Genomic DNA, 58,822 nt, shown 5'->3' with positions numbered 1-58,822 from the left:
TGTTCTGTATATCGATAGGCAATGACACGTAGGCATGCGGAACGGTCGTACTTTTTCTAGTGCGAAAGCACTCCTTCTCAGCGAAAGCCGTCGTATAAGTGAAGCCTCCTGCAGCGTGGCAGACACGCGGCACTCAAGAAATCAAGCGATTAAGAAATTAAGCCCTTATCCTTTCTTACTAATGCTCCCCCTTTGTTTGCCTCTCCCTGCCCTCTCTTTTCTTTTATTCCCGCTAGCCGCAGCTCAGAGGCTCAGGTACTTCAGGTTTCGATGGCAGATGCCACGGCTAGCAAATACTTTGTATCCATTATTATTTTATTAATAAATAGCCGCTAACAAATTAAGCCGCCGGCGTTATTGGATTTATTGGCATTGGCGTTGTCAGCATTGCAGATTCTTGAGGAAAGGAAAGGCGTACTAGGTAGGATCCCTGGCCCATTGGACATCTCAATCGCCTCAATGGCACTCTGAGCTATTCGGGGCGGTGGTGTCCACCTGCAAACAAAAAAAAAACTTGCTTTCGTGGGGTTCTGCAAGGTAACTGACTTTTCAGCCTAGTTCCAGCAGTTGCTGGTTCCAACAGCTATTGTCTCAGCAGTTGTTGGGAATGCGCCAGTAACCCAACACAGTGCGAACCAGCAGATTCTCAGTTCAAAATTTTCACCTGGGTATAGAAATGCAAAAACCGCCACCCATTTTTTTTTCATGCAAAAAGTTGGCAACACAGTTTTCATTTTTAGTTTTGTTTCATCTGCGCACGCGTGGCGACAGTTCTGCACTGTTCTACCCGGGTTACAACCCGGCCGCTGCGGCACCGTTTGTATGGAGGCGAAACGAAAGAGCTCGTATGCTGTACAATGTCGGTCAAGAGAGTGAGTGAGTGAGTGAAAAACTTTATTGAGCTCTAGATTCGCTGGTCTTCTGCGTTCTTCAGATGGCTTCGTCCATCTTCTTGCAGAACGGTCGGTTGCCCCTAGTCCAGAGCTCCGCTGGATACTGCTGCCAGTTGTGCTCGCCGAATCAGACCTTCTTGGTCAACCCGGTGATCGCTGGAGAGCACTCCCTCTTATTGCTCCGCACTCGGGTTTGATATAACGGGTACCACGCCTATCTTCTGGCATGCCCACGTTATGTGATACAGCGGTTGTGTTTCGTGGCACCAGGGTCATTTGTCGTTGTATTGTGTCGCCTCTTCCCCTCTTTCTCCTTCCACTCGATCTCTCCTTCGTCCCTTCCTTCACGGCGCGGTTGAGTCCACGGAGACGTGAGACAATCACTGCGCCATTTCCTTTCCTCAAAACCAATTTTCGATTTTTTTTTCGATGTCGTCAAACTGTGGAAATCATGAGAGCCTGGCGATCTCTACGTGAGCAATTAATTTTGGATTGGGAGTACTAATTATACGTGTGCTGCGTCAACTTCCAAAAGTCATTAGAGAGTTTTAGTTTCACGTACGTAGAGGCTTCACGTACGTAGAGCTCTTACGGGTGACCAGCGCGCATGCGCAGAACGCAAAGGGTATGCGCGAGTCTCACGTACGTACGTGAGATTCGGATTTTTACGTTGCGGTCCTTGCGTTGCTTGCGTACGTAGCGTTGACAAACATGGCGGCGCCCTGCCCGCCGCTTCACAGCGATAACAGCTTCGTCGCTAATCCCTCGACGCGATATCGTGTTCTAAACTGTTGTATTCGCCTTCGATTTGCCAATTCTTACCCTCGCATAAGGTTTCAAGCGACAAATAGCTTTTGTTTTTTTCAGACAGAAGGGTGATTTTTCAGCTGTTAAGCCTGATGATGTAGCGTTGGTGGTCGTCATAGCAACGGTCTCGCTTTGAATGGCTTGGCTTAAAGACTTGTCTTGGATGATTTGGCCTACAACCAGTGTCTGTGTTTCTTAGTAGATGGCGCTAGGCGTAACGCGCGGCGTGTTTCGCGTACGTGTAACTATAAGGGTTTCAAACCACCTGCGTGCAGGCTACGTAGACTTCTCACGTTTGCGTACGTGAACCCTCTACGTACGTGAAACTAAAACTCTCTATTAGAGAGTTTTAGTTTCACGTACGTAGAGCTCTTACGGGTGACCAGTGCGCATGCGCAGAACGCAAAGGGTATACGCGAGTCTCACGTACGTACGTGAGATTCGGGTTCTTACGTTACGGTCTTTGCGTCGCTGCGTACGTAGCGTTGACAAACATGGCGGCACCCTGCCCGCCGCTTCACAGCGATAACAGCTTCGTCGCTAATCCCTCGAGGCGATATCGTGTTATAAACTGTTGTAATCGCCTTCGATTCGCCCATTCTTACCCTCGCATAATGTTTCAAGCGACAAATAGCTTTTATTTTTCAAACAGAAGGGCGATTTTTCAGCTGTTAAGCCTGACGAAGTAGCGTTGGTCGTCGTCATAGCAACGGTCTCGCTTTGAATGGCTTGGCTTAAAGACTTGTCTTGGATGATTTAGGCTACGACCAGTGTCTGTGTTTCGTAGTAGATGGCGCTAGGCGTAACGCGCGGCGTGTTTCGCGTACGTGTAACAATAAGGGTTTCAAACCACCTGTGTGCAGACTACGTAGACTTCTCACGTTTGCGTACGTGAACCCTCTACGTACGTGAAACTAAAACTCTCTATTAAGCATTAGAAGAGGCACCGTATCGATCGGCTCTATCAGACCCCCGAAGCCAGCACCAGCAGTGGCAACAGAGGCTTTCATATGTGCACTATTTCGTTCCGTTCTGGTATGCGATCGCTTTCGTGCCGGCCAACGAAAGCCAAGAATTTTTTTCTCGAAAAACGATCCCTCATTCTCCCGAAAGAGTGGCAGTGAAGGATACGAGAACGAATCATGCGCTTTGTTCAGTCTTAATATGAAATCCGGTACGAGTAGGTTGGCTTAAAATGCACCTTCGTATTGCTTCTGACTATAAAAATTATTGGTGTTCTGGACTGGGAGGAATAATATATGTGCTCTCTGCTCCCCCGCGGCTGACAGTCAGGCCGCCCTTGTGCATTGCGGCGTAAGATGGAGTCCTCATGCAACCTACCAGGTGTCAGTTAAATTAATGATTGGTCGCGCGAGGTTGCTTGGGAAGAGCGATTAACGTGGATCGCACAAACCACAGCGGCGGCAGCACCGGCCATCGCTAGGGCAGTAGCGCACCGCCCAGCCGCTGCACCAGTGCGTCAGGATGTGGTATGAGCTAGGACTCCCAGAGATCTATGAATGTAAAGTTGAGAATGACCTCATGCAGAAGGACGGCGCATCCGAATGCAACCTGATGCGGCAGCTGGTGGGGGAGGGGGAGACTGCCTTCACGAAGTTAGCGCGCAGATGAGAAGGGGTGTGGCGACGTCGAGGCGGCGGCTACACACAGCCACGCAGAGGCATAATTTCCAGCTCCATCGGGTTACATCACGCCGCAGCACGCGGTGACTCCATTACGAAGTGAACGTGTGGGCTTTACGCACACGTAAGCAGCCTTAAGTGTACCTGCCGACATTTTCTTAACTGTGCACTGCGTGGAATTTTTGTTCTTCACTGCGGCGAATCTTGCTCTCATTGCATGTCCGTGAAACTAGAACTGTTATGCGCTCATTTCTTGATAGCGTCTACGATGCTTCAACGATAAAATCTGGTGGGCAGGCCGCCAAATGCCACAAAGTGGATGTCCCATTCAGAGCAATAGTGAATGAACACGGAACATGTCAGTACTTGGTGTCAGGTTTCCTGAAAAGGCACGTATCTTCTTTGAACATAAAGGACCCGTTCCTGGTGGAAAATTCTGTCATGGTTGTTAAGACGCTAACTTATACAGAACTGGCTGTTGTGTCTGCATTCAGCATCGACATAGAAGATTCATATTACTCGCTGCCACATCCGGCTCTCATGAAACATGTCACGGAATGTGTCACAGGAGACAACGACGAGAGTCGTTTTGTGATGGAATGCGGAATTTCAGTAGAATCATTACTGCAGCTATTAAGCGTGTATCTGCAGAGTACGTTGATGGCGTTTGGAGAGGGCACATACGTCCAGCGGTCCGGCATATGCATTGGCTCAAGCGTAGCTCCTGTTCTGAGCAGTATATGTTTAAGCGCAGTAGACAGGACACTGGAAAAAGAACTCAAGGATTGTACTTCTGCATACATAGATATGTGGATGACTATTATGTGGCACTACCGACGGAAGCCAGTCCTCAGGTGGTGAATGACATCATGGAAGTATTTTTAAGCACGGCGCCTGAACTAAGGTTGACTTATGAGATGCCTTCTGAAGACCGCTTGGAATTCTTGGATTTGAACTTCAAGTTTCAAAGGAACCATGTATGTTGGCGCTACGCACCAAGAACGCAAAAGCCACTTCTTGATTTTTACTTCTATCATTCCAAGCTGAAGCCGCCACGGTGGCTGAGTGGTTATGGCGCTCGGCTGCTGGCCCGAAAGACGCGGGTTCGATCCCGACCGCGGCGGTCGAATTTCGATGGAGGCGAAATTCTAGAGGCCCGTGTACTGTGCGATGTCAGTGCACGTCAAAGAACCCCAGGTGGTCGAAATTTCCGGAGGCCTTCACTACGACGTCTCTCATAGCCTGAGTCGCTTTGGGACGTTAAACCCCCATAAACGATAAACCATTCCAAGCTGGTCACGAACGGGATCGCCATGGCGTGCATGGGAGGGGCTATTGGGAAGTCATGCTGGCATGAGGTTGGTTCAAGCTCTGACGCCCAATGGTCTCGTTGCAGAGCGGCAGATTTTTCCGGAAAATGTAGTAATGTCTACGTGCAACAGGCTACTCCTGAAAATGAAACAAAGAAATAAAAAATAGGAGCGGAAGATGGCACTGGCAGTAAGAAAAACAAAGGGGCGGTGGTCCCATACGTTCATCGGCTATCCCACAGATGGAAGAAGATAGCGGAGAAGTTTGGTGGCAAGGTTCTGTTTTCTGCGCCAAATAAATTGAACAAGGTTCCGGCGTCAGTGAAACGCAAGAAAGAAAATGGTAACGCCCCAGAAGGGTGTGGAGTTCGTCACAGCGCTCAATTTGTGGAGTGCAGAGTAGGAGTGGTGTACAGGATTCCGTTCTCGTGTGCTCCTTTCAACGTGGGCCAAACAGGCAGGTGCCTATATAAACTAATTCTTTGAGAGGATCTTGTTCGTCAAAGTTGGTTGCACATTCCAAATCTAGCCTGTGCACTCCGTACTTTGACAACACTGTTGTGCTATATCGTAATAAAGAGCAACTTGTACGGAAAGTAGTAGGGGCTTATCATATCTTCACAGAAGGTGACTCGTGTGTGAGCAGCACTTCGATGGCCTTGTCTAAGCGTGAGATATGGCGGTTGGAAAAACGTGGGAGCCTGTAGGTGCTTAAGATTCTACAATTGTTATTTCCTTTCTTTGTATTTTATTACTTTGTGATGATGACATGAGGTTGTGACCCAGTGATTAGAGATTATTTATATGTGGTTTCCCGATTAAAACAGTCAACTGTAAGTCAGCGCTTGTCCGTGTCTCTCCTTTTCTGGTCCTTCGTTTTAGTTACACTGTTTCGTTCCTTAAGATGCGATACCAACTCGCCCACTATGCTATGTTGCTACAAGTTTCAATCCTCGGGAATAAATATTTTGAAAGTGAAGAGCCAGATCGACAGTCTCGACTCCAGTATGGTATCCCTAAAACAGCACGTAGAGGAGTTGCGCAAAGAAATTCCATCCTTGCAGCTGACAACCAAGTGTCGAAGTCTAAAAGCAGTGAGCTAGCAAGCAATATTGGCGGTCTTGAACAGTATTCAAGAATGAATAACGTTGAAGTGAAGGGTTCTCCTTGCACGCAAGGTGAAGATTGTGTAACCATCATACAAACCATTGGCGAAAAAATTGGATGCCCGGTTACTCCCGCTGACCTCGGTGTGGCTCATCGTGTTCCCACAAAAACAAATGTCAGAACAACATCCTGGCCCGCTTTCTATTGAGAACCAAAAAAGCAGATTTTGTGAGCAAAGCGCGGAAAGCTCGTCTCACCTTGTTCGAGATTGATATCGCGGTCTCTGAGGAGAGTCCCGTTTTCTTTGTCAACGATCACGTGACTGCGGAAAACAAAGCACTGTTCTCTAAGGCTTTCTCGCTGAAGAATGGGAAAAAGTGTAAATTCCTCTGGACGGACAACTGCATTATTAAGGCACGGAAAACGACAGACGGTACGGTGTGCCGCCTCACTAACGAGTCCGACCTGTCACAAATAGTCGAAACCATTGGCCTCGGCTACTAGATACCATAAACTGCAGCAGCTAATTCCATAGCTTTGGTTTCGATTGCAGTATCACGGTTCCTACTCGATGCACCATTTCTGGTAGTAACACACTCATTGATCACGCTTTGACAAATTTATTATCCCTAACAGAAACTGGTGACCTTGAAATAGACATCACAGATCATTTCCCGATATTCATGCGCTTTCCCAGTAAAACTCAAGACCATAGCAGAACGATATACTGTAAGATTGCCTTGGATAGAGAGAATTTCTTCACTGCTGTGGCTGAGGCTGACTGGCAATCGATTATGTTATTGCATGATCCTCAAAAAGCTTATTTGCAGTTTTTATTACTTCTGACGTCATTACTCCGTTTCCTCTCAGAAATAAGAAAGAGCAAAAAAAAAGTAGCTTCGCCACAGAACCCTTGCCTCGCAGAGAGCCTTCTTAAAGCAATGCGCAAAAAAGAGGACACCCTTCAAATTTAAACTTTCTGCTCGTTACAAGAAATATAAGAATACCTTGTCTGCATTATTAAAAAGAGCTAAAAGGACCTATTATGAACAAACATTTCATGAGGGTGGCAACAATATGCAGGAAAAGTGGGAAATAGATAATTCATTCTTAGGAAGAAACGGTAAGCGCCGAGAAATAACTTTGATCCAACATAACGGTATCGAGTACAGTAACCCAAAAGAAATTGCAACAGCTTTTAATTTTTTCTTTAATGAGAGCAACAAGCCTCCTAAGGAACCTCTCCGTACCCCTTTATCCAGTCACCTCCCCCTACTCCTTTTTTCTCTTTCCAACCACACCACAGGAAATAATTGACATAATCCGTAATTTGAAAATAACAAGTCCTGGCCTTGATAACATACATCTTGTTCATATAAAAATGATTGCACATCTAATTAGTGGCGTCCTAACTCATACTGTGAACCTGATGTTTAAATCTGGTATTTTTCCACATGAACTAAAGCGTAGAAATGTTATTCCGGTCTTTACGAAGGGTAATAGTTTTTTAATGACAATTTATCGTCCAATTCGTATTTTTCCTTGTCTCAACAAAGTAATTGAAAAACTAATTGCGAAGCTTCTCGTTAAATATTTGGAACAAGTTTATATCATCTCCATGTCAGTATGGTTTTCGTTCTGGGTATTCTACTTAACGTGCTCTTATAACTATTACAGACAAATTAAGAATTGCCTTTGATGAGGGAAAATTTGCAGGAGTCCTCTTTATAGACTTTTCGAAAGCTTTTGCCATCATTAATCATCCAGTTTTCTTCACTAGGCTAGAAGAAATTGGTATTGCTGGCCCATTGTTATTATAGTTATTATTGTTACAAAATTACTTGCAAAATAGATTACAAACTGTCACTATTTCTGATGTCTACTCTGATGTTGTGTTTACGAACTTAGGCGCACCACAAGGTTCTATTCTGGGTCCCCTCTTACTTTTAACTTATATTAATATCTTACCAAAGTGCCTCGGTTCCTCCAACTATATATTATATGCTGACGACACCACAATTTATAACTCAGATTCAAGTGTTAATAATCTCGTATCAAATCGTAATCATGACCTGAAAAACCTTCTATCTTGGTGCAATCAGCACAGTTTGACCATCAATTCCAGCAAAACGAAGTTTGTTGTTTTCAGCTCACATCAACGCCAGCCACTTTCCATTCCTCCTGTCTCAATTTGTCAGCATCTCATAGAGGCTAGCGATTTCGCCTTATTTCTGGGAGTCTATGTCCATAGCAATGTAAAGTTTCATAAACACATAACTAATATAAAGAAGAAAATGGCATACGGTTTGAGAATCCTTATTAAAGCCCGTCCATACTTCTCTAACAGCACATTAATATCCTTATATTACGCATTTATACACCGACACATCAGTTACTGAATAGTATGCTGCGGAACCGCGTATGCTACTCATCTAAAATCATTGAAAATAATTCAAAATAAAGTCATTCGTATACTTGTCTGCAGTTCTTATTACATCGATGCTGCATTTATTCTTCGGGATCATACCATCCTCTCCGTATCACAGCTTGATAAATACTCTCTTGGCATTCTAACGTACAAACTTGTCAACAATATAATCTCTCTTCCTCTCATACCGCAGTGTTATCTTGTAAACAACATAACTCGCTTTGCACTCAGTCACAATATTGTCCTACCTAAAGTACACACCCATTACGGGAAACAGGCCATTCATTTCTCATCAGTTGCTGTTTGGAACACTATACCATTAGAACTAAAAAAATGCTCATTCAATCTTCATCTTTAAAGCACACTTTAAAAGAGCAGTTCTTGGCTAAGAACCCTCATTGTGATAAATTCGTTTCCTTTTCTTCTTACATGTATTTTGCACTGCCTCCTGACCTTCGTTATAATTCAGTATGATATATAATTCAGTATGTTTCGGGGGTCTTTTCTAATAGCTTAAGAGTGTTTATTTCTCTCCCAAGTTTCTGCTTCAAGTTGTACCTCATATGTATATATTCAATTTCTCATATTCATGTGATCTGTCGCAGCTGTTAAATGTTTTACACGATGTATTTGATTAGGAGGTCCCATTACAGTCTTTGATTTCGGGACCTCCTTCTGTATGATATACTGTACGTTTGTAATATATTACCAAATAAAGATTGATTCCGATTCTGATATATAATTATACTACTGCAACCAATCCACCTTATTCTACCTACAAATCCCCACTAATCTCTACTGATCGACTTTAATCCACCCACTAAGCCTCGCTAATGCACCTTAATTCATTTTCTCGGGTGGGTCTGGTTCCAAAAATTTTTAGGTCCTTTAGAATTTTGGCGGTGGGCCAACTTCAAACTAAGGCCCCCAAGTTTTCTCCTGGGTTCACACTCCTTTCTGAACCAATATTTCAACCGGGGCACAAAACAAAGCGCTTGTGTGCTGCTATAATGGCCTTCTTTATATGCACTATATAGCGTGTTCGATCGCTACAGAAGTTCAAGCTTCAGGAGAACGCCAAAAAGAAAAGAAAACGAGATAGAATTTTTTTTTTACTTTCCTTGACGCGAAAAGCTATTAGGCATGTAGCAACGAGACACCTGAAGTTAGCTGTTCCTCCATACTTGCGTACGCTAAAATTGCTGAGTCGCGTGGACAGCAATGGACACGAGGCATGGCCCTGTTGCGCTTGAAACGTGTACGTAACAAGCGAACGGTCCAAGCTACGAGTTCCCCGCAAAGCTCACCACAGAACAAGCCATTGCATGAGCGCTGCGAGACGCTTGTCAGGTCGTAGTGGAGCGCACCGAGTAGATGTTGGTCGTGATGAGCCGTGAACCATTCCCGACCACATACAAAATTGATGGCAGCAGAATTTACCTGGAACTGCGAACCGGCCCCAGCAGAACTGATGCCTTTTCTCCCAACACCTGAGGCACGTAATGGAAGTTAGACGCGTTCATCCGAGCTCTAACCGCTCTCTTCTGTTTTTCTTTGTGCTTGAGTCTTAACGGTGTAGGTTCACGGTACGTAGCCTCTCTAAAAGGAGAAAAAAAGGAGCACAACAAACCTCCAGCCCCAACCATCCGTGCCGTTGCAGCCTGGGCGAAGTCCTTAAGGAGCGACGCTCGCCTCACTCGTTATTGTACGGTTGCCTTCTAGAGGCGTGACACCAAATCGCGTGAAGTAGATATAAAATGCTACCAACAGCAGCACCGTCACGACGGCCACCAACGCTAGCAAGACGAAAGTGGTCGAAGCGGGCTCTCGGGTGCAGTTTGGAAGCTGCCAGAGAGGATGAGTCATGGTCAGCGCCTCGATGGCGTCCACCGGAGGGCGAGGTCCCTCATCCTGTCGTGTTGGTGGCGGTAAGTTTACGGTCTCGGGGTGATGCTGAGATGCCGCGGCGTGCGATCCAACGCGCTGGCGCTGCGCGGACGGCACTTGACGCCGCGTCGACGGCGCTTGACCTTGCGTCGACGGCGCTTGACGCTGCGTCGATGGCACTTGACGCTGCGTCGATGGCACTTGACGCTCCGAGCGGCGGCGAGGCGGCACGTCGTACAAGGACGTACCGGCAGCATTTTCCGAAGTCTGGCTGCCATCTGCGAGCGCGGATGCATCGTCTCTGCTATGATGGTGGTTGGCCATGGCGGCTGTTCTTTGAGGGCAGATCCGTGCACAACTTGTTGTGGAGCGGGGTGGGAGGTTATTTTCTGCTTCTTCACACCTAGGCTCTGCTCGCTTGTCAGGGAGCTATAGTATACACGCCAACGACAGGCGCGAGTACCACAAAGATTTTGTTGATTTAGTGTAGCTGTGCTAATCATAGGAAGAATGCTGAAAGGATGAATTTCAGGAGCCAGGAATAACCGTAGCAATCCAGGTACATTTCTTTACCCGTCCAGCGTTCCATTCTGCCACGATAAAAAAGACGATAACGATCACACTTGCTTCTCACAGCTACAGACTACATTCACGACAAAGTCCCTCGTATCGATCCTATGAATCGAGCTCACTAATGCGTGTATCGTGTGCGTTGAAAAAAATGTTATGGGAAAAAAAAATTGAAAGTTATAATCGTGGGCACTAAAGATGGAAGCACTATATTAAATATGGCTCCGAACTTTCCTAATAAAGCGCGCAAAATACTGAGATCACTCCCGCTCTTAGTAGAACCTGTAATGCGGGATCGTGATTTCATGTAGCGGTGTATCGGGTCGGCGTCGGGCCACTAGGCAGCGACGACGCATGATACGGATGGCGTCAGGCACGAAGGCTGAAGATTAAACTTTACCTCCTTGGATGCCGCACAATACTAGGGATGATGAGGGGATTTGGTGACATGAAGGGGCATCTAACAACACGCGTAACAATCCCACACACAAATGCGACATGACTGCGATTTGGTCGCATTTCGTGCCGGAGACAAAATGTTGAAGGGCGCGCTCCAGCGGCGATAAACAAAATAAGAAAGCTTCTCAGCAGTATTTAATTACTAGGACCGACGAAGTGTCCGGTGTTATCGCACCTTTACTTAACATTTTTATTTTCGCAATCCACAGTCCTCGTAAATGTACCGGAGAAAGCGCAATCGCCCTGTGACAGTAGCTGCCTTTGAGCCCTTTTAACGCAAATGCTCGCGTACACTTGAGCAGGAACAGGAAGAAGCCGCCCTCGTGCGGCACGCCGTCCACGCCACCATACGGGCGCGGATCTTGCCGACACCGTACTGCACTGGCACGACGCAGTCCAGGAATTCGGTACTTGAGGACGTCGTAAACTTCGCACGCTTAGGCAAGACGGCACCGCCCATTCCAGGCGCTCAGATAACCCAGGTGCGCCTTGCTGAGCTCGTGGCTGTTCGGTACCACGCGCACCCGCTGTGCAGCAGCTACTGCCAGGCTCTCGCAGGTAATTAACTTGAGCAGGAACTGGAAGAAGCCGCCCTCGTACGGCACGCCGTCCAATCCACCATACGGGCGCGGATCTTGGTCTCGCCGTGCACATCTGGTTCCACTCCCTGCTTTCGATGCTCGATGGTGTCGACAACAGCCCGCAGAAAGGCCAGAGACCATCGCCCGGTCCAGTACTTGGGCGCGCCCTGGCAAGAATTTGCGTTTTTGTAGAGGCTTGTTATTACTATGGGCATTCGGCCTGCGAAGGCAATTACCTGGTGCTCGCCGCGTGGTCCGGCCGCAAAGAACGCCGTACACTTGACCAGCTGGCGGAAGAAACCAGACTTGAAAGGCGTGCCGCCGATTAGCACGATGCGGACGAGGATATTCAAGTCGCGCCGCTCCCCTGGCTCGACGGCAAATCCCTGGATTCGCTGGCCGGTCATGTCCACGATGGTAGGTTTGGCCGCCGAAGACCATAAAAGGCACGGTGGCTCGTTCTGCTAGCAGCTGGGACCCCGGAAGAAGTCAGGATGTGCCCTTGACGTGCCTTTTCGAGGTGCTGCGCCTTTGTTCGTCTTGGCATAACCTGATGGGTTTCTAAACCATTGCATGGGCAAGCGTGAACGCGGCGTTTCTTCTTCTTCTTCTTCTTCCTCTTAAAAGATGGCCCATACCCACATGAGGGGATTGGCTAAGATGCAGTGGCATAAGGAAGGAAATTTCCTTTTGTTGACTTCTCCGACTTCGCACAGGGCTTCTGTCTTGTATCCAAAATGCGAAGACGAAGAAATGGAACGCGACGATTACTCTCACGCATAATTTCAAGCAGCCCATGATATTTCGACAGGCGTGAAACTAAAGAAAAAAAACTGCTTATGAAGTTTGCCTCACAGTTTCAAATCTTTAGCTGACAAATCTGTTAAAGGTAATAGGTTCCCTTGAGACATCCAGATGACTGTCTCGGTAATTATGCCTTCCTGCTTTCAGGAGTTTTTATGCCGGTTCTAGCTTTATGTTCCCTTCAATTCGGCGACGCTCGCATTGTTGATAAGTGTAGCATTTTTAATTGACTAATGCAGTTTAATGTCTACAATTTCGGTTTTCGGTGTCTGTCTTGCCATTCCTGTCCGAGAGTTTAAGTTGTTGTCTACAGGTGGGATTAGCCTTGCGTTAAATGGGTCGCGTATGCGCTACCGTAGCGACACATTAAAAAATTGAGAAGAGTTCGTCGCACAGTCATGTGACTTAGCCAAGCAGACAAGCAATCAAAAGATTCAAGCTGCCACTGCCACCGTTTGAAGTCCACCTCAGTTTTCTGAAGAAATTGTAGGAGAATGAGAGAAGCCTGCCTCCTAACTGACCGGTTCCCACGCGAGTAAACCATGATCTGCAGAGAGGCATGTGACGCCCTTACCCTGTGGAGGGAGGCTTGCAGGACCCACCGCTCCGCGTCTTGATCGGTTCTTAGATTCAGAATGCACCAGTTTGCCCAGAAAGAAGTTTTAATGATTGGTGCAACCCATCAGGTAACGCTGTCAGTCACGACAAGCACCACAGGATTTATACAGCGCAGTTGATATCAGCCCTTTCTTATATATTCACGCTGGAGAACGAGTAGAACCAGTGTGCATGCGGTGTGGTATGGTGGCTTGAGCTCTCCTCATCCCCCTGGTCACGCAGATTTCGTTGGTTGGGCCAGTACCACAAAGATTTGAAATAGTTGACCACTGTTTCTTTGGAGGATCTCTTGTTATCTTGAAATACCTTTCTCGATGGCTCAGTAGACAGTGCAGCATGGGGAAAACGGTCAGCCACTTCGTTTCCATGGACGCCTATATGCGAAGGAATCCACTGAAAACGAACAGAAAACTCCTTTCTGTGCAGTTCCTGCACCAAACTCCGCGCGCTGAGGCATAACCATTCGAAATAGAAGCCATACTCTATAACCTTTGAAGAGCTTATTTCGAGTCCATCTGATTACCAGACGCCGAGCCGAGAAAGACCCAAGTTTGCGTAAGGCCAATTCGGTGCCAGGGCAAAGCACAGCACAGGTAAGGCGGGCTGACGACCCAGGAATCAATGATGACGTGTGAAAGCCCGCTGATCTAGCTCCGCTAACGTTATTCATTGGACCGTGGGTAAGAACTTTCAGATAACATTCACATTCTCTTTCAAGATGCTCGAGCACCAACGAGCGTGTTTCCGTCACAGGACCACTCCGCTTAGTGCGAATGCAAGCGCTAGTCAATGTGCAGTCGTGGCTCTTAGAGGACCATGGCCGGTTTAACCGTAAATGTGGTATCCGAAAATGAAGACCTACACTTTGATCTTAGCCAAAAGGCCGAGAAGCGATACTGAAAATGAAGACATAGTGCGCCAGAATCCTATGGTGTCCGAGATTAAGACCTCCACCCACAGGCAAAAACACCTCAACACAAGTTTCATTCATTCATTCAAGAGTGTTTAGTTCCATGCAAGACTTGAATCCAGACCTCCTTCAGATACGCAGCAGAAAAGCTCGCCGGCTGGCGGCTCTCCTTGGCGGCCGAGTTGCACCAATAACCCTTGAGAAGCCATAAAGATTAGTTATGGCAACAGCAATTGTTGTAGAGCTTGATCACTCGCAGCGGCTTCCGGAACACCGAGAGTTCTCCCGAGATTTTTTTCGGTGCAAAACTTACAGACGCTCAAACTGTTATTCAGACGGGTAAATTAAAGGTATACCTGATAAATTATACGGCTCACCACTAGAGTTTGGAAGAGTCTAGCCACTGAGCAAGGATGATCGCCCCATTGTTCGCCTGAGGCATTACGGGTCACATTTAGACGCGGTACTACGTAAAATGAGACCACTGTGTATACGGCTCGTCGCCACTGGAGACGAGTCAAGAACGACGCCAAGGAAGCGCATAGGTCTGAATTGGAGAATGGATGAGCTGCCGAGCTCTATCTTCACCCGCGCATGGAGTCTCCCCATACCTGGGAATAGGACGAAGTCGGACTTTAAGATGGGCATAGACAATCCTACAGATCGACCGTAAACTTCTATTTTAATAAGGGACTATCAGAGCCAGTCGCTTGTCCTGATAGCGAGTGAACCAAACGAAAATGTCGTCCTCGTATATTGAGATGTGAATTTGCGATTTCTCTTCTAGGCAGTCGGAAGACCAGCCTTTGCAACGTTAAAAAGCATGGGGGAGAGAAGACTTCACTGGGGTACATTTCACGATACAGACATTTTCCAACTTGAAGTGCTGCCTCATCTAACACGAATTTAACGACTACAGATAAACAAGTAGATAAATCGCAGGAGATCGCCTTGTACACTTATGCCTTACAAACGATTGAGTACAAAGCATTGACGGACGCTGTCATAAATTTTAGTCACGTGAAGGAAAATGGCTAGTGCTGAAAGGCTGAAAGCGCTTTTGTGTTCAGTGCGGCTTGCAAGGTCCAAAACGCTGTCTTGCGCACTGAAACCTAGACGGAAACCTGCCATGCACGATTGAAGTGCCTTCCTGTCCTCTAGTCCCCATGTAAAGCGTGTAATTTCCAGCTTTTCCATCAGCTTAGCTACAGGATGGAAGTGACGCAGGCCGATACGAGGACAGGCTTCAGCACCGGAAGAACGATGGCGACTTTTTACAGCGTCGGAACGTCGCCGGTCACTCATACGTAATTGCGGCTCAGACAGAACATTTGCAACATTTGTTTGGAGATGCTGTCGTAAGTCGGAACCAGCTGTACTTCGAAGCCGCCGGCCGCTCAGGGTTGTCTGCAATTTTCAAACAGTGAACGCGGTGTCCATTATAGAAGGATGCGAAGCCTAAGGAGAACTGGGCTCAATTCCAAAATTTCCACGCACGAAGAAAGCTGCAAATTCCTCTTCCAGGCCCTCCAGAGGTATCTGCTTGCGCAAAGCGAGAACATCAGAAGGCTTCAAATAACGGCGAATCCTCAATAAGATTTCCAGTAACTCGCCATATTTTTGTCGTCCGAGAAAACACAGACAAGCTAGCGCTAAAGAAGGCCCAATGCGACCTCTACAACTTGTTTGCGTGCCGCCGTATGACAGCGCTCAGCCTGTTAAATCTAGTCTTCAGCACCCTGTCATCCTTCATCCGCATGCGTTGCCACTCCTTTTACCTCCAAGCTGAGCAGAGGTTCCTGAGCCTGAAATCTGATGTCGTAAATGGTTTGGTAACTTTACCACCATTGCTGCCAATTTGCTTTAATGAATTTTACCGGCAATGTCTCCACAAGCGCATGGTATTTCCATGACTCGTCCCAGCTGATAACATGACTCATTCCTGAACCACACAGATCAATCGTAGGCCCGGGTTGAGCTTTTATAGAAGCCCCATCTTTTGAAAGCACACTGAAATTGTAAATGAAAAAGATGAAATTGTAAATAAAATTGAAAACGATGAAATTGTAAATGAAAACGACAGCGATCCCCCAGTGTGGGTATTGGCCATCTTTTGAAAGGCTAACAGCGACAGCAGTGGAAGATATATAGTAAAGAGCATCCGCAGTGAATTGGCGACACCATGAATAATACCACCTAACCATCGGTTTTTAGGCTGGCTGGCACATGTTCTTGGGCGATGCCTGTGATGTGTGTTACGCCGGAAAAGTATTTTATAAAACAGAATTTCGACGGGAACTGCTCCAATAAACCATGCTGCCTCATGCGACATTAGAAAAGCAGCTCGTAAATTTTTATATCTAATATAGCCCTCACACGCCTGCACTTCACTGCTTGTAAAAAATATCAGGGTCGGAGCTCTAGGCGACATATCCGAACAAGCGAAAACAAGCCATGTGTAACTGCCAGAAAGCCAGGACCACTAAACCAGCCATGTGTCGCGCTCCGATTATACCTACACAAACGTTCAAGAAAGATCATCGGCGCCTGTTGGTAACGCTTAAACACCTTCGAGAAGCATAATTCTAGTCGAACGGGCATGGCCCTTCAAGCACGATCAGACAAACTCTGAGAGACCACCAGCATTTTTATTTCTCTTTCCGGCTTGTAAAGGGGGCTCCGGGACACAAAACGAGCGCTGATCGAAATGCGGATCATTCAGGCGCGGCTTCCCTCCAGAAGAACTCTCCCCTTGTTCGGCAATGCTGCGGCAGGGGAACGGTAGGGAATAGCTAGAGTGTCCCGCCGCCACAAGGACAGTCACGGATATGCTGGCGAATATTTGGCGCTGAATCTCGTTTGGTAGACGTAGGCCGAGAACGCAATCAGCACCGCCACGAAGCCGAGTGACGCCCCTACGCAGAGCGCCAACAGCCCCATCAGTCCAGCACACTTCGGGGGTTCAGGGTAGGTCTCCATGGGGCCTGACTGCGCGATGTTCATTGCCTCGCTGCTAGCACCATTGCCGAGTGGTTCTAGGCCGGAACCGACCAGGACGCCGCCAGGGTTCTCCTCCTCGGCGGCTGCAGGATCTTCCAAAGGTCGGTGGAGCCCTTCCGCATCGTCTTTGTCCACCGACCATTGCTCGGGAGCGTTGTAGCTGTCGCTGTCCCCTCGATGGGTCGGCAGAAACTTGCCCGCAAGCTCAACCAAAGCCATTTCCTCGCCGATGTATTGTCCGCTGGCCATGGCTGGCGTTTCTTCCGCGGAATTGCACCGACAAATGAGAGGCGGCAGCTGCCGCGAGGCGGTGCGCTGGTTTCTTCTTCTTCTCCTTCTGCGTCTGCTCTCCCGATTCTTGTCTGCAAAGCCGTGCGAGAACGACGGCTGCGCCAGGGTATGCCGGTATGGAAGTCAGGTAGGCAACGGAATAACCCGGCATAAAACTGCGTAAATAGTAAAACAACTAAACTGAAGGCGTGTAAAATGAGGAAGCAAACGCACTAGCAGAAACGTAGAGAAGAGAAAGCATAACGAGGAGAGAGAGAGAGAAAATAAGTTTTTATTTGAAGGATAAGTCCAAACGAATCATATAAAACATAATAAAACTGAAAAAAAAGAAATGCGGGAAAAACACATGTCTAGAACGACCGAACTGTGTGCCGCCGCTCCCAAAGCCCCTGCAAACAGAACGGCGAAAAATGGCTATGAAATCTTTTGCGTTTAACTGCCCATGCTTACATCCAAACCATTTCTGACCAAATGTTATCGCTAGGTACCGCGTGTTTAGCCCGAAACACGCGTAGAACGTGTTCTAGGCAAGCGTCTTGCCCTATGGACGCAATCAAAACTAGACCACTGCCCGGGGCCAGTCCGGGCAAAAAAACTTACGACAGTTCTTTCTTTATGGTACGACTTTCCTGCCAAGAAGTCCCAGCAGCATGCACCAGGCAACGGTCACGTAAAGGGCTTGTGAGCATAGTTTCGACCCGCAACGAGACAGACAAAAGGCACAACGGCGGGTTCAGCTTATGGGCCCAGCGATTCCTGCTGACGTAATGCGCACCAACTTGGAGGCATTTAAACATCGCTTTCCGAGGCTGCTCTTGCCTGAGGAGCACGCCATACGAGGGTGGCGTCTTCCAGTTCCTGATAAACTGCACGACGTTCCGGTTGCTCAGTACGGCCTGCTTACGAAAGGCGACCACTATTGTTGGGGTCGTGAGCATATTCGTGAATCGCTACGAGAAAGGCAGGCAGTGTATCGGGTTCATCAACTCCTCGACTTCGCGATATTTCTTGTGGTTTGTACATCACTTTACATCCTACATTACATTACATTCCGGATTTTATGTAGAGCTCCTGTTAGCAGCACCTACACTGAACTATATTGTCATAGGTGCGAGAAACGAAAGCATGATAAAGCAAAAGAGAGATTAGTATTTTAAAACTGCAGGGAGGTGCATACGATTACACGTAAATAGTGTATTCATTCCCGGTCTCAACGTAGTGCATTATAATCACTGATTCCATTCACATTGCTTTTGGCACGAAAATACGACGTCTCACTGTCCTTGTTCAATTAAAAAGTATAAAGGTTTGGGTGAGTTCGTTAGACATATGTGTTAAAGGAGGAAGATTGGAAAGCTAAGGAAGCGCTCTGAAACTGTCCCTGACCCTGGCTCTAGAATGCAAAAGCAATTGTTGGAGACTGAGGGGCCCTTAGGTTGTCTGACTGGTTCAGCACCGCAGATCCCGTCTCCGGAGGATGGTGTCGGACTCCGTTAAGAAGGAGACTGCGCAGAAGGTTTATGTTTACATACTTACAGTCGAGAAAGGAGTGTCTCGGTAACAAACCAGAAGTTCATTAGATCCCTGACTAGGGAATAAAGTTCGGAGAACAATGTCCAATCAAGTGAGCAGTTTTAGACACTGGTGGTACCGCCCACGGCAGGGGGCGCTGCTGATGATATCTCACAGCTCGGTCGATGGAAAGGGGCAAAGACAGTCCTCGAACACTGTCGTGTCAATGTCACCACTGCAGCTACGTCTGTGCCTCCGTGGGAAAGGAATGGCACGCCGTTTCCCAGCAGGTGGAAAGGGAAAAGACGCATTGATCCCTGTCGTGTCAACTTCACCATTGTGGCGAGTTTGGCGCCACCATGGCAAAGACATATCAAGCTGTCTCCCAGCAGGTCAATGACCGGCCCTGTCTCCCCCGCCTGCAGTCCGAAGCGCGGGCCGCACTTCCTAAAAAAAGACAATGCATCACTTGAGGGCAGAGATTAGCTTTTTCCATTTACACTATGCAAACTAAAGAAAATGTGCCAAGATCGCCTGTGATGGTGGCTGCCTTACGATACACACAGTCATTAGTCACAGTATGCTAAATTATACCAGGTGTTTGAAGGAAGCCCGCCACTAATTTTTAAAAATAGATAGTTATGTGACATCACTTAGATTGCCTCCTTATAAATACCACTGAGGTTCATCGTAGCGATAGTCCCTGATTGGTCGAGAAGGTCGTGACGTCATCATAAAGTTGAAAACCTGGAGACTAGAGTGAGTACCTTCCATTGAATTATCGTTTGGGATTATATTAACCGCACCCAATCTTCCACCTTAATCCACCCACTAATCCCCAATAATTAACCTATATCCAACCACTAATCGTCATTAATCCTCCATTAATACTAAACCAATTTTCTGGGGTGGGTCTACTTCCTAAATTTGGGGTGTCGTTTGGATTATTTGGGTGCAGGCAACCTTTTTGCCCGCGTAGGCGACCTTTCTGCATCGGAGTAGTTATGTTAATTTCTGAACAGGTGTGATGGAACCGCAGCCAAATACGAGTGCTAGTCTGGAGCAGCGTCTGCGTTGTTTTCAAAGGCCTGCTAGAGTCCGAGCGATTTGTCCAAAGGGCAAGGCGATAGCGTTCCGTGGACTCCCTGGCAGTGCTGCAACACGCAGTCGCGTTTCACTATTAAAGGGCCCGAGAAAAGGGTGTTTGAGGTTGGCTCTAATACGCTTGCATTATGTAGAGTATAGGCGACCAAGCGTCCATACCGCGTACAAGACCTCAAAATTGCGCGCCGCTCATTTACAATTTTTTTTAATTCGCGTTTCTACGCCTCGGTGCGACCAGCGGGGCAGTGTTTTCGTCCGAATCCGCGCGCAACGCGTCATGCACTGCTCTTTACTTCAGCAGAGGACGGCTATCATTGGTTCGCCGCGCCAACTCTTTTTGAAATCACGCAGCAACCATGGCCGCGGCCGGAAGCTCTACCCTCAAGGAACTCCCGCGCGCGTCGGCAGCCGGCGGAGGGGCCGAGTGGGTGTGCCGGCGGCGCAGCACTGACATTTTAATGTGCAAAAGTGACGAGAGGAGAAAAAAAGACGCGAAAACGCGGAAATTCAAATTTTAAGGACAGATAACTCAGCTTCCACGCAACGGAGTAGAAAAATTCTTGCTTGAGGATATTTGGGAAGCGGTGTCTTTGAACATCCTAGGCATGCCGCAACATTACTTTGAGCACCTTTCAGTGCCCCTTTAAAGGCGAAGCTTAAGGGTCCTCCCATTTTTTTAGGTCACCATGTTCTTTCCTGGTTGGAAGCGGGTTTCAACACGAGGATTAGGAGCTCTTGAGGCGGAAAAGCCTCCGTCGTCATTGCCACATTCTAAAGGGGGATTAACACTGGTGAGTCTTCGCGCGACCGGTTTCGGTCAATAAGTTACGGTTTCCAAAGCACTAGGAAAGCAGGGAGCAGCGCAACAAATCAATATAAACCTGTCGTGCGACCTCAGCGACTCGCCATTGTGAAAGGCGGGTTCACACGGGGGTATAGCTGGTCGCGCGACAGGTTAAAATTGATTTGTTACGCTCCGTCCCTCCCTGCTTTCCAAGTGCTTCGGAAACCATAACCAATGGAGCGAAATCAGTCGCGCGATGTTTGGTACTCCCTGGCCTTCTAACAGCTGACAACTGGCCACACGACGATGCCTGCCACCATCCCACGCGCCTCATGCTATCTCATCGACCCCTGCAAAATTATTTGTGTATACAACCTTTGTCCGCAAAGTTTCGAGACTGATCTATTTTCTTTACCAGAAATCATTCCCCAAAACAAATGTTGGTGCTAGTGTTCCTGTATATATGCTCCCTGCGGGAGAGCTGGTGCGTATATGCAACGCCATCTTTTCGGGCTAACCTGAGCTATTTATGTTAATTGCTCTGGCAGCCACTAGATGGCACTACACGTAAAGAATACTGTTGTATCGTAGTAATGATAATTAGCAATGAATCAGTACACGTAGCATACGGTCGAGCCGACCTGTATTCTCCTACTTCGTCGTCTTCTCTCCCCCCATGCGCGCGAGTGCATGCAGCGCACTTGCCACACTTCATCTTTATCACGAATACGTTGTCACTAGTCTGCGCATTCTACTGTAAGTGAATGTCGAGAGAAGGACGTCTACCTCGAACAGCGTGTAAACATATTCAGTATGAAGCTTGGCAAGACAACCACACAGAAGTATGAGCTCGTTCGTGACGCTTACGGCAAAGAGACATTATCGTGGGTGCGAGTTTTCGAGTGGCACAAGAGGTTCGCTTCGGGGAGAACTTCGGTAGAAGTCGACAAAAGGCAGGGGCGCCCTTCAACCACACGGAACGAAAAAACGTAGCTCGGATCAGGGAAATCGTCCAGCAAGTTCGCACCATTACAGACCGCATGCTATCAGATGATCTCGACATTAGTAAGACAACATGCAACCAAATTTTGCGTGAGAACTTGGAGAAACGAAACCTGAATGCCAGACTTAATTGTGCCGCACTCCCTCAAACATGACCAGAATGACATGCGGGCATCAGTGAGCTCTGATTTGCTCTCCGAGGCAGAGGATACTGCATTCGTCGACAGCATCATTGCTGAAGACGAAACATGGTGTTTTCAATACAATCCTCAAACAAAGAGGCAGAGCACGGATTGGCGGTCCACAAGCTCACCTGTGTCGAGAAAAGTGCGGCGACAGAAGACCAAACCAAAGACGATGCTGATAGTTTTTTTCGAGGCCAGAGGTGTCATACACAACGAGTTCGTCCCACAAGGGCAGACGGTGAATCAGGACTTTTATATCCGCGTGCTCCAACACACGCATGATGCCCTGCAACGCCGTCGCCCTGACTTATGGGCACCTGGACAATGCAGCCTTCTCCACGATAACACATGGCCGCGCACTGCTCTCAGCGTGACAAAATTTCTCGCAAAGCAAGGCATTACTGTAATTCCTCATCCGCCATACTGGCCTGACCTCTCCCCATGCGATTTTTTTCCTATTTCCACATGTGAAGAGAGCTCTGAAAGGTCGCTGGATGGGGAGCGTGGAGGCCATTCCAGACACCACGATAAAGGAGCTGACAGCTCTTCCAAAAGAAGCGTTTCCAAGACCTAAAGAAGCCTTGGAAGCAGTGTATAGACTGTAAGGGAAATTATTTCGAAAGGGTGCTGCACAAATGATTTCAATGTTAAACGCATTTTTTTAATAGACTCAGTCTCAAAACTTTACGAACAAAGGTTGTATTGCTTCTCAACGATACTTTCTACCGGTCACCTCACCTCTTTTATTTTATTTCTCCATTCTTCCTGCTATTGTTTATTTCCGCTGAACCAGCTCAGGTGCTTCCGAAGCGATGGCATATGCTGAGGCTAGCAAGATTCTTTTCTTTCCTTGTTATTTCGTAGTAAACCACATGCTTGCGTCGGCGGCACGCTCTGTCCCCCTCCCCGCTTCCGGCGCGCGAGCCATCGGCGCCGTAATCACGCCGCGTTCTCGTGAAAAAAGCCGCCGCGGTGACTCTGATTAAGGCGCTTGGCTACTGAGCCCGAGTTCCCCGGTTTGAACCCGACCGCGTTTCGATGGAGGCGAATCGCAAAGGCACCCGTGTGCTGTCTGATGTGGTACCGGTACACGCTAAAGATCCCGATTAGGCCAAAATTATTCCGGAGCCCCCCATTACTGTACCTCCTTCTTTAACTCCCAACTCCTCGGGCGTACCCGCCGCGGTGGCTGTGATTAGGGCGCTCGGCTACTGATCCTGAGTTCCCGGGTTCGAACCCGACTGCGGCGGCTGCGTTTTTATGGAGTCAAAACGCTAAGGCGCCCGCGTGCTGTGCGATGTCAGTGCACGTTAAAGATCCCGAGGTGGTCGAAATTATTCCGGAGCCTTCCACTACGGCACCTTTCTTCTCTCACTCTCCTTTATCCCTTCCCTTACGGCGCGGTTCAGGTGTCCAATGAAATATGAGACAGATACGGCGCCATTTCCTTTCCCCATAAACCATTATAATAACCGTTATAATAATGGTTTATGGTTATTATTAATATTATCATCCCTTGCGGCCCGGTTCGGGTGTCCACCGAGGTGAGAGACAATTTCTACGCCATTTTATTTCCTAAAAAAAAACGGCTCTTCAGACACCGTGCGCAAACGAGTGGCACATGTAGCAAGGAAAAGAAAAACAGAAAGAAACGGAGAAGGGACGCACGCAGCTAATCGTGCTTTCTCCCACCCTGCCCTGTTTAAAGTGAAAACCCTACCATATTTTTCGACTCGAGTGCGAGTTTACGGTGCCTCCTCGTTCGCTATAACCGAGTGGTGCGGGCAGAGTTGTTCGTTGTATCTGAAAAGTATCGCCATTACCCTAATACATATTTTGATTGTAGCACCGCCCTAGTGCGTACTGAGCGCTGGTTATAGCTGCGGCTCTTACAGGTGGGCTCGACTGTTAAGTTTTTTTACTACCAATAGGCGCCTGATAGCAGTTACACATTTGTAGCGGGCCGACAGTAGTAGTCATATCAACTTTTAGAATTTAGAAAATGTGATTACCCTCGGCGCTGTGGCTCAACAAGTTTGGGCCATTTCTCGCGCCATTGGAAAGCCGCGCGCCTGTGGGGAGCGCAAAGCGATATCAATCAAATTGCGTTGGTTAGGCGCTTGCCTATAGCGGGCCGGAGTACCCGCGCGCGGCGGCCACGTTTCGATGAAGACGAAATGCGAAAAGCACCGGTGTGCATCCCAAGCTGGTCTAAATTTCTCCAGAGGTCTCCAATATGACGACTCTTTATTCACTCTCACCTTTCCCCCACAGTGCGATATAGGTGTCCACCAATTAAGTAGCGAGCTACAGCGTCTTTCCTTTTAATAATAATAATAATTGGTTTTTTGAGGAAAGGAAATGGCGCAGTATCTGTCTCATATATCCTTGGACACCTGAACCGCGCCGTTAGGGAAGGGACAAGGGAGGGAGTGAAAGAAGAAAGGAAGAAGGAGGTGCCGTAGTGGAGGGCTCCGGAATAATTTCGACCGCCTGGGGATCTTTAACGTGCACTGACATCGCACAGCACACGGGCGCCTTAGCGTTTTTCCTCCATAAAAACGCAGCCGCCGCGGTCGGGTTCGAACCCGGGAACTCCGGATCAGTAGTCGAGCGCCAAAACCAATTTTTAAATCTCGTCACTCCGTGGAGGAAGGATAGTTAGGAGAGGCCATTACGCGACATTTTTTGCAGCCGGACGCGAGAGCTTCCCCCTCGCTAGTTGGCCGCAGTCTAAGCACGCTTGCACATGGGCAGTAGCCACTGCACTCAACGTTACGACGTTACTCTCGGCCGCGCCATTGCCCAGACTCCAAGTAGTCCTTGCGAGAGGTCGTGACGTCCAGGCACATTTTTTTTATCGAGTCACTCCGTGCCTCATGTACCATGCGACATTCTCTCCCCCCACGCGCTGGAGCTGCGAAGTAGAGGAGCGCGGGGAACAACGCAGTGCGGGCGGAAGAGTCAAGTGGTCCATGCGGCATAGTAACGCGATTTGATGGACGCCGCTTGGCACTCCCCGCAGAAGCGCGGTTTTCGAATGGCGTCAGAAATGGCCGAAATTTGTTGCGCCACAGCGGCGAAGTATTATCGAAATTCTAAAAACTGATACGGCTTTTACTAACGGCCAGCTACAAATGTTTAATTGCAATCATGCGCCTATCTGTAACAGTTAAAAAGGCAACTATTAGACACAGCTTACTAGTTACCGATTCACCTGTTTTCTGATAACCGCCAAGACTGGTATTGCTATGCCACGAAAAGCCTCTCTTTATCCGAAAAAAAGTTTTATAACTTAGTGGCGGGCTTCCCTGAAACAACGTCGTAGATGCTTTGAACAAGCATCAGTAGACAAAAACATCATTCAGCGGGAAATGGCAAAACTTTGTCAGAAAAAGAAATAACGCAGCATTTTAAGTGCAGAAGAGTAAAGAAAATGTATCATAATACTCTGAAAAAAAATTTAATATGAAGGAAACACCTGCGCCCATGTCCAGTGTGTTTGTTTTGTTCGCATCACTCTTCACGAGTGATGCAATCCTGCAACCATTCTACATGCCTCAAAAATATATAATCAACAGCCCCAATACTCGAGGAAGGTATCTGTAAAGATGTGATTACACCCTCTGAAAGACAGTTGCAACTACACTAAAAGGCATGACGTAGCTGGCAAGAAGGCCAAAGTAATAAATTTCTTCCCTCAGGAGCTGGACGCACGTGCTGTAAACGTGAATAGGGCTTTGCTGAATTCTCAATCTTCCAAAACCAGACTAATACAGCATTAAAACACACCACTAGCAAATACTCTCACAAGACTACCAAAGCGAAAATTTGTCACAAAGCCTAATGCAATCATCATCAGCCTGACTACGCCTACTGCAAGGCAAAGGCCTCTTCCACATCTCTCCAATTAACCCTGTCCTTTTCCAGCTAACCACAATTACAATTACAATATCCCCAACCATGTGCTGAAGCCTACTTTTCGCAACTCAAAAGTGTAACACAAAAGCCCACAGGTGACTCCTAAAAACCTGGGAAAAGTCAACAAGAAAGAATTTCATTTTTCATAGCTCAATTCCTTGAGGAATGCGAATTCCATACATGTTCTAATCAACACTACTTACTCCTTCTTATGTTAATCACTACAACTGCATGAGGCATCAAGCATGAACACATACATTCACAGAATGACCAAAACTAGACACAGGTTTTGGTCATAGATTTGTGTTAGCAGTATCAGATAATTGTAATAGTTAATGCCATTTAGACGTAAATAAGTCATTAGCTAGCTTGATACCTCCAGAGCTACCAATGCTGTGCCTTCACCCAGCGGCTGCTATAAAGCCATAAAAGCTGAGTCTCGTTCTACTAAGTTTATATGTATGGGTTTTCCACCAAATATGGGCGACTTCACTTTAAAGTTGATAAGTGAATCTATTAAAGGAATGCAAAAACAACTTAAAATTTAAAAGCTCTTAGTAGCCATAATTGTACCAACTCTCAAATCTATTACACGTGCTGTGGAAGACAAAAAAATACAACAAACACATAAATGCACTATTGGAACTGCATCATGATGAAGCATTGATGCAGTTCCAATAGTGCATGTTCTGTAGTCTTTTGTCCTCCTAATGCGTGCTATGAATTTGAGAGTTGGTAAATTCATGGATACTAAGAGCTTGTAAATTTTAAGTTGTTTTTGCATTGCTTTAATAGACTCAATTCCCTAGGTTTGAATGCAGAGTACAAACTGTACAATATGCAACTTCCTCTGAGCAGCCGCACAAGTGAAGTATGAATGTCTAAAAGAGGATAAAGGGTGAAATGGCAGCAGCAATTGCTTCTTTGAAGGTAAAATGAAAATATGCAAGGTAAATCTGTATAAATACAAGAATTTTACAAAGCCTCACATACAATGTGAAACAACAGAGGCGTACCATTGTTGCGAAAGTCTGAGCATGCAATGGAAAAGTCAGTTAATGCCGAGACATTCAACAACCTGCACCGCAGCGAGGAGAGCATATGAAAGACAATAGCTGGGCTGTGAGTAATTTACTGATCAGTAAAATGGAGACTGGCAATTAAAAAATATCATATGTTCAGCATCTAGCCTAAAAAGAATGAGAGCACACGTCTCTTGGCAGGAAATTCTTTCACCTCTTTCGATGCAATTTTTTTATAATTATGAAGAACAAAAAGAGAACGTCAGAAGCTAAGGTTTCTTGGTGCCATTGAAGAATGCAACAGCAAACAAAAATGCATAATAGGAGGGGATGACTCCTGTGTTTGCTTCTGAATGCTTCAGGTTCCAGGGATGAATTCAGACACTAAAAAAATGGGATCATTTGAGCGGCTGTTGAAGGACCCAGACACATGGGCTATACAGACCTCAAGAACAGCCCCTCTTTGCAAAACAATTAGTATTTTCCTTATTCTCACACACAAAATGAACAAAAACAAAGTGAAAGCTCAATCCTCTTTGCAGGTACAAAATGGCAAGCACTGCCACAATGAAAAATTGAAACCAAATTGAAAGTGATGTGAAGAAGCTAGAACTGGGCTAGCTGGTAGAACGCAAGGGGCTCACAGTACAGGATAAATGCAATATGAGAGCAGAACCTACTTTTGCTACTCCTTTTTTTATCAGTGCACCCCTTATTAAAGAAACAAAGGCTACATTGCCACTTTGAAACAGCTGCAAAGCATTTGCTTAGTTTCGGTTGCCCCTGTTCCTCAGAAATATTTTGGCCGCTGAGTACGAGTAACTAACACAAGCATAACAACAGAAGACAGCAAAAGTGTTAGAAAGGAGCCAAAACAAGAGGTTTGTGAAATTAACAATAAAAAATGCCCTCAAATCGAGAAGTAGCACTCATATTTCACTATTCCCTGCATCAACAATCCCAACAAGACAAAGAAGCCAATTTTATGCTTGGTATGTTGCGAGAAACAGGCTCACTACAAGCCATGGCAATTGCCTCTCCCTCTCTCCAACTGATGGCATACCGTGACATCCACACATTTTTTTCGAATAAAAGTTACAGCATAAACACGGAACTAAGAAAAAGTAGCAGCACAACCCTAACTGAAAGGAATTTGGTTACGAAGTAAGGCAAATCTCAATAAATCAATAAGACAGCCATCTGCAAGAACGGCAGCAGTCACAAAAAAATCAAGACGAACTCTCTTGCACAGAAGGCAACACAAACAATAAGCTCATTCCACTAAACCTTTTCTTGTAATGGTACGGGCAAGATACCAGACATTATGAACAAATAAGAATAAGAAAAATCATACCACGCTTTATTGTATATTACTATGAAGATTAAGAACGCACCTCCAGATGCACTCATACACAAGACCATGCAGAAACAGTTGTGCAATGCCTACACGTTGGTACCATTCTACATGCACGGCCACAGTAGAACCGTTAGCATAAAGCGATAAGCACACAAGTGCCCCACTGTGGCCACATACACTAGATGGTGCAATTACAAGACTAGCTATTTTACAGACCATGGCTTCCAGGCTATATAAGACCTAAAAAGATAGCCAGGGGTGGTTCGGACTATTGTTTTCCTGCCAAGTTTGTTTTTCCATAAGAGTGCCAGTACCTGCAAGAATAAAAACAGCATTGCAGTGTTTATAACATCACAAGCACATGCATATTCTTGGCATTTAAGCAGATTCAAGGACCAAAATGACAGAGCTTCAGGCTTTTCCAGTGAGTCAGCTGCAACTATTAAAGCTAGACTGAAGGTGAAATTCTTACCAAACAGCATGGCACTACTGAGCAGTGCCTTCCTTTTTAACAAGAATGCTCTCATGGAAAACCACAATAAGCATAAATTTTGCATGCGGCTGGCAATAACAACCGGCTCATGCTCACTGGTGCAATGCATCATCACCCACCATGGCAGCTTATTGGCTGCAACATTTGGCTGCTCAGCTTAAGGACACAGGACTGAATCCCAGCCACAGTAGCCATATTTTGATGGAGGTGATGTGCAAGAACACCCGTGTGTTGTATCATGTCAGTTCATATCAAAGACCGATTCCGGGGCTTTTTCTGAACATCCAGGTGACAATCACGTCACATTCGTTAGAGTCCCCTCATTCTGGTGCAAAAGAAAACATTTTTCAAAATGGCGAGTAGAAACTTTTTAAAAGCGCAAAATCCAGGAAACCGAAACCGGTCATCAACCAAATGATGACTTCTGGACAGACCATCCTATGACATCATGGGTACTGTCACAAAAACCTGTCGTGCGTGCTTTGACTGGCCAAACAGGCGACTGCACATTTGTCTGAAATGAACAAATGCCAGTTCAATATTGACTTCTTCAGCAGAGTGAATATTGATGGCCACGCATGCATGCAGTGACGTCAGGCACGCAATGCAGCCTGTAGAAATCTCCCGAAGTGAGGTCACGAAACCGGAAATTTTAAAATTCATTTGCGACGCAAGAAAACATATCTCGACTGTGAAACTTGCCACAAAGGACCAGAAAAACTGCAGAGAACATAATGTGAAAGTTTCAGCAAGATGAGAGAGGTAGGAAAAAATGTCTGAGATGCCCTTTAAAGATCCTCACCTGGTCAAAACTAATCTGTAGCCATCCACTGCAACATGACTTACAGCCCATGTGCAATTTTGGGATGTTAACCCCCCCCCCCCCCCCCATAACATGCACCACCACCTTAGTTCTAGATTTCATTAGGAATTTATATAACTGATATGTTCTAATCAACTTTCTTTGTCTTTTTGCACTATGTTACAAGCGACATCAAGTACGAGCACAAATGAAAAAGGGCTGGCTCCGTAAGCACAATGCCACACGCAAGGCCCCTAGTTTCCTGAATTACTACAAAACATCGCAGATGTAAGCATTTTTCACTGAATCGTATGTTAGTAGCCCCATTCTTTTTTAGTGCTACTGTTATGGACATCGATAGAAACGACAGTATGATGGGAAAATGACTTTTCTACCTTATCTGAACAAATGATGCGAGGGTGGAGTCAGGAAACTGAAAAAGTTTTTAAAATTAGTATGATTATACTGCACCCTCAAACTGTTCACGCAGATAGACCACAGCCAAGTTCCCGCTCAAGAAACACATATGGCATGCTACAATATGGAAGCAGTGGACATCATTTATTTTATTCATTTACAACATACTGTTAGTCTCATCCTGGAGGAGTTAGCGATGCTTCAGATGCACGTGCCATAACTGAACAAAGCCAAGCCTCCAATACTTCTATGCACACAGCCTGCCACACAATAGTAGCCACCATAGCTTGTGTGCTGCTGCTTCTCGGTGTTTCGAGCTGCCCAGTCTTACACCATTTTGCGCTCCTCTGCATTCCAAACTCCAGTCAGCTCTTCCAGTGCCTTTTCTTTCTCAATGCCCTGCACCGTATTGTTTCCATATTCATTGCCGCCTTCTCCTTTGCACTTGCAAGCCACTCGCTTTGCCTCCAAGGTGATTATTTATTTATTTTATTTATTTAAATACCCTAAAGGCCCAAGTGGGCATTACATAGGGGGGGAGGGCATGAAAACAACACAATACAGATTATTGGCACACAGTACTTAACAAATACAAAGAATAACTATATATACAAATTGCAAGTACACATCACTGCAGTCGCTGACAGATACATAGGTTGAGCGTATGAGACTTAATGCTTCAACAATACTGAAAATATCACGGTGAATTTTCTAGGCCAAGGTGCGATGAAAGTTTTGTTTGAAAATGTGATAACTCAGTTTCAGAAACTATGTCAGCCGGTAACGAGTTCCACTCTGCCATAGATAATAGTAAGGGTGATGTTTGATATTTCAGTGTTCGTGCGAAGATGGGTTGCACTTTGTGGGAATGATCAGACCGGGATGAAACATGATGGGCAGGGGCGATGCGATCAGCTGTGAACGGGGAGCCATCGTAGTACAAGGAATGAAAAAACGATAAACGAGAGAACTTGCGTCGAGTGATAAGGTCGGGCTGACTTCTCCTCAGCAGCTCTCAAGCCTGGTGGGGAAGGTCGCTTTAGTCACCTTGAGAAGCTCAGAAATAAAAAAAAATCATACTATATTCATACCTTTGTTCCGAATATAATAAGAGGTGCATTCTAAAGAATTATTTGATGCCACCTGCGAAAATTCGCAGATTTTTGTTCTAGATTTGCGGAATATAAATTTTTTTTGCCGCAGCAAGTTAGGGCCTTACCCATGCATGGCGCAGGTTTCTAGACGTGCTCACAGAATCTGTCTCATTCTTCAACTTGCATTAGCCCAAAAATACTAAATATAATTGTAGACAACTATTTATAACACTAGCTACAAGTTATTAGCTAAATTATAGTCTCTGCATCAAAGCACCAATCAACACTATTTTTCATGCCCAGCATCTCCTGTGAAATGCCATTAGAACCGTCCCTAGTCCATTCAGCCTAAGCATATGGTTCACTGCAGAACAGCTGGCTAAAGCGCCTTCATTCATACCTAATGACTCCAGCACATCACTATGACTAGTTTCATTAAACATAGGCATTATAAGAGACGAAAGAGTGCAGAACATGCACACTGTTGAAACTGCATGAATGAATGATCCACAACGAAACCCGTCACCACAGTGATAAGAATGGCACCAGTTCTCCCCTTTCTCATGCACAAAAATATTTGTCTCACTTCTGTACAACCCACTTCCATTCGCTGGCTTCGAGTGCTGAAGAGAGCACAAATCCTTGTCTGGACACCATGCACACGCCATCAGATAATTGCCCCTTTAAGCATGAGCACGAAATGAACAGGTCCAGCGCCATCTCAGTATTATAGAGTGCTGGGCCACCAGGTGTTGCTTTCACGCAATTTGGGCAAATGTTTTGTGCTTCACATCTGTGGTCCTCTGACAGCACCAATATGGGTCTAATACAGTACAGAGTAGGAGTGTTTATTTACGGGGTTTAACGTCCCAAAGCGACTCTGGCTAGTACACAGTAGGGATAGCTCATTTAAGGCATCTGAGGAAAATTCTTCAGCACTAAATACGAAACTAAAAAATTAAACTGAATTAGCACTACATACCTAAACTGTATTGACTGGGGAACACATTTATAGCAAAAATACACAGATAGACGTGTGCACAAGCAGACCAAGCCAACTGTTCATTTCGAATAATCTTTCTTTGCGTTATTGTCACAGCTCTACCTACAACTTGTGCGCGTGCACTTTCTCTGTGTTCCCCAGGTCAGTGAAGTTTTTGTTCGTGTCTAGCATTTACCCTCTTTCATCATATTCGTCCTCTGGTTTCCATGCTAGAAAATCGTGTCTTAAACAATGGCTGGTCTCAACATCAAAAATGCTTTTTTGAACACATGTGAACACGTTCACGACAATACACACAACTGCATTTCAAGAATACTCCGAGGTACAAATTGCATGCCGAAGGGAGGGTAGAACATGATATGACAGTAGAGTAATAGGCAATTTGAAGTTAAAGTGATAGGATGTAGAACTATATACAGGAAAGCTGGGAAAGCACCTGTAAAAGAAAGCAAAAGAGGCAAAGGTTTGTTGCAACAGTCCATGAACACGCAGCACATATGATGGCAAATGCCAAGACTTTACAATAAACTGCACTACAGAGAGGACAGCAGGCAAGCAACAATGGTTAGACATGAGTAATCAAAGTGCAACTCTACACTTCAATGAAAATGTCAGGAGACAGGCTTCCGACCTAAAAAACATATTTAGCAAGGACTTTATATGATAAGAGATAGTTCCAGTGCCAAAAAACAAGGTCTGATAATGAGCTGAGCACTATAAATACTAGAGACTTCTGTTCACTGCACAGCATTCATAGTGTGTAGCTGGTCTTCAGTCTGCCTCTTAGTAACACTGGTTCCAAGTCACCATGCTTAAAGTAACCAACCAGCCCCACTTCAGGGTTCTTGTCCCTTCTAACATGTTTCTATTTTCAATTTTTTTTATGCAAAAACACAACAGAATGTGCCAATTCAAGATTACTCTACAATGTAGTAGAGTACTACAGAGAAAAAGGGGGGATAATGCCAGAGTGGACTGAAGGGATAAATTTAAACACCAAAAAGTTGTCCATGCCAACTAGCTTCCAAGGACTGCATTCATTTGAAAACTGTCTAGATTTACAAAACAATTTGTATCTTGGCTGTCAACACATACGAGATGCACATAAAAGAGTACAACCTATAACTCCTTTTAGATATAAGACAATGTGCACTATGAAAAAGAAAAAAGAATAAAGTCTCATTTGCCACTACCAAATACAAAGCATGTAGTAGACAAGAAATATGTAATTCCTTTCTTTCATTTCCACTGTTACTGATAACTGCTTGAACACTGGACATAGGTAATAAAAAAACCTGCCACCAGAAGACAGCAATATTTGCAAACAGGCCGCCAAAACACTTATTGGAACCACTGAGTATTAGCATGTTCGTTTATGCAAAAAATAGCATGCATGATGTGATCTTAACAGCATTCCATTGCCACTAAAATTAAAATGTAGATTTTATCCAAGATTCTGAGAGAAAGGACTCTTAAAATTCAGGCCCATTTTATCCCTTCAAGTGTTTACATACAGCAATGCCTACATAATCATTTGCTTCGAAGTTCAAAGAATAAGTATGATGTCAAACGAAATAGCTGGACAACATTATATGAAAATAATTTGATTATATTGCAGGATAATTACAATGAATGAGCAAGAGGGCCATTTATGTTGTGTTTTGTAGGGTGTTATGACACATAGGGAGAGCCATTTATGAAAATAACAGCACGAATAGTGCAAAAAAGGTAAAAAATTCCACACATTATGAAAAGACAAGGAAAACAATCACACCATGCTCTGTCATACAGCATCAGAGGTTAAGTCCAATGCTTTTAAGTGCAGCTGTACATTTGATTTTACAAATACAATTGAGCAATTACTAGCTTCCTATAGCAACAAAGCTCTGCAAACACCCTTGGCACAAATTGATGTTAGCTGACACACGCCCAACTGAATTGTTATACATGAGATGATGTAATCACCAAACAAAATGTTACTGATCATGACTTCCATGCTATTACTGGCCTATGACGAACAGTTGCTTTGAAGAGACAATCACGAGAAAACTTTTCCTTTAGCTTCTCGACGTCAATTCTATAATGTCTGCAAGAATTAAAAGCTGTGCAGCGCAAATATGAATGTTACATGCAGTGGAGCTTAATCACTCCGAGCATTTGACATGGACATTCTGGACACTCATCACATCTCACGAAAGTAGATTCATGAAGCATCTTTCATGGCATCACTGTAGACTGCCTATTTTGAGAAGAATGTGGGATGCTAAAGCTAGCACCCATTTTATCAATTTGCTGCCATTAATCGATGGCTCATGCTTAGCAGTGTAATATAGCATTAACACTGTTCCTTCCACCAGAGTTTCCTACAGTTATCGGTATGTCTAGAGTGTTTTAATAAATGCCACCCCAACTGCCTTCTCAACAACAGTTTCTCCAAGAGTAACCCCTATAAGAAATTGATGCCTGCACTGCCTAAAAGCCCGAGAGCTCAAATGACTGCATAGACCATAGAATATGTGAACTATTTTGCCTATTCTGAACTGCCTCCTCAGTAATGCAGTGGTGCCGTTTATGAGTAGTAAAGTCTAGTGAACCCTTGCTGTCTTGGTGTCAGTAACGGATTCAGTATGTCCGTGCTGATGCAGTTATGAGCATACTGGTTGTGCAGCGTTGACAAGAGATCTCACCACTGCGGACAAACGTATGCACAGTGCCATTCTCTCTGAACACTCGACAGTCTTTGCAGGAGTTTGATAAAGCACACAATGCTCATGTGTTGCCGCACATGCAGTACTCTCATGCGCAGTGCACAACAAGCAGTTAAATTTTCTCAATACAGTACACTAATATAGTTAGAACTCTGTAGATTACTTTTGTGGGAGGGATCACATGTCAAACAAAATGCCTTAAATCGCATGCAAACTAAAATTTTTTGAAGAGACAGCCTTAGCCATAATAAAGCTAACTGCTTCTATGGCTAAGCATTTGAGGAGACTTCAGTCTTGTTATCAGAGGAAGTTTGAAAGAACGCAAAATTTGACACTGGACTTTTGTAGCTTGTAAAACACCGAGCAAAACTAAACTTAAACTAAACTCTGAGAACATTAAAGTTATGAGCATGCTCACCCAGCAACAGAGTAAGTGGGAATTTAGAATGTAGCACCCTTCAGACATTGTACTTTTAGTAGAGAATCCAATAGGCAGTTTTAGAAAACAAAAAAGGTGAGGGGGAGACCATTAGTTGGAATGAAAGAGAAGCATAGAAAACAGAAGGATGTTTTCATACAAGGGTAGAATAATGATTATTATCCGTCGATGGGTGGCAGATTTTCAATGAAGCATTAAAAATGCTTCAAGAAAGGAATAATTTCGAATCCCTCCAAGAAAGAACAGAAAAAACGCACCTATTTAGGAACAAACTGCCATGCAATTCATCTGTGAGCAGTTGGGAGAAACCTTCGTATAGTGCAAAAGGCATAGGCACTATTAAGCTTGATATAAACCATGACAAGGAGGATAATATATAACAAATAAACAGATGGAAATAAGGAAAAAAAATAAATTATGTGTGGGTGCCAGGTTTGAAACCAATGAGGCTATCAGTTTTCAAGCCAGAGGTGAATCCAGAAAATGTGCTGAAAGTTCAGTGGCAGCTCTGAGCGAGCTCACACTGCCGTCCACTTATAAGTATACTTGAATAAGAACATCGCAAAAAAAGGCATAAGCTGCCAGGCACACTGGCAGCATATGGTGAGAAAAGGTTAGCATAAGATCTATTAATGATGCAAAACAGAATGAGCACAGTGCTCAATTAGTTCTTAGCAGGCAGTCATATCCAAATATGAAAACGAAAACAATTTGGTGTCTGCTTCCAGCATACAAATAGATAGCAAAAAAGAATACACGTTAGGCATAGAGCTTTATCTTTACAAGGGTTATTACAGACATAAATTTTCAGGAATATGGTGCCTGTATTCCTGGCCTATATAAAAAGAATGCCCCCTTTCCTGCACTACTCTTGGATATAAATTATCAGCCTTTATACACTAGTGACTAACAAAGGCAGACATTTAACCTTAATGACAAATTCATCCTTTGTACTCAACCGAATGATCATGCTTCCACTCATGGCTATTGCAATATAGACACAAACCCTTCATATAACAGTACACAACGCTAGGCAGAAGGCATTCCTTATAGTGTATGCCCCTTGAGTGTTGATTTGTGCAATGGGTAAATGCTTTTTAGATATTTGGCTCTGATTGCATGACAAACAACACTCATCCAGTCTTTCCCATGTAACTGTGTAGCTTGCTGCATAGAGCTAAATCTACTGAAGGGGAGCCATATCCACCAATTTTGCAGAAGCAAAACGCTTGATGACCACCTTCCTCCTTGTCTTGGCTTCAGACATATCGCTAGGTGATGCTGCTCCCGAGTAGGTAAGTAGTGAAAAAAGTCTGAAAAAAAAGCTGAAATGTTCAATTTACAATGGGCATTAAAGATTACTTTGCTTGTTTTACTTGCGTCACATCCTGACCTTGAAACGCTGCCAAATGATACACTGCTAGCCTCATACTACTGTCAGCTACGTGTTAGAGCACAAGTACCTATACCCAAGCAGTTACATGCAGAAGGCTAAATTTTGTATCACTAACAAGCTACTTTAGGTAAAAAAAAAACAGCATATGGCAACGAATTGTAAAGGAGAATATCTCACGCAAATCCTGCCTATAAAAAATATAGTGATTCTTCAGTGTTTTTTAACCTCAATTTCCTGCTCTTATAGTTTAGTCACATATCTGAAAAAAAAATTAAACAGCAAGACATGCATAAGGTTACTAGAATGAACGGTAGATATAACTAGTGCATTCTTGACAATGCTAACTGCAGTGGTAAAAAGGAAAAAAAACGAGCACACGAAACGATGGACAGTACCGAGAATGAAAATGTAGCATGACCAATGAGACTGCACTGTCCACTACGTCGACATCAGCATGCTGCATCAGTTGTATCTACAACCCCTTTAACCATAGTTTTTCCTCTCTTAAATGAAACCTGTGCTATAGCCTTTCGCATAAGATATTTTGCTGCATGAACACTGCACTGTTAGGAAGCTACACTGCCTACAGCTACATAGCGGAACTAAATAAAGCTAGTGGACAAATCCTTGCTGAGGACAACTATCTGTCAGCTGAAATGCACTGCTACTGGAATTCATATACACGACTCAAAGAGAAACACTGCACGGGCAGAGCGCAATTTTTTTTTTCTTTACGATCAAAATGTGCCTAGATATTAGCGGGAGTGAAGCACAGTAGCAAAGAACGGCCTGAGTAGCCGCTGTGAACTGCAAGTAAAATCTGGCCTAAAGCCGATGTCGAAACGGCGCAAATGACAACCGGACAGGATAGTGCAGTTCCCTGTCAAAAGATGCGTGTGAAGCACTTTACAAATCAAATGACAGCCTGCTAGAAAGTTGCGCTAGTCAAACCATACGTGAAACTCGCATATTTTCACAAGTGGACGCCGGCAAAAATAGCTCCTGCGGCGGTAACGCGTGTGACCGGAATGCAGGGCCTAGCGATTGCAAGACTGCAAACACTCATTCAGAGCCTTGTATGCTGTTCTACAGTTCGCGTATCTACATGGGAACACGGCCGAAGCCTGCCTGGCGTTGCATGTCTCCTCGCCCAACGTCCCCTCTCCTCCTCCTCCCCGTTCCTTCCCTTTTTTTCTCTTCTTTCTCTCCTCTTTTACATCGTTTCACTCGCCCCTTCGGCAGACAGCACCCCTCCTCCTCTACATCGTTTCGGGGGTGGGGGGCAGTGGCGATGCCTTCCCTTCTGTCCTTTCAGGGTGAAGACACCGCTACTTGCGGGGACATGCTGAGTTTCACCCTCTTGTTCAGGTGCATTGAGCGCAATGCGGCGGCGCGCCATTTTGAAGAAAAACCTGCAGCTGCCGCGAGGAATTCAGAAATTTTGGTGTTCAACGTTGACAGAGTGGTACCACACATAGTTTAAACAGTGAATCGGAGGTAGTTACTCTAAAGTAGACTCTTTCGCAGCTAACCTGCCGATAAAGTCGGCGCCTTATGAACAGTCGGTGCACTCATGCGTGTTGGTTCTCTTCTGTAGAGTTTATTCTGAGCAGTGTTCCTTCATAACAGCTTTCTTACAACTTGCGCAGCATATTCTAGTGCAACCTTTTGACCCGAATACTCTCCACTTCAATTACTTTTCCAACAATCAGATTTCGAGCTGCAGTTGCATATTGGCCAAAGGTTGCCATTCAGGCAGCTTTTCGTTCGCCGTGAAATCAATGCGAGAAGGTGCGTTTCATGGCTGCTAATTTAAACAATTATGAGGATGTAAAGATAAGTAGCATTATCCCTCCGTCCCAAGCAGAAATTGTTCTGAAAAACAAGCGTTTCGCATGCCTTACCTCTCATACTTTGAGGTTTACTGTTGTTCACGCAGTCTGGTTTGACCTGCGATTGGCATTTTTTTCAGCGCGCGCTGTCGCGAACAAAGCCAAATAGCCGGGTCACTTCACTAGTGCGGGCAGAACACCCGGGAACACAACAGACCCTCATAACTTGGTCTCTGACTGCTACATCACGCACACTACGAGCTCACTTGAAGCAAAGGGGCGTGGCCCGTTTTTGGCTCGGTTTTGCAAGTTCTGTGCGTTCTCCGCCGCCTTTCTTCTTCAGATTAGAAGCCCGTCGTCGTCGTTACGCATCGCGGCCTTTCTTCTCCCGATTATGGCCGCCTCGGTAGATACCGCACGTTCTGCACCACGCTGCCAAAAGTAGCATGTTTTGACCAGAAGCGCTTGCACTCGTGCGAGTGCTAAAACCTGCCAGGCCCCATCAAAAGTTGCCGAGCGGCTTTGGCTTCCCAACCTGATCGTAAAGGTGTTTCGCAATAAGGCAGCCGTATTATTTCTGCGCTCTTGTGGGTAAGCGCGTAAGTGAAGCTCTCGTCGCAGCTTTTTTGCTGAGTTTATTATTTGTTTTATCTTAATGCCACGAAGGCAGGAAGGCTCTCCTCTCTCCTCCTTTGCGCCAGCTCACTACGAATATCCTGGCGCCAAACCCATCTTCTGTGCGTTAGTAAGCAAAGAAGCCGTGGCTGCGTGACGTGAACGCAAGGTGGCTTTTTTTCTCCAGTAACGGTTAAAAGCGACTGTTATCCAGTATAACAGCTAGCTAGTCGTTTTTGAAGATTTTTCTTCATGTTTTGAAAGGAAACAGAAATTGTTTAGAAAAATTTGTCCTCAAATAAAGCGGCTTAATCACTACGAATTAGGAAGATGTCATTGCAACGCATCGGCAGTCTACGTGCAGTCAACACCATCCAAAGGGAAACACAACCATTTGCATTGTTTTGTTGTGGTACAAGCCACTAAGGAAAGCAGTTCAGAAAATATGACCATTTGGCTTCAGACGTGTCCTCCGCTTTCTACTCTAGAGCAGTGAGGTGACAAGTTACTTGGAAGAGAAATTTGACATTATTATGTGGAATTTTTCACATACGGTGCAGTAACAAGACAGTATGAGCTTTGGAAAATTGTTGTCGTGAGTTCTTCAGGCGAATACGCAGTAATTAAAATTTATTGCCGTGAAGTAACGGCAAATTAACGAGTGGTGCTTTTTTTCGGTAACGGTAATGGTAACGCGTTACCATTTTTTTTTCTGGGGAATGTAGGGCGGTAATGGGTTACTTTTTTTTTAGCCTAACAAGTAACGTATTTTGTTCCTTTTTTTCCGGTAATGCCTACAACACCGTTTATACCTCGTTATCACAATTGTTTTTATGACGTAACACAACTATTCTTACGTCGCCGCGCACGTGGAAGTGTGTGGCGCGAAAAGACTGTACCAAGTGTCTGCGCAAAGGCGACTGGGTGTAGAGAGAGGAACTCGAGTGAGAGACATTGGTAAGCATCGTGCTTGCCCTGTCAAAGTGCGATTGGTGGCCCTGAGAGGGACCATTGAAAAAAAAAAGCTGCCAAAGCAGCTTTGAGTCTTGGAGGGGGTCGAATATGGCAGGAAAATGGCCCACTTCACATTGGGTAGTGCCGTGCAATGGCCTCCACGAGTCGCAAGAAGGGGTCGCTGCAGCGCTGCCTTCCGTTCAAATGACTGCCACCACACCCACCCGAAGTAAGACTCAGTGAGTTTTGGGGTGAGCTTGCGCCCACTCCTTATGAGCTGGGCCTTAACCTTCTGCCAGCAACCCTCAATGTGCTACGTGTGGGTGCCGGTTGTGGGGTCCACAAAGTTCGTGGAGTGGTTAACGGTCTTGTGAGACAGGCCCATGGAGACGCCGTTCCCGTCAACCAGTCCTGGTACGCACCGGTAAGCGGCCCACGCGTCGCTGCTGCTGGTGGTCCCTAGGAGAACGTTTGCAGCGATTATGGTGCCCAGGGTTGCCGCGTCTCTTCGTTCTACATTGAACAGGCGCAGCTCCTTTGTGCACAGAAAATATACCAAAAATCCATGGCCCTCGGGCGCCGCCGCCGCCGTAGTTGTTCTGGCGATGCGGCGGCACGTTGTCGCCAGCCATAAGCCGGCCGCGGTTGTATTTTCGCCTACCTCTCATAAGGCATTCGTCCACCTGAATCTGGCATCAATCAGCGCCTGCTCTTTCAACACCGTCGAATTCAAGTTTGGAGAGGTCCTGTGCACCTCCGAAGAAACGCAAAGAACAATCTTGAATACTGCGAGTGTTGTTTTTTCTTGCACAAACTTCAAGGTTCTGTTATTTACATTGCAACCTCTGGGCGCCTACGACAGTGCAGTTAAAGGGACGGTGAGGAGAACTCTTATCATTTTTTTTTGTTAGCAAAATCTGATAGTTCGGCATTTTATGGCTTTGTTGCCGCTTGTTCGGGAGCGAAAGGTGCACTTATTTCAAAGAAATTTGGATTCGAGAAACCAAAACTACTTGTTGGGCGAGTTGGTGCTCACGATGATCCATTACAGTGCGACAGACGGGACAGAGAAGAAGAGACGCAACACAGAGCGCTGACTCGCAACTAAAAAGTTTATTGACCGCCAGCCAGTATAAATACTGCCCTGGTGGCCGGGAAGGATACAAGCACGCTTGACGCGCGACATTCAACATCGCCAGTACATCAGTAGCGGTGATATTTCCCACGTATCACTCTTACCTGTTGACACGTGCCTGATGTACTGGCACATGTCAACTCAAGTTCCTCACTCGAGTTCCTCTCTCTACACCCAGTCGCCTTTGCGCAGACACTTGGTGTAGTCGTTTCACGCCACGCACTTCCATGTGCGCGGCGACGTAAGAATAGTTGTGTTACGTCATAAAAACAGTTGTGATAATGTGGTATAAACGGTGTTGTAGGCATTACCGGACAAAAAAGGAAGAAAATACGTTACTCGTTAGGCTAAAAAAGAGTAACTCGTTACCACCCTACGTTACCCACAAAAAAAAGGTAACGCGTTACCATTACCGTTACCGAAAAAAAGCACCACTCGTTACTTTGCCGTTACTTCAAGGCAATAAATTTTCATTACTGCGTATTCGCCTGGAGAACTCATGACAACAATTTTGCAAAGCTCATATTGTCTTGTTGCTGCACCGTATGTGAAAAATTCCACATAATAATGTCAAATTTCTCTTCCAAGTAACTTGTCACCTCACTGCTCTAGAGTAGAAAGCGGAGGACACGTCTGAAGCCAAATGGTCATATTTTCTGAACTGCTTTCCTTAGTGGCTTGTACCGCAACAAAACAATGCAAATGGTTGCGTTTCCCTTTGGATGGTGTTGACTGCACATAGACTGCCGATGCGTTGCAATGACATCTTCCTAATTCGTAGTGATTAAGTCGCTTTATTTGAGGACAAACTTTTCTAAACAATTTCTGTTTCCTTTCAAAACATGAAGAAAAATCTTCAAAAGCGACTAGCTAGCTGTTACTGGATAACAGTCGCTTTTAACCGTTACTGGAGAAAAAAAGCCACCTTGCGTTCGCGTCACGCAGCCACGGCTTCTTTGCTTACTGACGCACAGAAGATGGGTTTGGCGCCAGGATATTCGTAGTGAGCTGGCGCAAAGGAGGAGAGAGGAGAGCCTTCCTGCCTTCGTGGCATTAAGATAAAAGAAATAGTAAACTCAACAAAAAGCTACGACGAGAGCTTCACATACGCGCTTGCCCACAAGAGCACATAAATAATACGGCTGCCTTATTGCTAAACACCTTTGCGATCAGGTTGTGAAGCCAAAGCCGCTCGGCAACTTTTGATGGGGCCTGGCAGGTTTTAGCACTCGCACGAGTGCAAGCGCTTCTGGTCAAAACATGCTACTTTTGGCAGCGTGGTGCAGAACGTGCGGTATCTACCGAGGCGGCCATAATCGGGAGAAGAAAGGCCGCGATACGTAACGACGACGACGGGCTTCTAATCTGAAGAAGAAAGGCGGCGGAGAACGCACAGAACTTGCAAAACCGAGCCAAAAACGGGCCACGCCCCTTTGCTTCAAGTGAGCTCGTAGTGTGCGTGATGTAGCAGTCAGAGACCAAGTTATGAGGGTCTGTTGTGTTCCCGGGTGTTCTGCCCGCACTAGTGAAGTGACCCGGCTATTTGGCTTTGTTCGCGACAGCGCGCGCTGAAAAAAATGCCAATCGCAGGTCAAACCAGACTGCGTGAACAACAGTAAACCTCAAAGTATGAGAGGTAAGGCATGCGAAACGCTTGTTTTTCAGAACAGTTTCTGCTTGGGACGGAGGGATAATGCTACTTATCTTTACATCCTCATAATTGTTTAAATTAGCAGCCATGAAACGCACCTTCTCGCATTGATTTCACGGCAAACGAAAAGCTGCCTGAATGGCAGCCTTTGGCCAATATGCAACTGCAGCTCGAAATAAGTGATCCTGATTGTTGGAAAAGTAATTGTAGTGGAGAGTATTCGGGCCAGAAGGTTGCACTGGAATGTGCTGCGCAAGTTGTAAGAAAGCTGTTATGAAAGAACACTGCGCAGAATAAATGCTACAGAAGAGAACCAACACGCATGAGTGCACCGACTGTTCACAAGGCGCCGACTCTATCGGCAGGTTAGCTGCGAAAGATAGTCTACTTTAGAGTAACTACCTCCGATTCACAGTTTAAGCTATCTGTGGTACCACTCTGTCAACGTTGAACACCAAAATTTCTGAATTCCTCGCGGCAGCTGCAGGTTTTTTCTTCAAAATGGCGCGCCGTCGCATTGCGTTCAATGCAACTGAACGGGAGGGTGAGACCCAACATGTCCCCGCCGGTAGCGGTGTCTTAACCCTGAAAGCGGCGCTGGCCCATCGAGGCATCCTACTTCTTCTTGTGGCTATGTGGGGGGAATGTGCTCGATTTCTGCCACCCATTTCGCGGGGGCACAGCTTGGAGCGGGGATGGGGAAAGGGGATGTGGGGAGGGGGATGTCCGCTTGCAACGCGCGCTGGTGGTCCGTGGTGTCCAGGAAGGCAGGTCCCAGCAGCAGCAGTAGCCACAACTGGGGAGGGTGAACGGCACGCACTGGGAGTGGCGCGTGCACGTCGGGGGCTTGCAGGAGGCAGGCAGCTCATTTCCCCGGTCCGGCCGAAAGGCTGGGCGGAGGTGGGCGATGACTACAACTCAGCCGGGTTGGCTGCAGGAGGCCACCATGTGGCAGCCGATGAGGACCGCGGGGTAAACTGCTACAGGGTAGCAGCGCGGCGGGGTGCGCTAAGGAAAACCGCCGTTTCCGGCGGCGCGCAGGAGCTGTGGTTACAGCTGGGGCGCCAGCTGGCTGGCGCACAAGGGACCGGCGGCCGTGTCCAGGATCTCGGGATGCGGGCCTGGTCGTACCGCCGGGGGGCTGCTTCAGGACCATCCTACGCCGAGCTGGCATCATGCAGCGCTGGAGATCCCGAGGGGACGGGTGGTCGAGAGGAGGACAGAAGGGAAGGAAGCGCCGCTGCCCCCCCCCCCCAAACGATGTAGAGGAGGAGAGGCGCTGTCTGCCGAAGGGGCGAGTGAAACGATGTAAAGGAGGAGAGAAAGGGGATGAGCGGAGAGGAGAGGTGACGTTGGGCGAGGAGACATACGCAACGCCAGGCAGGCTTCGGCCGGGAACATTACCACACAAGGGTGATAATACAAGGAATATAAACTTACCACTACATCGGGAAGGACAGCTTCAACGCCAAGAACCACAGAGCTCTCAGCATTGCACGCCAGTGCACTTGGCTTGCCTTTCCTTCAGTACAGTGCTCTAGAATCAAGGTTCTAGTTCTAGAGCACTGTACTTTCAGGGTTTCAGGGACCAGCCCACCATGCCGGATCAAGCCACCATAATCCAATGAATTGGATTGGCTGCAAACAGCTGATGATGCTTTTGGCTAGTACACTCTATTTTGGCGATGTGAATAGGGCTTTCGCTCCCCAGCATCTGGTTTCAACGCTGGCTGGTTGAACCCTTGCTCTCTCAATTATAGATTCATACGAAGCTGGCGTAACGCAACCTTCTTAACGCTATGTGGAAGTTGAGCTCCATACCTTTCAGTTTTCGCATCTACAGACACGGGCATAATATTATGGAGCACGTTTCGTCGATCAAACACCTCTCACACCTTACCCACCGTAAAATTGGAGGTGCAGCCTTGGTCAAAAGTCTTAAATCAACAGCGTTCAGCGGCAGCGAAATGAATGTTCCTAGAATGCTCCGTATAGCGGATCATTGAAAACGCCAGTCAAGCAAGGAGCTTCTCTACCGCAAAAAGAAACCAAAGCCTTCTGCTAGCATTTCAAGATCATTCGCTCTTGTATAGTGCCGTAATGGCTCTTTTATGTGGCTGAAGCGAAAACCCCTATTAAGACTTTTGACCAAGACTATACGTTACATATACAGTAGGAGCCGCTAGTAATTAGCAATATATCGCTAGTGCTCCCGCGTATAAGCCCAGCTACCTTCATGATTTTTCTACGGAAAGCATTGCGAAAAATTCAAAAGTCGAAGCCTGTTCTGTATATCGATAGGCAATGACACGTAGGCATGCGGAACGGTCGTACTTTTTCTAGTGCGAAAGCACTCCTTCTCAGCGAAAGCCGTCGTATAAGTGAAGCCTCCTGCAGCGTGGCAGACACGCGGCACTCAAGAAATCAAGCGATTAAGAAATTAAGCCCTTATCCTTTCTTACTAATGCTCCCCCTTTGTTTGCCTCTCCCTGCCCTCTCTTTTCTTTTATTCCCGCTAGCCGCAGCTCAGAGGCTCAGGTACTTCAGGTTTCGATGGCAGATGCCACGGCTAGCAAATACTTTGTATCCATTATTATTTTATTAATAAATAGCCGCTAACAAATTAAGCCGCCGGCGTTATTGGATTTATTGGCATTGGCGTTGTCAGCATTGCAGATTCTTGAGGAAAGGAAAGGCGTACTAGGTAGGATCCCTGGCCCATTGGACATCTCAATCGCCTCAATGGCACTCTGAGCTATTCGGGGCGGTGGTGTCCACCTGCAAACAAAAAAAAAACTTGCTTTCGTGGGGTTCTGCAATTGGTGACTGACTTTTTAGCGTAGTTCCAGCAGTTGCTGGTTCCAACAGCTATTGGTCTCCGCAGCTGTTGGGAATGCGCCAATAACCCAACACTGTGGGAACCAGCAGATTCTCAGTTCAAAATTTTCACCTGGGTATAGAAATGCTAAAACCGCCACCCATTTTTTTTTCATGCAAAAAGTTGGCAACACAGTTTTCATTTTTAGTTTTGTTTCATCTGCGCACGCGTGGCGACAGTTCTGCACTGTTCTACCCGGGTTACAACCCGGCCGCTGCGGCACCGTTTGTATGGAGGCGAAACGAAAGAGCTCGTATGCTGTACAATGTCGGTCAAGAGAGTGAGTGAGTGAGTGAGTGAAAAACTTTATTGAGCTCTAGATTCGCTGGTCTTCTGCGTTCTTCAGATGGCTTCGTCCATCTTCTTGCAGAACGGTAGGTTGCCCCTAGTCCAGGGCTCCGCTGGATACTGCTGCCAGTTGTGCTCGCCGAATCAGACCTTCTTGGTCAACCCGGTGATCGCTGGAGAGCACTCCCTCTTATTGCTCCGCACTCGGGTTTGATATAACGGGTACCACGCCTATCTTCTGGCATGCCCACGTTATGTGATACAGCGTTTGTGTTTCGTGGCACCAGGGTCATTTGTCGTTGTATTGTGTCGCCTCTTCCCCTCTTTCTCCTTCCACTCGATCTCTCCTTCGTCCCTTCCTTCACGGCGCGGTTGAGTCCACTGAGACGTGAGACAATCACTGCGCCATTTCCTTTCCTCAAAACCAATTTTCGATTTTTTTTCGATGTCGTCAAACTGTGGAAATCATGAGAGCCTGGCGATCTCTACGTGAGCAATTAATTTTGGATTGGGAGTACTAATTATTTATACGTGTGCTGCGTCAACTTCCAAAAGTCATTAGAGAGTTTTAGTTTCACGTACGTAGAGGCTTCACGTACGTAGAGCTCTTACGGGTGACCAGTGCGCATGCGCAGAACGCAAAGGGTATGCGCGAGTCTCACGTACGTACGTGAGATTCGGATTTTTACGTTGCGGTCCTTGCGTTGCTTGCGTACGTAGCGCTGACAAACATGGCGGCGCCCTGCCCGCCGCTTCACAGCGATAACAGCATCGTCGCTAATCCCTCGACGCGATATCGTGTTCTAAACTGTTGTATTCGCCTTCGATTTGCCCATTCTTACCTTCGCATAAGGTTTCAAGCGACAAATAGCTTTTGTTTTTTCAGACAGAAGGGCGATTTTTCAGGTGTTAAGCCTGACGAAGTAGCGTTGGTCGTCGTCACAGCAACGGTCTCGCTTTGAATGGCTTGGCTTAAAGACTTGTCTTGGATGATTTGGCCTACAACCAGTGTCTGTGTTTCTTAGTAGATGGCGCTAGGCGTAACGCGCGGCGTGTTTCGCGTACGTGTAACTATAAGGGTTTCAAACCACCTCCGTGCAGGCTACGTAGACTTCTCACGTTTGCGTACGTGAACCCTCTACGTACGTGAAACTAAAACTCTCTATATAGTAACGCGCGGCGTGTTTCGCGTACGTGTAACAATAAGGGTTTCAAACCACCTGCGTGCAGGCTACGTAAACTTCTCACGTTTGCGTACGTGAACCCTCTACGTACGTGAAACTAAAACTCTCTATTAAGCATTAGAAGAGGCACCGTATCGATCGGCGCTATCAGACCCCCGAAGCCAGCACCAGCAGTGGCAACAGAGGCTTTCATATGTGCAATATTTCGTTCCGTTCTGGTATGCGATCGCTTTCGTGCCGGCCAACGAAAGCCAAGAATTTTTTTCTCGAAAAACGATCCCTAATTCTCCCGAAAGAGTGGCAGTGAAGGATACGAGAACGAATCATGCGCTTTGTTCAGTCTTAATATGAAATCCGGTACGAGTAGGTTGGCTTAAAATGCACCTTCGTATTGCTTCTGACTATAAAAATTATTGGTGTTCTGAACTGGGAGGAATAATATATGTGCTCTCTGCTCCCCCGCGGCTGACAGTCAGGCCGCCCTTGTGCATTGCGGCGTAAGATGGAGTCCTCATGCAACCTACCAGGTGTCAGTTAAATTAATGATTGGTCGCGCGAGGTTGCTTGGGAAGAGCGATTAACGTGGATCGCACAAACCACAGCGGCGGCAGCACCGGCCATCGCTAGGGCAGTAGCGCACCGCCCAGCCGCTGCACCAGTGCGTCAGGCTGTGGTATGAGCTAGGACTCCCAGAGATCTATGACTGTAAAGTTGAGAATGACCTCATGCAGAAGGACGGCGCATCCGAATGCAACCTGATGCGGCAGCTGGTGGGGGAGGGGGAGACTGCCTTCACGAAGTTAGCGCGCAGATGAGAAGGGGTGTGGCGACGTCGAGGCGGCGGCTACATACAGCCACGCAGAGGCATAATTTCCAGCTGCATCGGGTTACATCACGCCGCAGCACGCGGCGACTGCGTTACGAAGTGAACGTGTGGGCTTTACGCACACGTAAGCAGCCTTAAGTGTACCTGCCGACATTTTCTTAACTGTGCACTGCGTGGAATTTTTGTTGTTCACTGCGGCGAATCTTGCTCTCATTGCATGTCCGTGAAACTAGAACTGTTATGCGCTCATTTCTTGATAACGTCTACGATGCTTCAATGATAAAATCTGGTGGGCAGGCCGCCAAATGCCACAAAGTGGATGTCCCATTCAGAGCAATAGTGAATGAACACGGAACATGTCAGTACTTGGTGTCAGGTTTCCTGAAAAGGCACGTATCTTCTTTGAACATAAAGGACCCGTTCCTGGCGGAAAATTCTGTCAAGGTTGTTAAGACGCTAACTTATACAGAACTGGCTGTTGTGTCTGCATTCAGCATCGACATAGAAGATTTATATTACTCGCTGCCACATCCGGCTCTAATGAAACATGTCACGGAATGTGTCACAGGAGACAACGACGAGAGTCGTTTTGTGATGGAATGCGGAATTTCAGTAGAATCATTACTGGAGCTATTAAGCGTGTATCTGCAGAGTACGTTGATGGCGTTTGGAGAGGGCACATACGTCCAGCGGTCTGGCATATGCATCGGATCAAGCGTAGCACCTGTTCTGAGCAGTATATGTTTAAGCGCAGTAGACAGGACACTGGAAAAAGAACTCAAGGATTGTACTTCCGCATCCATAGATATGTGGATGACTATTATGTGGCACTACCGACGGAAGCCAGTCCTCAGGTGGTGAATGACATCATGAAAGTATTTTTAAGCACGGCGCCTGAACTAAGGTTGACTTATGAGATGCCTTCTGAAGACCGCTTGCAATTCTTGGATTTGAACTTCAAGTTTCAAAGGAACCATGTATGTTGGCGCTACGCACCAAGAACGCAAAAGCCACTTCTTGATTTTTACTTCAATCATTCCAAGCTGAAGCCGCCACGGTGGCTGAGTGGTTATGGCGCTCGGCTGCTGGCCCGAAAGACGCGGGTTCGATCCCGACCGCGGCGGTCGAATTTCGATGGAGGCGAAATTCTAGAGGCCCGTGTACTGTGCGATGTCAGTGCACGTCAAAGAACCCCAGGTGGTCGAAATTTCCGGAGGCCTTCACTACGACGTCTCTCATAGCCTGAGTCGCTTTGGGACGTTAAACCCCCATAAACGATAAACCATTCCAAGCTGGTCACGAACGGGATCGCCATGGCGTGCATGGGAGGGGCTATTGGGAAGTCATGCTGGCATGAGGTTGGTTCAAGCTCTGACGCCCAATGGTCTCGTTGCAGAGCGGCAGATTTTTCCGGAAAATGTAGTAATGTCTACGTGCGACAGGCTACTCCTGAAAATGAAACAAAGAAATAAAAAATAGGAGCGGAAGATGGCACTGGCAGTAAGAAAAACAAAGGGGCGGTGGTCCCATACGTTCATCGGCTATCCCACAGATGGAAGAAGATAGCGGAGAAGTTTGGTGGCAAGGTTCTGTTTTCTGCGCCAAATAAATTGAACAAGGCTCCGGCGTCAGTGAAACGCAAGAAAGAAAATGGTAACGCCCCAGAAGGGTGTGGAGTTCGTCACGGCGCTCAATTTGTGGAGTGCAGAGTAGGAGTGGTGTACAGGATTCCGTTCTCGTGTGCTCCTTTCAACGTGGGCCAAACAGGCAGGTGCCTATATAAACTAATTCTTTGAGAGGATCTTGTTCATCAAAGTTGGTTGCACATTCCAAATCTAGCCTGTGCACTCCGTACTTTGACAACACTGTTGTGCTATATCGTAATAAAGAGCAACTTGTACGGGAAGTAGTAGAGGCTTACCATATCTTCACAAAAGGTGACTCGTGTGTGAGCAGCACTTCGATGGCCTTGTCTAAGCGTGAGATATGGCTGTTGGAAAAACGTGGGAGCCTGTAGGTGCTTAAGATTCAACAATTGTTATTTCCTTTCTTTGTATTTTATTACTTTGTGATGATGACATGAGGTTGTGACCCAGTGATTAGAGATTATTTATATGTGGTTTCCCGATTAAAACAGTCAACTGTAAGTCAGCGCTTGTCCGTGTCTCTCCTTTTCTGGTCCTTCGTTTTAGTTACCCTGTTTCGTTCCTTAAGATGCGATACCAACTCGCCCACTATGCTATGTTGCTACAAGTTTCAATCCTCGGGAATAAATATTTTTAAAGTGAAGAGCCAGATCGACAGTATCGACTCCAGTGTGGTATCCCTAAAACAGCACGTAGAGGAGTTGCGCAACGAGAATTCCCTCCTTGTAGCTGACAACCAAGTGTCGAAGTATAAAATCAGTGAGCTAGCAAGCAATATTGGTGGCCTTGAACAGTATTCAAGAATGAATAACGTTGAAGTGAAGGGCGCTCCTTGCACGCAAGGTGAAGATTGTGTAACCATCATACAAACCATTGGCGAAAAAATTGGATGCCCGGTTACTCCCGCTGACCTCGATGTGGCTCATCGTGTTCCCACAAAAACAAATGTCAGAACAACATCCTGGCCAGCTTTCTATCGAGAACCAAAAAAGCAGATTTTGTGAGCAAAGCGCGAAAAGCTCGTCTCACCTTGTTCGACATTGATATCGCGGTCTCTGAAGAGAGTCCCGTTTTCTTTGTCAACGATCACGTGACTGCGGAAAACAAAGCACTGTTCTCTAAGGCTTTCTCGCTGAAGAATGGGAAAAAGCGTAAATTCCTCTGGACGGACAACTGCATGATTAAGGCACGGAAAACAACAGACGGTACGGTGTGCCGCCTCACTAACGAGTCCGACCTGTCACAAATAGTCGAAACCATTGGCCTCGGCTACTAGATACCATAAACTGCAGCAGCTCATTCCATAGCTTTGGTTTCGATTGCAGTATCACGGTTCCTACTCGATGCACCATTTCTGGTAGTAACACACTCATTGATCACGCTTTGACAAATGTATTATCCCTAACAGAAACTGGTGTCCTTGAAATAGACATCACAAATCATTTCCCGATATTCATGCGCTTTCCCAGTAAAACTCAAGACCATAGCAGAACGATATACTGTAAGATTGTATTGGATAGAGGGAATTTCTTCACTGCTGTGGCTGAGGCTGACTGGCAATCTATTATGTTATTGCATGATCCTCAAAAAGCTTATTTGCAGTTTTTATTACTTCCGTTTCCTCTCAGAAATAAGAAAGAGCAAAAAAAAGTAGCTTCGCCACAGAACCCTTGGCTTACAGAAAGCCTTCTTAAAGCAATGCGAAAAAAAAATCTGTACAAAAAAAAAAACGAAAAGGCAGCCCATCAACCTTAAACTTTTTTCTCGTTACAAGATATATAAGAATACCTTGTCTGCATTATTAAAAGAGCTAAAAGGACCTATTATGAACAAACATTTCATGAGGGTGGCAACAATATGTAGGAAAAGTGGGAAATAGATAATTCATTCTTAGGAAGAAACGGTAAGCGCCGAGAAATAACTTTGATCCAACATAACGGTATCGAGTACGGTAACCCAAAAGAAAATGCAACTGCTTATAATTGTTTCTTAGATGAGAGCAACAAGCCTTCTAAGGAACCTCTCCGTACCTCTTTATCCAGTCACCTCCCCCTACTCCTTTTATCTCTTTCCAACCACACCACAGGAAATAATTGACATAATCCGTAATTTGAAAATAACAAGTCCTGGCCTTGATAACATACATCTTGTTCATATAAAAATGATTGCACATCTAATTAGTGGAGTCCTAACTCATACTGTGAACCTGATGTTTAAATCTGGTATTTTTCCACATGAACTAAAGCGTAGAAATGTTATTCCGGTCTTTACGAAGGGTAATAGTTTTTTAATGACCATTTATCGTCCAATTCGTATTTTTCCTTGTCTCAACAAAGTAATTGAAAAACTAATTGCGAAACTTCTCGTTAAATATTTGGAAAAAGTTTATATCATCTCCATGTCAGTATGGTTTTCGTTCTGGGTATTCTACTTAACGTGCTCTTATAACTATTACAGACAAATTAAGAATTGCCTTTGATGAAGGAAAATTTGCAGGAGTCCTCTTTATAGACTTTTCGAAAGCTTTTGTCACCATTAATCATCCAGTTTTCTTCACTAGGCTAGAAGAAATTGGTATTGCTGGCGCATTGTTATTATTGTTATTATTGTTACAAAATTACTTGCAAAATAGATTACAAACTGTCACTATTTCTGATGTCTACTCTGATGTTGTGTTTACGAACTTAGGCGCACCACAAGGTTCTATTCTGGGTCCCCTCTTACTTTTAACTTATATTAATATCTTACCAAAGTGCCTCGGTTCCTCCAACTATATATTATATGCTGACGACACCACAATTTATAACTCAGATTCAAGCGTTAATAATCTCGTATCAAATCGTAATCATGACCTGAAAAACCTTCTATCTTGGTGCAATCAGCACAGTTTGACCATCAATTCCAGCAAAACGAAGTTTGTTGTTTTCAGCTCACATCAACGCCAGCCACTTTCCATTCCTCCTGTCTCAATTTTTCAGCATCTCATAGAGGCTAGCGATTTCGCCTTATTTCTGGGAGTCTATGTCCATAGCAATGTAAAGTTTCATAAACACAAAACTAATATAAAGAAGAAAATGGCATACGGTTTGAGAATCCTTATTAAAGCCCGTCCATACTTCTCTAACAGCACATTAATATCCTTATATTACGCATTTATACACCGACACATCAGTTACTGAATAGTATGCTGCGGAACCGCGTATGCTACTCATCTAAAATCATTGAAAATAATTCAAAATAAAGCCATTCGTATACTTGTCTGCAGTTCTTATTACATCGATGCTGCATTTATTCTTCGGGATCATACCATCCTCTCCGTATCACAGCTTGTTAAATACTCTCTTGGCATTCTAACGTACAAACTTGTCAACAATATAATCTCTCTTCCTCTCATACCGCAGTGTTATCTTGTAAACAACATAACTCGCTTTGCACTCAGTCACAATATTGTCCTACCTAAAGTACACACCCATTACGGGAAACAGGCCATTCATTTCTCATCATTTGCTGTTTGGAACACTATACCATTAGAACTAAAAAAATGCTCATTCAATCTTCATCTTTAAAGCACACTTTAAAAGAGCAGTTCTTGGCTAAGAACCCTCATTGTGATAAATTCGTTTCCTTTTCTTCTTACATGTATTTTGCACTGCCTCCTGACCTTCGTTATAATTGAGTATGATATATAATTCAGTATGTTTCGGGGGTCTTTTGTAATAGCTTAATAGTGTTTATTTCTCTCCCAAGTTTCTGCTTCAAGTTGTACCTCATATGTATATATTCAATTTCTCATAATCATGTGATCTGTCGCAGCTGTTAAATGTTTTACACGATGTATTTGATCAGGAGGTCCCATTACAGTCTTTGACTAAGGGACCTCCTTCTGTATGATATACTGTACGTTTGTAATATATTACCAAATAAAGATTGATTCCGATTCTGATATATAATTATACTACTGCAACCAATCCACCTTATTCTACCTACAAATCCCCACTAATCTCTACTGATCGACTTTAATCCACCCACTAAGCGTCGCTAATGCACCTTAATTCATTTTCTCGGGTGGGTCTGGTTCCAAAAATGTTTAGGTCCTTTCGAATTTGGGGGGTGGGCCAACTTCAAACTTTAAGAATGTGGTTAATAAGGCCTCAAAGTTTTCACCTGGGTTCACACTCCTTTCTGAACCAATATTTCAACCGGGGCACAAAACAAAGCGCTTGTGTGCTGCTATAATCGCCTTCTTTATATGCACTATATAGCGTGTTCGATCGCTACAGAAGTTCAAGCTTCAGGAGAACGCCAAAAAGAAAAGAAAACGAGATAGAATTTTTTTTTACTTTCCTTGACGCGAAAAGCAATTAGGCATGTAGCAACGAGACACCTGAAGTTAGCTGTTCCTCCATACTTGCGTACGCTAAAATTGCTGAGTCGCGTGGACAACAATGGACACGAGGCATGGCCCTGTTGCGCTTGAAACGTGTACGTAACAAGCGAACGGTCCAAGCTACGAGTTCCCCGCAAAGCTCACCACAGAACAAGCCATTGCATGAGCGCTGCGAGACGCTTGTCAGGTCGTAGTGGAGCGCACCGAGTAGATGTTGGTCGTGATGAGCAGTGAACCATTCCCGACCACTACAAAATTGATGGCAGCAGAATTTACCTGGAACTGCGAACTGGCCCCAGCAGAACTGATGCCTCTTCTCCCAACACCTGAGGCACGTAATGGAAGTTAGACGCGTTCATCCGAGCTCTAACCGCTCTCTTCTGTTTTTCTTTGTGCTTGAGTCCTAACGGTGTAGGTTCACGGTACGTAGCCTCTCTAAAAGGAGAAAAAAAGGAGCACAACAAACCTCCAGCCCCAACCATCCGTGCCGTTGCAGCCTGGGCGAAGTCCTTAAGGAGCGACGCTCGCCTCGCTCGTTATTGTACGGTTGCCTTCTAGAGGCGTGACACCAAATCGCGTGAAGTAGATATAAAATGCTACCAACAGCAGCACCGTCACGACGGCCACCAACGCTAGCAAGACGAACGTGGTCGAAGCGGGCTCTCGGGTGCAGTTTGGAAGCTGCCAGAGAGGATGAGTCATGGTCAGCGCCTCGATGGCGTCCACCGGAGGGCGAGGTCCCTCATCCTGTCGTGTTGGTGGCGGTAAGTTTACGGTCTCCGGGTGATGCTGAGATGCCGCGGCGTGCGATCCAACGCGCTGGCGCTGCGCGGACGGCACTTGACGCCGCGTCGACGGCGCTTGACCTTGCGTCGACGGCGCTTGACGCTGCGTCGATGGCACTTGACGCTGCGTCGATGGCACTTGACGCTCCGAGCGGCGGCGACACGGCACGTCGTACAAGGACGTACCGGCAGCATTTTCCGAAGTCTGGCTGCCATCTGCGAGCGCGGACGCATCGTCTCTGCTATGATGGTGGTTGGCCATGGCGGCTGTTTTTTGAGGGCAGATCCGTGCACAACTTGTTGTGGAGCGGGGTGGGAGGTTAGTTTCTGCTTCTTCACACCTAGGCTCTGCTCGCTTGTCAGGGAGCTATAGTATCCACGCCAACGACAGGCGCGAGTACCACAAAGATTTTGTTCATTTAGTGTAGCTGTGCTAATCAAAGGAATTCAAGAATGCTGAAAGGATGAATTTCAGGAGCCAGGAATAACCGTAGCAATCCAGGTACATTTCTTTACCCGTCCAGCGTTCCATTCTGCCACGATAAAAAAGACGATAACGATCACACTTGCTTCTCACAGCTACAGACTACATTCACGACAAAGTCCCTCGTATCGATCCTATGAATCGAGCTCTCTAATGCGTGTATCGTGTGCGTTGAAAAAAATGTTATGGGAAAAAAATTGAGTTATAATCGTGGGCACTAAAGATGGAAGCACTATATTAAATATGGCTCCGAACTTTCCTAATAAAGCGCGCAAAATACTGAGATCACTCCCGCTCTTAGTAGAACCTGTAATGCGGGATCGTGATTTCATGTAGCGGTGTATCGGGTCGGCGTCGGGCCACTAGGCAGCGGCGACGCATGATACGGATGGCATCAGGCACGAAGGCTGAAGATTAAACTTTACTTCCTTGGATGCCGCACAATACTAGGGATGATGAGGGGATTTGGTGACATGAAGGGGCATCTAACAACATGCGTAACAATCCCACACACAAATGCGACATGACTGCGATTTGGTCGCATTTCGTGCCGGAGACAAAATGTTGAAGGTCGCGCTCCAGCGGCGATAAACAAAATAAGAAAGCTTCTCAGCAGTATTTAATTACTAGGACCGACGAAGTGTCCGGTGTTATCGCACCTTTACTTAACATTTTTATTTTCGCAATCCACAGTCCTCGTAAATGTACCGGAGAAAGCGCAGTCGCCCTGTGACAGTAGCTGCCTTTGAGCCCTTTTAACGCAAATGCTCGCGTACACTTGAGCAGGAACTGGAAGAAGCCGCCCTCGTGCGGCACGCCGTCCACGCCACCGTACGGGCGCGGATCTTGCCGACACCGTACTGCACTGGCACGACGCAGTCCAGGAATTCGGTACTTGAGGACGTCGTAAACTTCGCACGCTTAGGCAAGACGGCACCGCCCATTCCAGGCGCACAGATAACCCAGGTGCGCCTTGCTGAGCTCGTGGCTGTTCGGTACCACCCGCACCCGCTGTGCAGCAGCTACTGCCAGGCTCTCGCAGGTAATTAACTTGAGCAGGAACTGGAAGAAGCCGCCCTCGTACGGCACGCCGTCCAATCCACCATACGGGCGCGGATCTTGCCGACACCGTACTGCACTGGCACGACGCAGTCCAGGAATTCGGTACTTGAGGACGGCGTAAACTTCGCACGCTTAGGCAAGACGGCACCGCCCATTCCAGGCGCACAGATAACCCAGGTGCGCCTTGCTGAGCTCGTGGCTGTTCGGTACCACCCGCACCCGCTGTGCAGCAGCTACTGCCAGGCTCTCGCAGGTAATTAACTTGAGCAGGAACTGGAAGAAGCCGCCCTCGTACGGCACGCCGTCCAATCCACCATACGGGCGCGGATCTTGCCGACACCGTACTGCACTGGCACGACGCAGTCCAGGAATTCGGTACTTGAGGACGTCGTAAACTTCGCACGCTTAGGCAAGACTGGCACCTCCCATTCCAGGCGCACAGATAACCCAGGTGCGCCTTGCTGAGCTCGTGGCTGTTCGGTACCACCCGCACCCGCTGTGCAGCAGCTACTGCCAGGCTCTCGCAGGTAATTAACTTGAGCAGGAACTGGAAGAAGCCGCCCTCGTACGGCACGCCGTCCAATCCACCATACGGGCGCGGATCATGGTCTCGCCGTGCACATCTGGTTCCACTCCCTGCTTTCGATGCTCGATGGTGTCCACAACAGCCCGCAGAAAGGCCAGAGACCATCGCCCGGTCCAGTACTTGGGCGCGCCCTGGCACGAATTTGCGTTTTTGTAGAGGCTTGTTATTACTATGGGCATTCGGCCTGCGAAGGCAATTACCTGGTGTTCGCCGCGTGGTCCGGCCGCAAAGAACGCCGTACACTTGACCAGCTGGCGGAAGAAACCAGACTTGAAAGGCGTGCCGCCGATTAGCACGATGCGGACGAGGATATTCAAGTCGCGCCGCTCCCCTGGCTCGACGGCAAATCCCTGGATTCGCTGGCCGGTCATGTCCACGATGGTAGGTTTGGCCGCCGAAGACCATAAAAGGCACGGTGGCTCGTTCTGGTAGCAGCTGGGACCCCGGAAGAAGTCAGGATGTGCCCTTGACGTGCCTTTTCGAGGTGCTGCGCCTTTGTTCGTCTTGGCATAACCTGATGGGTTTCTAAACCATTGCATGGGCACGCGTGAACGCGGCGTTTCTTCTTCTTCTTCTTCTTCCTCTTAAAAGATGGCCCATACCCACATGAGGGGATTGGCTAAGATGCAGTGGCATAAGGAAGGAAATTTCCTTTTGTTGACTTCTCCGACTTCGCACAGGGCTTCTGTCTTGTATCCAAAATGCGAAGACGAAGAAATGGAACGCGACGATTACTCTCACGCATAATTTCAAGCAGCCCATGATATTTCGACAGGCGTGAAACTAAAGAAAAAAAGCTGCTTATGAAGTTTGCCTCACAGTTTCAAATCTTTAGCTGACAAATCTGTTAAAGGTAATAGGTTCCCTTGAGACATCCAGATGACTGTCTCGGTAATTATGCATTCCTGCTTTCAGGAGTTTTTATGCCGGTTCTAGCTTTATGTTCCCTTCAATTCGGCGACGCTCGCATTGTTGATAAGTGTAGCATTTTTAATTGACTAATGCAGTTTAATGTCTACAATTTCGGTTTTCGGTGTCTGTCTTGCCATTCCTGTCCGAGAGTTTAAGTTGTTGTCTACATGTGGGATTAGCCTTGCGTTAAGTGGGTACCGCGTATGCGCTACCGTAGCGACACATTAAAAAATTGAGAAGAGTTCATCGCACAGTCATGTGACTTAGCCAAGCAGACAAGCAATCAAAAGATTCAAGCTGCCACTGCCACCATTTGAAGGCCACCTCAGTTTTCTGAAGAAATTGTAGGAGAATGAGAGAAGCCTGCCTCCTAACTGACCGGTTCCCACGCGAGTAAACCATGATCTGCAGAGAGGCATGTGGCGCCCTTACCCTGTGGAGGGAGGCCGGCAGGACCCACCGCTCCGCGTCTTGATCGGTTCTTAGATTCAGAATGCACCAGTTCGCTCGGAAAGAAATTTTAATGATTGGTGCAACCCATCAGGTAACGCTGTCAGCCACGACAAGCACCACAGAATTAATACAGCGCAGTTGATATCAGCCCTTTCTTATATATGCACGCTGGAGAACGAGTAGAACCAGTGTGCATGTGGTGTGGTATGGGGGCTTGAATTCTCCTCATCCCCCTGGTCACGCAGATTTCGTTGGTTGGGCCAGTACCACAAAGATTTGAAATAGTTGACCACTGTTTCTTTAGAGGATCTATTTTAATATTGAAATACCTTTCTCGATGGCTCAGTAGACCATGCTGTATGGGGAAAACGGTCAGCCACTTCGTTTCCATGGACGCCTATATGCGAAGGAATCCACTGAAAACGAACAGAAAACTCCTTTCTGTGCAGTTCCTGCACCGAACTCCGCGCGCTGAGGCATAACCATTCGAAATAGAAGCCATACTCTATAACCTTTGAAGAGCTTATTTCGAGTCCATCTGATTACCAGACGCGGAGCCGAGAAAGACCCAAGTTTGCGTAAGGCCAATTCGGTGCC

General features: G+C 46.4%; 1 protein-coding gene across 1 annotated transcript; it reads right to left on the bottom strand.

The window, feature by feature from the left end:
- Positions 1–16,663: 16,663 nt before the first annotated feature.
- Positions 16,664–44,297, bottom strand: LOC144114775 (uncharacterized). Its single transcript, XM_077648727.1, has 2 exons — positions 44,175–44,297; positions 16,664–17,463 (listed from the first exon to the last, which is right to left on the bottom strand). Exon 2 carries the CDS (start codon positions 17,264–17,266, stop codon positions 16,838–16,840), a length of 429 nt encoding a protein of 142 aa, XP_077504853.1. The 5' UTR covers positions 17,267–17,463; positions 44,175–44,297; the 3' UTR covers positions 16,664–16,837.
- Between the last annotated feature and the right edge of the window lie 14,525 nt (positions 44,298–58,822).

This window comes from Amblyomma americanum, chromosome 1, assembly GCF_052857255.1.
Source record: "Amblyomma americanum isolate KBUSLIRL-KWMA chromosome 1, ASM5285725v1, whole genome shotgun sequence".
NCBI classification, from domain to species: Eukaryota; Metazoa; Arthropoda; class Arachnida; order Ixodida; family Ixodidae; genus Amblyomma; species Amblyomma americanum.
This window is presented reverse-complemented; position numbering and strand designations above follow the sequence as displayed.

Excerpts from the sequence above, each read along its gene's own strand:
- LOC144114775 (XM_077648727.1), bottom strand. The coding sequence starts at position 17,266 with ATGGCCAGCGGACAATACATCGGCGAGGAAATGGCTTTGGTTGAGCTT.